This window comes from Callospermophilus lateralis, chromosome 3 (genome assembly GCF_048772815.1).
Source record: "Callospermophilus lateralis isolate mCalLat2 chromosome 3, mCalLat2.hap1, whole genome shotgun sequence".
In the NCBI taxonomy this organism is placed as follows: Eukaryota; Metazoa; Chordata; class Mammalia; order Rodentia; family Sciuridae; genus Callospermophilus; species Callospermophilus lateralis.
In genome coordinates, this window is record NC_135307.1 from 186280365 (window position 1) to 186349840 (window position 69476).

Sequence of the window (69476 nt, forward strand, 5' to 3'; positions counted from 1 at the left end):
CAGTTACAATTGAATTTCAGATAAGTAACATGTAAATTTTTAGTATAAGTATATACCAAATATTGCATGGGATATACTTATACTAAACCTTTAGGTTTATCTGAAATTCAAATCTAACGAAGTCTCCTGAGGTATACAAGACAGCCTTACGCACCTACATAACCTCCAGAGACTGCAGACAGTGTAGTCTGGGTTCCTTCCAAAGAAATTTTGTCCTTTCCTAAGACCCAACTCAGCCAGGGCCTCTGCCAGTGGGCAAATCATCAATGGCTCACCCTGCAAAATGGAAAGTGAAGGTGACAGTATGTCCCCCCCACCCTTGCTGTGAAAATTGAATTCGGCCTTCTGCCCCTCCTTCCTCACAGTCATGCCACGTGAAGGTGCTGTCAGTGGCCATGATTTGCAGAGGAAGACACTCAGCCAAGGTCACATAAGCTGTGCACCACTCATCTTTAGGGACCCAGTTCTTCCTCCCATGCTGGACACCTAGCATTAAGCCCTCCAGGTGGAATCTGTGGAACTAGGGCAGAAGACCATAAGCCACTCCCACACAACACCTGAGTCAGGAAGTGGGACTGCACTGTAGCACTCTTAAAAGTGACCACTGCTCTTGTCCCAGACAGATCGATGGAGGTCAAGTGCTGTGAGTGGGTTTGTTTTTGTCAGTTCAATGAATTAACTGGTTATTTTGCCTTTGGTGTTCTGCTCCATTGTGTAAAAGCTGCCTCATTTCCAAGACAATCAAAGTGTGATTTCTTGCAACCAGAGGAGCCAGATCACCCAGAGACTTCCTGGAGGGCAGGGGCTCCTTCTGGCATTGCTGAATTCTGTGCAGGGCTGCAGTTTGTTGATTGAATGAAGGAAAGGATGACTAGTGGGAGGTGTGCCTAGAAGATGAGTGGAACTGGGGTCATGCCAAGGCCCAACCAAGACTTTCAATGCCCTCCAAGGATGTCCGGGACTCCCCAGCCTTCCTTCAAGTTACAGGGGCCACACTGCAGCAAGACCTTCCCTAGTGAAAGTCCCTCTGGAGAAAAACCTCTTCCCCAAGGCAGAGGCACTGCCTTACTGGTGGGGGCTTGGGTCCTGTCCTAGGGCTGGGTAGTGGCTTTCTAACGGTTTCCTTCTCAAACAGATGGCCTTTGGCAACTGTGAACGTCTCTCTAGACTGGACACTTGGGGGCTTCCCCACAAAACTCTGCCCAGCCATCCACTGGTGGCTTGAATCCTTTGGGCTGGTTGCCCAGCTTTCCCAGGAGGACTGGACAGCATCAGCCTGTGCTTCCCGGCAGGAGCAGCTGAAACCCCGCTGACTTTCTCCAAGGGTTGCAGGATGAATTGTTCAGGCCCCCATCATTCTCTCTGCACCACCACCTCCCAAATCGCCCTTCTCCTTCTCTATCCAGTCTATTAAAAATAAAATGACTTGTAAAAGCTTTTTTCCCTCTGAATACAAAAGGAGCCCTTGCTCATTAATAAAACTCCAGGATTTACAGAGTACTGCACGTGGATATTTAAAGAACTAGAAATGTGTGGAGGGGCAGATACCCAGGGACCCTGGTAGGAACTCCATCTCTACCACTGTGTGACCACAGGGAACAGCTTTGCCGACCAGCTTTCTGATTCGCAAAATAGAAACAATAATATTTTGCTTCTCCTAGTTGATATGGGGTTCACTTACTATTTGGACCCCTTCTAGCACACAGTAGACGCTCCATAAGTGCTTGTTAAATAAGTGGCGATTTAGGGAAGAGTCTACCAGGCGCCACACCACATTTTTGAGAGGTTAGAGTTGTGCTAGGGAGGGGAGGCCTCTTATGTAATATTTTAATATCTCTTTAAACCAGGAGAATGTGTTCTCCTAGCACTCTTGTAATTAAAACTCAATGAAATAAAACTACACCCCCACAGACACCCCCCCTTTGAACTCCGGAGCCACGCCCCCCAGTCCGGGGGCCCCTCGGGCAGCAGACAATGGGTGTGGATTCGTCTGAGGCCCAGCCGGCTGGGGCAGCGACAATACACCAGTCCTGGACACGTATTTACATGACAAGGGCCCCCGGGCGTTTCTCAGAGCTGTCCCGGGCGTGTCTACCCGAGTTCCCGTCTTTCCAAATCGACTGCCTCGGGTCGGGTTAAAGTGCTTGGGGGCCTAGTGGGCTAGGATCCTCTAAGGGCTGCAGAACTGGAGGCGGAGTCCCCTGCGATATCCGGCAATGGGTGACTGATCTGGGGGCTCCTCCCGCTTTCTCTGACTTCTGAGCCCTAAACCCCAGGGACACATGCTCTCCAGAAACAGCCTACCCCCCAAAGCCTGGGTCAGGGACCTCAGGGGTGAGAGTGGGGGGGAGGGCGCGAGCAACTCCCGCGAGTCTCGCTCGTGGGGACGCCGCCTGTGCGGGACCGGAGATCCGAGCTGACTCCAGTTGGGTGGGCGCACAGTGCCCCTCCTTCGCCGCGCGGGTCCCGGGTCTACACCGGCCACCAAGCTCTGGCCCTTTAAGAGCCCGCCCCGTTTCCCGTCACCCCGCCCCCCGGGCCGGGGAGGGGGTGCGGGGGAACCTCGGCGGGGATTGGCGCAGCGCGCGCCCCCTCCCCGGCCCCCGCGCGGTGGGAACCGGCAGCCCCGTCTAGCGCTGACGTCAGACCGTCTGCCTGCCTCCGACCGCGGTCTCGGAGCGAAACCCGATCTCCTTGGACTTGAATGAGGAGGAGGCGGCGGCGGCGGCGGAGGCGCTCGGCTGGGGGAAGCCAGCGGCAGAGGCTCAGCCCCGGCGGCACCGCGCGCCCCGGCTGCCAACCCATTTTCCGGACGCCACCCGCGGACATTGCCGACGCCCCCGGAGCTGCCGAGCGGCGGCCGCGGGGCGCGGAGGAGCGCGGCCCGGCGCACTGAGCCCCGAGGCGCCCCGGGAACTTGGCGGAGACCCGAGCCAGGCGAGCCGGGGCGCGCCTCCCCCGCCGCGCGCCTCCTGCATGCGGGGCCCGAGCATCGGGCGCAGGCCGGAGCCCCCCCCGGCCGCCCCCGCGCCCCCCGCGCCCCGCGCCGCGCCGCCGCGCCGTCCATGCACCGCTTGATGGGGGTCAACAGCACCGCCACCGCCGCCGCCGGGCAGCCCAATGTCTCCTGCACGTGCAACTGCAAACGCTCTTTGTTCCAGAGCATGGAGATCAGTGAGTGACCCTGCGCCCCCTCCCCGGAGGCCCCGTCAGACTCGGACCCGGTGTCGGGGCGCAGCTGCGGGCTGGGGCCCGGGAGGTGCGCGCCCCCTCGGGCAGTGCGCCCGGCGCCCCGGCTGCGCCCGGCGCGTCCCGGGCGCGCCCTCCCGGCTCGCGGCAGCTGGCGTCCGGCCCGGCTTTGTCCCGCGGCGCTGCTAGCCTGGCACGGCCCCCGCTGCCCGCGCCCCGCCCGCCCGGACTCGGACCCGGGGCCCAGCGGCGGCGCGCGGCGCAGAAGGGCTGGGGCGGCCGAATCCGTGAAGTTTAAATTTTATTTCCCTCAGGGGCTGTCGCACTGGCGCAATTAGGCCGGCTCTTTATCAACTTTGGCCGGGGGGTGGGGGCGGCCGTGTGAGACACTGTCTGGTCTGTGAAGTGTCTGTGGCGCTGCGTCGCGATGTCAGAGAGTGGATTTTGGTGTGTCCGTGGGGTGTGCGCTTCGGCGTGTCTCTCTGGGGCTTTGGCGTCTCAGGAGTCTCCGTGCATCTCTGGGTTGTCCGTGGGTCTGAGGGAGTCCCAGGAGTGTGTCTCCTAGTCTCCCTGAGCACCTGAGTCTCTGTGGGGGACCTAGCCATTCTCTTGCCTGTGTGCATCTCCGGGGGTCTGAGATCTGCTGAATCTAAGGACCAATTATGTCCAGGTGTCTGTGGTTCAGGGCTTAGCCACGGTGCCTCCGGCCCAACGTGGATCCCCAGTTCGTGTCATTGTGACTGTCTGTGTCCCGACGCACCTATAAATAGCCTCTGTCTGGACAGCTTGGCTCAGTCTGGCTGGGACCGCGGTTACAAATGAGTCAAAGTTTGGGACCGTTTGTGGTTGGGACTGCCTTGCCCCAGAAGGAGGCAGTGGATTAGGAGTGGGTGGGGAGCAGGTGTTGAACCCTGGGCTAGTCGCATCCTGTACAACCGGAAGCTGAGCAAACACCCTCTGCTTCCTTCCTCAGTAGCCCACCCAGCTGGATGTTAGGTTGGGTGGGGAGTTGAACCCTTACTCCTTGGTTCTGACTTCTAATATAGATCCCCTCCCCTGGCCCACTCTTTTGGGGACTCTTTGCCTCCCTGGGCTATAGTTTCCTCCTCCTTGTCCCCTAGCTCCCTGGGTACAGGGACACAGCTCTTCCCTGCTGATGGCAGCCTTCTTCCAGTTGGGACCAGGAGCCCACGGGCAACTGTCATGGAACGAGGGCAGTCACTGGGAATGAGGGCAGTCGCTAGGTGACTCATAAGCCAGTTTCCGCAGGCGGCTGCCACAGTTTGGGGCCCCTGAACCTGTATAGTGAGGTGCAAGAAGTAAAAATAACCCATGACCAGCCTGGCAGGGGCAGAGTGGCCAGGCTTCAGTAATGGGTCCTTCTACCCCTTGACCCACTCCGGCCCATCCTGAAATAGGAAACTGGGCTCTCTACCCACCCACCCCACCCCACCCCACCTGTGCAGACCAGGAGTTCCAGGAGAAACTGCCCAGAGCCAGAGTTTGGGGAACTGGCTTGCATTAGGCTCGATTGCTTCCCAGAGGCCATTTGTGCACTGGGGGTGCGGGGTGTGTGTGGGGGGTGGTCATGAAATGCATCATGATGTTATTAAAGTATGTTGGCACCGGTCTGGGGAGAGGCTGGCCCTTGCTCCAGGCTGCTCAGTACCCTTGCTGCCTTATTTATTACTTCCCCCATTCGGTAAAGCTGCCTGGGGGAGGGAGCTGCCTGGGGGAGGGAGCTCCCCAACGGAGTTAACATCACCTGTCAGCCACCTTCCGGGATCTAGGTGTAGTTGAATGTTCTGGTTTTGCCCTCTCTTTACTTCCCGGTCATTCTTTCTGTCCCTTCTCAGGCTTCATGGGCACTGCGGTGTCATGTTGAACCCCTTGCCTGGGCTCTGGGCACTTCCCAAATACACTCTTTGAGGGGAACCCTGGGGTTTAGTGCTTGAAAGGGTGACCTATCCCTGGGTGCCCCAATTAGGTCCCCCCTGTGTTTCTGGGAAGAAGGCCTCAAGGCAGGGAGGGAACACATCTTTAATATGTGGATATAATGTAACAGTTTGTTGCAAGTGTTAATCAGATTTCCCTGAAAGGCTGGGCTGGGGAGCCTTAAGGCCTCTGGTTCCCTGGAGTTTCTTTGCAACAGAAGATAAGAAGGGAGAGAGGGAGGGAAGGATGGAAGGAAGAAAGGGGAGAAACTTATTAGGGCTGATGAGTTCCACCTCCTAAGTCTTGGGAGCTGCTTGTAGCCCTTGTAGAACTTTGAAGATAGATTTGGAGTTGGGCCTCAAGGCAGTGTCCATGGGGTTCTTTTATTAAAAAAAGAAAACAAAACAAAAAAAAAAACTTTCTGCAAAAGGAGATTGACTTCTGAGGTCCCTTAAGCCATCCTGAGCCTGTTTTCCTCACCTGAAAGGTGAGGCCAGGATGGGTGATATCTAAACTTCTATAGTCTGTCCAGGTTCAGCCTTTGTTCTCCAAGGTCTGGCTCGAGGCTCCCTCCCTACCAGTGGGTTCCCCTGTGTGGCCTTCAGCTGCCCCAGTTTCAGACCTGGGAGGATCCTTGGTGAGCTTGGGGTTTGCACCCTTGGCTTGGAGATGAGGGAAGTCAGCAGTGCAAAGCGTTGCCCAAGGCCCCCAGCCTACCCTCATCCCAAGTTTGGTCCAGTATTTATGCAGACTGCACTCTCTACCTCCTCTATTGGGGACTTGGGACCCAGAGCAGATGCACCTTGAACCTGGGAGCAGGAGAGTTTTAATTAGGTATTCCGGTGATCCCACTTTTTGGATAATTGAGAGGTGGAATTCACTGTTCCCAAAGCACACAATGAAAAAATACACAGTTCTTTTACAGAGCCAGAGGTCTGAGGATTCAAAGCCACCTGCAGGAGTGAAGTGGCCCTAGAGGATTTTCTGGGCACTTTGGAGGAAAGCTGTCCTCCTGGCTCACATTTCTCTTGGACTCTTTTCAGTTCTGCTGAAGCTCTCAGAAGTAACCTGTCTCTCTCCAGCCTGAATCTTGATGGCAGGTAGATGCCAACCACACTTTTAGACAACCCAGACTATGGGCCACACTACACTAGCCCCTGGGGAGGGTGCCCCCTGCCCTGGACCTGCCATCACCTACAGTGCCGTCACCTACAGTGGCTGTCTTGTTTGTCAGCACCGCTGTCTAGCTGGGGCCCTTGATCCTCTGATTTCTCTTCTCCAACCTGTTCCAAAAAAATGCTTCAAAACCTTAGAAACTCACGGGACACCAGTTCTCCATTGGCGGATCTGGCGTGAGCTGCCCAGGTTTTGTCGTTGCCTGAACCCAGGGTCTGTCCGCCTCTCCACTAGGACCTTCTGGGTCAGATAAGTTCTGCTGGGTGGCAGAGAAAGGCTGTTCTGCACAGTACGGTGTTAGCAGCACTCACGGCCCCTACCTGCTCAGTGCCAATGCTCTTCTCAATTGCCAGCCAAAGGTGTCTCCAGACATGGTTGGTGCCCCTGCCCAGCAACCACTGTCTACTTAGCTGTTGGTTCCCCAAGAGTCAGACTGCTGATTGCTAGAGATGGACCTTGATTCCCTTCAGAAATTAGTCCCTGTAAAGGCCTGGGGAAACTCACTCTCCAAGTTGGCACCTGCCACTTATCCACTCAGCCTTTAGGGAGCACCTGTTGTGTGCCAGGAGGGAAGGAGGGGCCCCTCTAAAGATGAAGTTCCGGCTCTCACTAGGACGAGGGGAGATGGGAAGGCATGGGTGTCAGCCAGCTGCTCTGCCCTGGGCCTCTGCGCAGGACTCTTGCCCGCCAGCTTCCTGGCTGCCTGAGTTTGAGGTCATGGTGCAACCAGGGAGTTGAGTGTTGTGGCTGTGCTCTGAGAGCAGACTCCCAGGGGACCGCACTGTTCCAGCCGTGCTGTGCAGAGGGTCAGGGGCCGGTCGGTATTTGTTAAGACGTAGAAGACTGCGTCTGCCCACACATGTATACGTGTGCTTGCACACTTACATACTCACAGCTCCCCCCACCCTTCCTGCCTTCTCTACCAGCTTCAGTTTGGGTTGGAGATGGTTAAAACATCTAGGTATGCAGGGGAGAAAGAGGAAAGAGAGGGTGCCTCCCCAGGAAGCTCTGCAGAGCCATGTGCTCCACCTTCAGAAGAGGAGGAAAGTGAGGGGGCTGTCCCCCAAAAGCCGCCGGCTCAGTTGTGCTCGGACTGCAGGACCAGAGTGTTGAGAGGTCCATGATGTGGTCAGTCATTTAAAAGTAAGGAGATGTCCAGGCACAGGGTGGGGTATAGGGCCCAAGCCAGAGGACCTGCGAGGCCTCATCTCCTCGGGAGTTGCACTCCACAGAGCTGGGCACCTGGAATCCTGCCCACAGGGAAGCAACTCCTACAGATTGAACTTTGAAGGCTGTCGTCTGGCCGGCCCCAGGCTCCTGTATGATGCACAGGCTGAGAGGGGATCAAAGCTAAGGCTCCTCTTTGCTTTTAAAAGGTGTTGTGTAACGCAGGCATGGTGGGGACACGTGTAGGACCGAGTGTCTGCGGCGCCTGCTTTCATGGAGCAATGAGGGTGGCACCGCGCTGGTCAGGGCTGCCCGAGGCTGGAGAGCAGGGTTCCGGGGAAACTCAGTTGCCTTTGAGGTGCACCTCAGGGAACTGGGGTGAGTCTTGTCTAAAGGGGTTCCTGCAGGCTGGGGAGACCAGCACTCAGTGGTACAGCACTTGCCTGGCATGGGCAAGGTCCTGGTTCCATCCCCACTATTGCAAAAATTAAATTAAATAGAATAAAATAAAATAAAGGGGCTCCTGTTTCCACTCAGCTCTTCTTTGCCTGTGGGCCCCATGTGGCCAGGTCTTTCAGCTCCAGGGACCCAGCAGGCTAGATTTTGATGTAAAGTTCCTAGAGTTATTGTGATTATTTAGTGCTTCTTTGCAGTGCTGAGTTGGGAACCCAGGGTGTTGGCACACTCTAGGCAAGTGCTCTGCCACTGAGCTGCACCCCAAGCTGCACCCCAAGCCCCCTAAACTTCTGGTGACAGTTCCTTTTTTTCCTCCTCCCTGAGAGGCCCTACGAAACCTGCCCGCAACGTGGGTATGGTGGTGCACGCCTGTCAGCCCAGCTCCTCGGGAGGCTGAGCAGGAGGATCGCAAGTTGAGGCTGGCCTGGGCAATGAGCAAGATGCATGTTGAAATAAAAAATGAAAAGGGCTGGTGCCCTGGCTCAGTGGTGGAGCAGTGCTGCGCTCAGTCCCTAGGACTGCCAAAAAAAAAAAAAAAAAAACAAAAAACTGCTCACAGACCCAGTCTGCCCTGTCTAGTAGCTTGTCCTGCAGGGTGACCAAGGGTCAGAAGGATGGAAATCCTGAACTTGCCGTCACTGGGCATGGCTGTGCGGTGTGGTCCCAGTGATGCCGCGTGCATGCTGTTTCTGGTGTTCAGAGATCATCCCCAGAGCCGTGGCCCTGCTGAGAGTTCATTGGTGAGGGATGACAGTGGATTAGACTCCACTGGCCATTTTGCCTGGTCCTTGGAGGCCACCCTCTGACACACTGCCTAATGAGACCACTCTCACCAGAAAAAGGGTTACCCACCTTGGGACCAGCTGGGAACGCCAGAACCGGCGGCCCACCTGGAGACCCCAACATTGAATGTGGAGGTCGTTGGATATTCGAGTCACAGTCCCTATCTTTCCAGGCCCACCGCAGACTGAGCTGCCAAAACCCCAGCTGCCCACCCCTGGTGCAGGAGGCCTTGGGGCTGTCCTCAGGGACCTCCATACCAGCAGCCTTGGGGCCCAGGGGCTGGAGGGGAGCAGGAAGCACAGAGCTAGGGTGGTGCCATCAGCACCACCCCACGTTCAGGTACTTCGCTGCCCCAGTCCACAAAGCAACCAGGAACAGAAAGCCCAGAAACCTGTGATGGTTTGAGATTCCCAGTTTTGCGGTCACTTTCAGGTTTTCAGAAGTGAGCGTCCATGCAGAGCAAACCGTCTCGGCCAGGACCTGGTCTCTGCAGCCACCCTCAGCTCCTCCCCAGCACTGCTGCTGCCTCCTCCCCCAGGTGGGCTGTACCCTGCGGGAAGCCATGGCAACACCCAGCCGGCAGCCAGCTTCTTTTCCCATCAGGTGACACTACAAAGCCAAACCCTGACACTTCTGGGGTCTCTTCGGGGTCTTGTCAGTCACTGGCAGAAGCGTCTGTCACCAAGCTGGGAAAAATCACAGAATGGCTGGCTGATGGGGGTAGGGGCTTCGGTGAGCCTGGGAAAGTTTGGAACATCTCTGCACTCTCTGAGAGTCAGAGTGGCTTCTCTTCTGTTCCCTAGTGGCTGGCAGACTTTTCCTTCTCCTGCTTTCCCTAGCTGGATGTGGAGACATTAGTTAGTATGTGCCAGGCACTAGTGACCAATTTTTCTCAATCTTCAAAGCAACTCTGTGAGCAAAGCCATTGCTGTCACCAACTTGCAAAAATAGGCCCAGAGAGTGTAAGACGCTTGCTCCAGGTCACAGAGCCAGGAACTGGTGAGAGGCTGAACTCACACCCAGGCTCCCTGGCCCCATAGCCTGTGAGTGTGCACTACCTCGTGCACACCGCGCCCAGCCCCTGTGCCCCGGGCTGCTTTGCGAGCCTCACCATTGCAGTGGTATTTTAGGTCTTGTCCATCTTGGCCCGTCCGTTAGGGAAGAATGCTGACAGCTCTGTCACCCCCGAGCAGGCAGCTGGGTCCACTCCAGAAGGCACTGGCTGACGTTCCTGCGTGTCAGTTTGCGTAAGGAGCCAGAGTCTGTACCTCCAGCGCCTGGGCACAATCCGGACGCTGGCAGCAACAGATGTCTCGGTGGTTGCTGGGTGCATGGCTGGTGTACACCCCACCCCTGGAGGGGCCAAATCAAGGCCTGATGGGGACATCGTGGGACGCAGAGCATCTTTAGGTGCTCGGGTGTTGGGTAGCGTTTGTCATATGCCTGCTGGTGTGGTTCAGGTGAACTTGGCCCCTCTGAGACATCAAGGACGTGCCAGTCCATTTCAGGGAGGGAGTGGAGAGGAGTGTGTGCAGGGAGGTCCCCCCACTGGTCTCCCTGTTGGTGTCCAGGAGCTCCTGGTGGCTCTCCTGGTCACACTGTCCTGGCAGTAGCTGCGAGTCCATGTAGACACTTGTGCTGCGTCTGTCTATTTCCCTCCAGTCACCAAGCCCCTGCCCCAAGCCCCTGCCTGCTGTCTGGTAGGTACCTCATGTGCATCCGGTGAGGTAAAGAAATAGGCAGGGAGGGCGGGCAGGCAGGCTGGCTCCTAGATGCTCCCAGCAGGGCAGGACATGGATGAGGTACGGACTTTGACAGCCATCAGTCCCTCTCATGCCTGCACTTGCTCTTCTGAAGTCGGGGGGAGGGGTCTGCACCCACAGTAGAGTTGTCAGGACATTCGCTGAAGCTATGACAAGCCCCCCCCCCCCCCCCCCCCCCCCCCCCGGCACCAAGTATTATTTTTAATGCGCCAAAGAAGTTTCTACCATCAGCGGCAGGAAGCTGTGCCTTCGCCTCCTACCCACCAGCTCCGAGACAGCCAAACCTAGCCCAGGGTGGGTGCAGAAGAGGATGCAGGCCTGTGCCTTCCCACTTCCGCCCCGAGGGGCGGGGGCATCAGGACCACAAAATGCATTGCCAGGGCCTGCCCCCCGCCTGCCCGGAGAGAGGGTTTCCAGGGTGACTCTTCCTCCACACATCACTGCGGACTTGAGCAGTGTTGGCTACTCTCCTTCCCCAAAGGGTTTGGCAGCCTCGAGTGGAACTTGCCTTTGCTCAGCTGTGACCTTGAGAGGCCGCACGTGACTCACGTGCCTTCGGATCCTCCTGATGTTCCTGTAATTTCTAATATGTGTTTGTTTTAGAAGACGGCAGCTCAGAGTGGCCTGCAGTGGCGTGGGAGGTGTCCAGCGCTGGGAAATGCGGCCACTGCTTTGCTTTTCCTTCTCGTGGATTTTGACTAAAACCATTTGTCACTGTACCCGTGGGCTTGGGAAGTGGCTCTGATGGTAGAAGGGAGACCTTTAGTTATTTGGTCACAAGTTCCATATCCCCCTTGGCTCTGGCATCTGGATACCTGGAGCTGGCTTGCATTTGGTCTCCTCGAGGTGACCCTTGGAGTTTCACTGTCCTCTAGAACTGACACCTCCTGCTGCTCCTTGGTGGCAGTGCTGGGCTGCCCCCAGCCCTCTGAACAGTCAAGCAGTTCACGTTTTGAGAAAGTGCCCCATGTAGCCTGCCCCTGACACGGGTGCCGGGGGTGGCAGGAGGCTGTGTGGGTCCTGGCTGGGCTGTTAGCGTGGCATTCTTGGGGCAGCGCAGAGGCGTGTGGTCCTCCTCAGCTGCTGGGGGTGTGGGTGCTGTTGGGTAAAGTGCGGTTTCTGGTGGGGTCTGTCAGGGATGGCCTCTGTTGTCACGGATAGGTTGTCATTGATTTCATTGATCAGAGATGGAAGAGTGTCTGTTGGTCCCTAAGGTCACTAGGATGTGACGTGTCCACTCTTGGCTTTGAGAGCTTGGAGTGAAAGTGAGAAATCCCACAATCATTTGTTAGGGTGTTAGTGTCTGAGAATGTAAAAACGTTCTGTGACATCTGAAATGGCATCGTCACGTGTGTACAGCGTGCCTGTGTTTTAGGACACGTGTGCACACACGTGTGCTAGCTGGGAATGTGTGACTCTGTCCACCAGGGCCGGAGGCCCCAGTGCTCCTGCCTCCTCCCAGCCTCACCCTGAGTCCTACTGGCAGGTGAGGTCAGTTTCCCAGGCTCTGTCCTTGGCAGAAGGGCAGTGGGCAGTCATTTCCCAGAAGATTTGGCAAAGTGAACCACCCTGTCCCCAGGGTTTTCCAGCCAAGTGGTCTGGGCCGCCTGATTGCCCGCTGCTCCCTGGGCTCAATGTTGAGGGAACGCCGTGCCCCCTACTTGCCTCCCCTGGCCCATGGGACGGTCCCGCGGGGCAGGAGGTGTGTTGCCAGGTCCTGGGTTGAGGCTTTAAAAGCTATGAGGTCTTCAGGAAGGGACTCCTCCCAGAACTTAGCTGCCATGCATGTTCCTGAGCGAGGGTTCAGGATTCCTGCACTGAGGTGAGGAAAGAATCATCTGTTCCGCCCCAGCTCAGGCTCCGTGCCAGTGGCGCTCAGTAAACCATGGGGGGGGGGGGCGGGTGACGGGAGCTGGCAGGCAAGTCAGGTGTCAGCTGGGTCTCATCCCCTCCTGCACCAGGCTGCCCACTAGACTGGGACACCCTGGGCCCAGGGGCAAACTTGGCGGCAGAGTTCCATGTGATTCAGGTGCTTGGGCAAGTTGGTGTGTTGAGTGCTCCAGGGTCCCAGGAGACAGGCTCTCCCTTCCATCTCGGCTGCCTCGTTTAAGGAACTCTGAGTCCCTGCAGAGAGCGGCTGAGCGCAGGCGCCCAAGTCCTGATCGCCTTTGCCCGGCTCAGGCAGCTATGCTGGGAAGGACTGATGGGGGTCTTGAGTGACCCTCCAGAAGTGGGTAGAAGTGTTTGGGACCTGCCCCACTGACCCGGGAGTCCCAGGGGCAGCACTGGCCCTGGCCGAGGCACTGGTGGCCTTCCTAACAGCAACTCGGTTGCTGATGATTCTGTAAATCTCTGAATCAACTTTGCGCAAACACCCTGAGTAATTTCTTTGTTCTTTCTCTTTCTCCTTTGTAATTGGTGTCTGTAAAAGCCAAAGGTTTGGTCTTGTGGAAGGTGTGATTCATTTATTGGTGTCTGTGCCGCCTCGCTACCCTGCAGTCAGTTTAGAATGCCGCTGCGGTGAGCCAGGGTTGATTCACTGGGGCTGAGCTGAGCAGCCTATGGGGTCATGGCCACGGGAGGAAACTGTTTTTCTAATCTGTTTATGGTGTGGGAGAAAGAGGTGGGCATATGGAGAGGGTGGAGGAGAGGGTGTTGATTACACTGTTGAAATGACTGGTTAAATGCCACCAGCCCCTTTAGATGCCACTCTTGAACACAGATCCAGCAAATGTACCTCCTGTCCAGGTGTGTGTCTCCCCAGGCTTGTGGGTGGTGGTCTCTGGGCAGGCTGGCACTAAGGGCTCTCCCTAGGACCTAGAGGGGAGTCTGAAGTGAGTCACAAGTGCAGAGACCGTTGCCTTTTTGACAATCTAGCGTTGAGTGGATCCACCATGGAATCATCTAGTCGTCTAGGCTTAAGTATACAGGGCCACCCCCACCTCCTGTCTCTCTAACAATGACAGTTGTTAGAGAGGTTAGGTCTTTGCAAAATTCTGAAGGGTGTATGAACTTACGTGCCATGCTACTGATTTTCCATAATTTTATGAGTTGCTTTGGGCCCCAAATAAAATTGTCACTGTCCTCCCATCTAGAGAGTAATTAGAGTTGCTTGCCACATGCCCAGAGGTGTGATTATAGGTCCAACTTCCACTTGCCCAAATAAACCCAGGCTCTGCCTGTTAGTACCTGGCCTCAGTTGCCTGAGTTTAGTTGAGGGTGTTTCCTTGGGATTTCTTTCCTGGAGTCCCTCCTCAGCTTGGTCCTCTGGCCTAGCTTCCCTGCATCCCCTACTTTGCACACTGAATGAAAACCTGGCTTGGGTATTTTTGTATCTACATCTCCTAGGTCAGGGCCAAGTGCAGAGCTTGGCTGTCTAGGTACTGGCTGTGAGGAGGTTCACTGGAAGAGAAATGTGCTGGTAACCCTGTAGTTAGAGGAGGATCCAATCAGGATTTATCAAGCTGCTTTGAGGCTTCCAGAGTATAGATCGGGGTGTTGAGTGCATTCGACCCGGCACTGTGATTGCTGCCCGTGGCAGACATTGCTAATCAATTGCAACATCCATCCTGGCTGGGCTCAGATCTTTACAGAGGTGGTGCTCTGGGTGTTCTGTGGGCTTGAGTGATGAAATCTATTGGCCATCCAGGATGTAGACAGGCCTCACAAGAAAACTAGTAGTTGTTTGCACAGAGAAATGGCTGAGAGAACAACAGAGGCTGAAGACACACAGGCAGGGGGAGGAATTGTCCCTGTGGGCAGAATCTAGGACCTCCTCCCTTCTGCTGCTCCTGTCCCTGTGGAGTCCCTCTGAGCTGCTTTCAAGCCAGGGCAATCCTCCCGTGATCCCGAGGCTGCTCCTCCTCCATCCCCTGCGGATGACCTAGCCCTACGGCCAGTGCTCAGGCTTGGATCCCCCTCCAGGCATGTATCAGAGACCCCGCAGCCCTCTGGTAAGGTGGCTTCCAGTGCAAAGGAGAGCAAAGATCTTGCTAGATCACAGTTAGATATGGAGTGAGATCTAACCACTCTGATTTCTCAGTCCCCTGAGCTTCACTTTAAAACCAGGGTCACAGACGCAGCTGTGCCCGTTGCCTCTGCCTCCTCACCTGCCTCTTTCTGCAGAGGTCTGGAGTCCTCCCTAAGCATGGTGCAGCAGCCCTTTCCACTCCAGTGAGAGTGAGCCCTGGGGTCTCCCCAGAATAGACTCAGGTGAGTGGGGGTGGGTTAGGAAATCTGGGAGACTGTCAGGATTTAGAGAACAAACCCCACGCCCTGCAGCTGCGTGTACTTGAAGGCTTTTCTCAGTGCTCACCACCTCCAAGGTGCTCTCTCAACCCTCGCCATTCCTGTGGAAGGTAGGGGCACTTTGCACGCCCGCCCTGATCCTCAGAGCAGCCCCTTCCACCTGAGGAGATGGAGCTAAGTCCCTTGCCAGAGCTCACTCAGCACCGAGCAGCAGAGCCTTGAAACTTGGGCTGTGGGACTCCAAAGCCTGTGCCTCGCCTGTCCATGCAGGGATGGCCCCACCTTCCTCTGGGCCTCAGAACACCTGTCACTGGGCTTAAAGGAGGCTGCACTTGGCCTCCCCACGCCTCTGCCCTCTTGGACTTTCCCAGCTGGGCCCGTGTCCTGTTCAGCTGGCTGGGCACCTGCCCCTCCTCCACACAGTCCCTTCTTGGAAGGGTCACCAGGCTGTGATCCCTGAGGCTCAGAGCAGGAGGCAGCAGGAATCCTCCAGTGTCAGGTTGCAGCTGAGGGAGAAGGGTCACCGTGACCCACAGGCACTGGACGCTAGGTGGACTGAGAATCACAGAGAAGCTGGGACAGGAGCTGGAGCCCCAGGTCCAAGGGGAACATTCTAAAACCTGAGGATTTTCTGTCCCCAGAGCCCAGAGGAGCCCTGGCTCGCCTCTATCTCCCTTCCCTCTCCCTCTCTTAATTTTCTGCTCTGTAAGAAGGGCCTCACGGACCCTCAGGGGCCTTGGGAGGTGGGGGTTCCCTCCTCCTCCCCCCAGGAGCCCTGGTGTTTGTGGAGGGGAAGTTCAGGGCCCAAGGTGCGTCCTCCTGAGCATCTGGGCAGCTGTGTGCACAGCTAGGGCCCAGATCCAGGTGTGAGGCCTCTGCCCAACTCAGCACCTGCCCCCAGAGACCCTGAGGAACCTGAGCCCCTCACTAAAGGGGATGTTTTCATTGGCAGATTCTGCACAGGGAGCTGCACTGCGTGTGCTTTGGTCTGGTCTCTCTTGGGGACTTTGATCCCCCCACCCCCGCCCAGTGGCTGCAGGTATCAGCAGGGGCTTCTGTTGGTGGAGCATTGCATTGTAACCATTTTAAACAGGGCAGAGGGCTGTGGAAAGGCAAGGCTGGGCCCCTGGTGGGATCCAGGTGCCTCTGAGGGAAAACACTTTGTAACTGAATCTGAGTCCCATGAACAGGTGCCCAGGGCTGGGCACACATCCCAGCCCCAGCTGGTTGCGGGGGCGGGGACACTCAGGGTGGTGGCACAGCCTCAAAGTCACAGCAGCTCCAGCACTTCTGGGGCTCTGCAGCCCGACAGCTGCCGGTGCCAGCCTGGAGCCACCGCCCTCCCCTCTCACCTGGCCCACATTCCTGTGCAGGGAACGAGGATGTGGGTGACCCCAGACAGGTATGAGTCATGTCTTAGGAGGTGTTACTCAGAGGTGGCGAGGGCCGAGGCTGCCTTCCTCCAGACAGTGTGGACCGCAGAACGGAGCGGCGTTCTGGGGGTTGGGGCCCGCCACTGATGTGTGCACGCACGGGGCCCAGAGTTAGGGTGCCCGTCAGAGTCGGGGCTCCAGCCCTGTGGCTCCCAGGCCCTGGTTCTTTCCTCTGTGAAACTGCCGTGCCATAGGCAGCCCTGACCTCTGGGACTTCGCCACTGTGATCCACTGAGGGCCTGCTGGGTGCACCAGTAGTGCCACGTGCCATCCGGCGGCACCCGCCAAACCCCTTGTCCAGGTGGGGAGGCTGAGGCTTCCAGAACAGAAGGCACGGGACTGTCTGGCCCACCTGCCACACACACCCTACCAGGTCCGCAAGCTCAGAGCAGACTGGTCACCCAGGAGAGGGTGTCGGTGGCAAGTGGATGGGCTTCAACCCTTGTGTGCGTGGGTCAGTGCGTGTTAACTCTGCACTAGGGAAGCAGAGCAGGCCCGGCCCGGACTTCGCGAGCGGTGTTGAGACAGGCTAAGCAGGAAAAGTGAACCAGCCGAGTGTGTGTTTCAGTTGGAAAGAAAGACATTGAGACTTTTAAATTCTTTTCATGGAGTATTTAGAGATGGCAAAGGTCAGGGAGACAGAGAGTGACGTTGGGAACCGTGTCCCGGGAACCTTCTGGGGCTTCTCTTTCAGAATGGAAGCACTTGGCCCTTTCACCTTCTGAGGTTACCCAACCATTTGGAGGTCAGGGTCAACTGGATTCTAATGAGATCAAGGTCACTGGGTCACATCCTGAGGGAATGAGGGGCCACTGTGGCCTAGGCAGGGTCCTACCATGGGGCAGGGGAGGGGAGAGGCGGATCAGGCGGGGCCTCCTGTCCTCACCTGCTGAGGGGCAGCTCAGAGATGCTTCTGGCAGGTGCTGTCTCCACCTTGACCTCAGGATCTCTCTCGGATGATGGAGAAGCCAGCCGGTCACTGGGTGCTTCCTGGGAGCTCTGCCATGCCCCGCTGGACCCTCCCAGTGCCCTCACGTTGTGCGGCTGCCCCAGGGCATAGCTGCACACATCCTCCTGTCTCTGTTTTTAGCCAACATCTCCATGTTCTGTTTTTGTTTGGAAAAAAAATCTTAACTTAATTATTGCAATGCTTGAAGTGCTGTGTGTTCCACAGAACAGGCCTGTGACCTCCCCGCCTGAGCGGCCCTCCAGCTCTGGGGAAGGTGGGCTAGAAGGCAAGGCAGGAGGACGCGAGGGCCCTGGGGTGCCGGGCGCCTGCCTGACCCCGAGGCCTCCCTCCCCCTTGCCTAGTGGGTGAGGTGCTGGCGCTGCTGCTGCAGCCTGGCTGGGTTTGGCAGACTTCCCCAGCCCCCCCAGGTCCCGGGTCCAGGTTCCTCTTGTTAGCTGAACCAGGGCAGGGAGGCAAGGACCCGGGCAAGGCACCCTCCTCCCCTGCTCATCCTGCTGCCTGCCTCTGACCTGACTACCTGTCTAGGAATTTTTATTGCAGCCCACAGGGGCATTGCAGGGGGTGGAATGCAGAAGCTCCTGGCCCTGGGAAGCACGGGGTGGGCGGGCTTCAGACAGATAGCTCCTGGCACTGGGCAGGAGCCCAGGCTGTGGCCCCCGCTGTTCGCAGGCTGGGTCTGCAGCTTCGGGCCTGCCGGGGTTCCTGACGTACGTTTGTGCTTCGTCTGCTGATTTATTCTGATTTGATTTGGCTTGACCACTTCCTGGGAGACCTTGACCGAGGGCAGGAACTGAGTTCAACAGCCATCCTGATGAGGTGTGACAGCCAGGACCCCAGTCTTGACCGTGGTTGGGCCCACGCTGCCCCCCGACGACTGTGGGAGCTGGCTGGTCTGACCCGTAGCTCAGCACCGCTGCACCGCTACAGTGGACGCTGCAGCCCGGGCAGTGCTTTCCCAGGTCTTGGGTGGGCTGGCGGCAGGCTCTGGCCCTCTGCTCCAGCTCTGATGGCTCAAGCATCGGCTGTGTGCTCAGCCAAGGGACAGTTTTGGCCCCTCCTGGATCTGGTCAGCATTGCTGGTTAGCTCCCATCTGGAGGGCAGCAACACAGGGCTTGACCACAGGCCGTCACTCTGGTCCCTGAGGGCTGACTGACCTGCCTGTTCCCCATCTGGCAGCCTTGGCCTTGGAAATTCCTCCGGGGCCCAGAGTGGCCATGCTCGTCCCCAGCTGGCCATAGGCCTGGTGCAGGTTCGTTTCTCAAGGAGCAGCAGCCTGAGCAGGGAGGGGTTTGGTGGGAAGGCCAGGTCTGGGGACCTCCACCCCTCTCTCAGTGCCCCCTGGCTTCCCACCTCCTTTGCCCACAACAGCCCTGTTGTCCAGCCCCTGCCCCACCCTCATGATTCCACCTGCTCACCAGCTCTGAGCCAGCAGGCTGCACCCTCCAGTGAGGACAGGAGTCGGGAGCCATGGTCAGTCCTGGGAAGGAGGAGGCAGTGGCTCAGGTGTCCATACTCTGTCACATAGAGGCTCTGTGGGCTGCTTCCCTTCTCTGAGCCTCTGTTTTCCCACGGGTAAAATGGGGTCTATAATCCTCACTCCATGCAATAGAGCATGAGAATCAAATGAGATAATATGGGGAGAGTGCTTAGCCCAGTGCTGGGCACGTCTGCAGCTGGAGGAATGGACCTATTCTGTTTCTGAGACATGGTGCAGACAGGAGGAGAGATGGCTACAGGAATCCCAGCACCTTCGAGTGGAAAGGGAGAGGAGAGGGCCTGGGAGCCCCTGGCTCCAGGGGAAGAGCTGGGAGTCTCCTGGGGGAGGAGGCACTGGAAAGGCGCTGAGGTGGGAGGAGGAGTCCTGCCCAGGGAGAGGTAGATGTCAGTGAGCTCCAGGATGCCTCTCCCCATCACATCCAGGGTTCTTGTCCCTCCATTCCGCAGAGAGAGGCACATTTGTCCAAGGCCACACAGTAGGGGTGGCAAGGAATGGATACTCTCTGTGTGCCATGGTGGGTCTGAGGCACAGGGCTGGACTTTTCCTTGTCATTACTCCCTACACAATGCTGGGCACCCACCATGTACACAGCGCTTACCTTGTGTTGGGTCTTAAAAGTCACCTAGAGAGGCTCAAGTGCGGCAGGCAGGTTTGTTGCGGGCAGGTGGCTGTTTTTCCAGTGGCCCCGACCCTTTGGAACCTGCAGGGGTGTTTACTCCGCCCCTTCTGATTGTAAACAGTGATGTGTGCTCCTTCTTTAACCAAAAATTCTAAGAATTTGATAAATGTTAAAGACCAAAGTCAGCATGCCTGGAGTCCAGCCCTGGGGCTTGGCTTGCTCTGCAGATGCGGTTCCAGATGCATTTGCCCTGGGGGCTGAAAATGGGCTGGCTGGGAGGTGGGAGGCTGGGAGGTGGGAGGCTGGGAGGTGGGAGGCTGGGAGTGCTGCTGGACCAGCACTGCCCCTGGGCAGATGTTGGGAGGGGCCAGGAAAGGTCCCCACTAGATTGTCTGTACCCTGTCACTGGGGCCAGCACTCTGGCAGTTGAGCCAGCTGGGCGGGGGCTCCAGGGTGAGGCCCTGGGAGGCCTGGGTTGCTGCAGGGCGATGCAGCCTCTTCCCTGGGGTCCAGGCAGTCAGACCTTGACTAAAAATCAAAGGCTTCTGTGGTTAAATAGCCAGAAAACCATAATCTGACCTGAGCCTCTGTTTACAGATAGGGGTCCCTGAGACCCCGAGAGGGGCATGCAGCTGTCAGTTCCCAAGTTCACCCACGTTTCCAGGCTTCAGCACAAACCCTCGTCCCTGAGGTGGGGTGCTGCTCCTCCTTCCCCAGGGTGCTGGTCTGAGTGGGAAACAGGCCCCAGGCCCCCAGTTCTGGGGCTTCTCCTGGACACCATGGGAGTGGGGTTCAGGAATGGCTGGGGCCTTCCCCTGCTTGGAACAAGGTGGTTTCTGAGCCAGATGCTGGAAGACGCTGTCTCCTTGCCACCCTGACCTGGGCTGCATGTGACACTTCCAGTTGATGATGATAGGCAGCTGAGGTTGTTGGGTGGCTCCGGGGTGCAGGCACATTTTGAGGACGTCCCTCAAGCTACCCTTTAGTTAGACAGGGAGGAGTCCCCGTGCTCCCTCTAGTAGTGACCCAGGGCCAATTCGCTGTGCTGGGCTCCAGCAGCGTCCCTGACCCAGAGGGGTGGTGTGTGGGGACCCAGAGGTGGTGAGCGGCTGCTGCCTCCCTGCTCCTGATCCACGCTTGTGCCTGGGAGGCCAGGCTCTGTCCCTGCCACAGGATCTCAGCTCCCATTCAGACCAGCCATCTAGACGCCCTTGCTGTCTTTTGTTCCCAAGGACCATGGGCTGGGGGAGGGCCCGGGAAGAGGGACTTGGGCCAAGATGAAGAAAGGCAGTGGCTGGTGAGCGAGGGGAAGCTGGCTTCAGAGGAGGCAGGGTGGGTGACCAACCCCACGGTCAGGAGGTGCACTGACTGACGACCATCGCAGCCGCTCCTGGGCGGAAACCCAGGCATTCAGAAGCCCAGTCCAGTGGACGCCCCCTTGGGCCTAGGCTCCCCGAGCTGCTTAGCTGACACCGTCTAAATAAAACCCCACATCCCGAGCCAGGAAGTCTGGGGCGGGCTGCCAGCAGGAACCAAGGCCCAGAGGCAGTGTTGAGCCAGGTCTGAGCCAAAGAAACCCCTGTGGGGAGTCAGGCAGCTAGCCACACAGTGCTGGCCTTCACCTGCCCAGGGGGCCGCCAGGCCTAGGTGCTTCTAGAAGGGTAGCACAAGCAGGCTGGTCCCCAAGGAGGAAGGAACCCCAAAGCCACCTTGTTGCCGTGGCAGTTGGTAACAGGAAGGTCCCCCGTGTGCTGCCCCAGAGCTGCTGCTGACCTGAGAGACAGACATCTGCAGGGTGATGCTGTAGAACCAGGTTCTAGACCTGGTCCCTAATGAGCAGGGTCTGTGCCTCCTTGATCTCTGGTCGCTTTAATCTCAGCCACGTTCCCTGCTTGGCACAGAGTGTGGCCGCTTGGTGTTGGTGACTGATGGCAGATGTTCAGCTCTTCCTGTGGTTCTCAGCCACTGCTAGTGTCTGGAGACATTTCTGGCTGTCAAAACTGGGGGTGTCAAAGAGGGTGCTGGTGGCATTCATTGTGTCCAGGCTGGGGGTGCAGTCCAACCTCCCAAAGTGCCCAGGACGGCCTTCCAAGGTGTCTACTCCCTAAGGACCATTGTGCTCAGGGGGAGGAACTTGGCTGTAACCCAGTCCACGCCCCAGAGACCTCTCCCCACCATGATCCCAGCTTAATTATTCAAACGAGGCTGACTAGAACCTTGGTGGCTCTGAGCAGGGTGGGAAGATGGAGAGCCCTTGGAATGGGGAGAATCCAGTGCCGACCTCCCCATGGATTCCAGGCCACTGAGGCAGTGCAGAGGCCACTGCAAGGTGGCCAGGCAGCTGGTTAGAAGAACAAGTGCCCAGAGTGGAGAAAGCTGCTGGGGACAGGAGCATCTGTGGACGCTGGTGGCCAGCACCGAGCACAGGAGTCAGGCCCAGTAGGACTCAGCGCTGACCCTGTCTGCTTGGCCAGTCGCTTGCCCTTTCTGAATGACCTGAGCCCACCAGAAGGCCCCGTGCTGCTCTCATGCCCAGGAGACACCCCAGAGGTTTGCACTAAGGCCAGAAAAACCACAGGGCACCTTTGCAACTCCAGAGCTGCGGTGGTAGAGCTGACAGGCCACGGCAGGAACACTTAGGGACAGGGACAGATAGGCAGACCTGATCCTGCAGGGTCTTAGAGAACCTGGGAGTAACTTGGGGTATGGGGAGCCCTGCGGAGGTTTGGAGCAGAGGAGGTTGGCAGGGTCAGTTGATGTCATCTTCAGCCATCGATGCAGAATGGACTGGAAGTGGGTGAGGGGAGGGGTGGTCCAGAGCACGGGGAGGGAGGCTGGGCTGGAGGAAGGTGATGGTGAAGGCGGAGATTGCAGCCCGGATCGCCCTCTGTGACCTCGAGGTGCTCAGAGTGTGGAAGAGGGACTCAACCTCGGAGTCCCTGGGGACTTGTGGGCTTTGACGACTAGGGGCAGCTGGCAGGATCAGGAAGGCAGGCAGAGCAGGGCCCGGCGTGGGCAGGGGTGCCAACGCTGAACTCCCCTGGGTCTTTGAGGTGGTTCCCAGTGTCGAGATGCTTTGGTTTGTCCCCAGGGACCCTGATCTTGACCTGTTGGGTTTCTCAGGCTTCCCCTGAATATTTTATTATTTCCTTTCAGGTCAAAGATCCCTGTGACTATATTTGGGGAAGAGTTGGCCAGAAAAGTTTGATTTGCCTAATGGATAGAGGCCCCCAGGGACCCAGGGGAGAGGAGGTTCCCAGGGCCAGGGCTCGGCTCTTTGAAACAGGTGCGATGTTGGATTAGCAGTGTCTGCCCTAGAACCGCACAAGGGGCGTCATTAAGTGTATGTAGGGGAGAATCACAAATACAAAGAGTCCCCAGGTTCTCTCTCTGCCTGTGGGTCACCCTGGGCAAGTCACGGCGTCTCTGTCTGTGGGGTCTGTGAAATAGCGGGGCTGGCTGCATCATCTGGCTTCTCCTGCTCTGACATGCTGTCGTTGAGCCCTGGCCCCGCTCTAGGACCAGGAGTCCATCTGGAGGACGAGGAGATTGCTCCACTGAGCCCCTTAACAAAAGAGAACGAGTCCCACGTCCTGCTCTGGCTCCTCTGGGTCAGCAGGTGTCTTCCAGAACCCACACACCTGTGTCTGGGGAGCAGAGGCGTTGCCCAGGTAGCAGAGCCCTGGGCCATTTGAGCAGCTTTGAGAAGCAGTCGTTGGAAAGGAGTGTCCCCCACCTGTAGCCCATGGCCCTGCCCGCTCCATGGCTGCTGTCTGGACCCTAGGTTGAGGTTCTCCAGGGCTCGTGTGGCCCACTGCTCTCCAATGCAGTCCACCCCTCCAGGCGGGGACCCCAGGTCTGATGACGGCAGTGTCCATGGTGTCCTCGCTGGTCCTGCTTCCTGAACACCTGCTTCTGTCCTTGTCATTGTATGAACGAGGCAGGTCCTCACAGGTGCCGCCAGCCAGGCAGAGTGTGGGCCTGCCAGGGCCTCACTGTGGAAAGAGGCCCCCAGGCTGCTGGGCAGGGGCGCTTCCTCTCTGCAGCCCTCAGGACATGCAGCTGGGCCCCAGTTTCACACTTGGGGACCCCGAGGCTCAGGGGGGTGACGGGACCTTGCTGGGCTCTGATCTCTGTCTGGCTCCATTGTCTGGACTCTAGAACATTTGAGAGAAAGGAAGGGAGTGGGGAGGAAGGGAGGGAGAGAAGGTCCAGCGGCAGCAGCTGGAGGCAGCACATTCAGGGAAGTGGCCACTGGCTGGCAGCTGGCAGAGTTGGGGCAGAGTTTGGAGAGACTGGCCCTCGCTGGGCACCTGGCAGACCCCGGGCTTTGCTTTAGAGGCTGGTGACCCCAGGGGAAAAAACCAGGGACCGCATCTGGGGTCCACCCTGGAGCCTGGTGGAGAGGTCAGCAGAGTCTGTCGAGGCCCCAGGAGTCCTGACTGTGGGTCCTTTGGAGCCCAGTCCTGCCAAGAGCATGTGCCCCAGTTCACCCCCGGAGCTGCCCACCTCCGGTTCCGTCCTTTCCTGGTAAGGAAGGATGAGTGTTTTGACAGTGTGACCGTTTGCACAACTAGGAGCAAGGACCCCCGCCTGCACAGTTAGAGGTGACAGCAGATTTGTCCTTCCTGTGTACACTTGGCAGGGTCCCCAGAGGCAGGTAGAGAGACTCTCAAACACCCCACCTTTATGTGAACGGCGCCCCAACGGGACCGCTGCTCCTAGGTGCCAGAGGCATCCTAACGGCGGCTTCTCAGGAGCAGAGCAAGAGTTATTGGCCGTCCAGCCGCGCTCAGCCCTGTGTCCAGAGCAACCCGGGGGCAGCCTGATCGGAGATAGCGTGCTGTTTCTCTCCAGCCTGCAGCCTCCTCCCCTCTCCATCCACCAGCAGACCCCAGACCAGACCAATAACTTAGCATTTTCATTTGAGTCCATCTGACAAATCGTTTTAGACGGAGAAAGCAATACTGCGTCTTTAAATGGCTACTTTGTCAGCGCGTCTCTGCGCTGTAAAAAGTCCTTTGTTATATGTGTCTAGACAGCACGCCAGCGGAATATTTGGTCTGCGTGAGGGGAGGGAGACCTGACAAGGTTGGATTCATTTACCGGCTTGTTTCAAGTGGGATTTCAAAACACTGGCTCGTGAGCTCGGCCGCCCGGTCGCCGGCCTCCTCCACACTGGCTTTTCTTGTTTTTATGATTTTTCGCCTGTTGGGGCAGTTGGTGGGAGGCGGCCGGGTCCCCTGGCGGGGAGAGTGGCTGTGGCTTGCAGCTTTTCTTCTTGTTCTAATTGTCCTCCTCACGACCGTCTAGACGTCCTGCAGATGTGTGTTCTCCGGGGAACCGGCTTTTCCCTCTGGTTACACTAAAGTGGGAGCTCGCAGGCGCCTCCCCCTCCCTCCCGGACTCTTCCTGAGCGCTCTGCCCTCCCTGAAATCAAGGCGCTTTGCCTCCTGGCAGGGTCTTTGTGTTTGTAACACATTTGCTTGACTGTGCTAATTTTACACCACCACCACCAAAAAAAAAAAAAAAAAAAGGAGAGAGAGAGAGAGACACGGTCCAGACGCCAGGTTCCTCCTCCGCCAGCGCCTTCTCCCATCTCTATCTCCTCTTTTATTTTGGGTGGGGGGGACATAGACTATACAGTAAAGCACCAGGGTTGGCATTTTAAGGGTGAACAAACCAAGGCTCCCTGGTGTGAGGTCTCAGATCTGCCGCATAGGTACACTGATCAGCCTCACTGCCACAGTGGCTAGGTAGGTCCCTGTGGCGGGAGGAAAGGGGACGACAGGTGTGGGGCAGAGCATCTCCCGGCCCCCAGCCACTCACCTCCCATCCCCCAGGACAGGCAGAGAGGTGGGCCCCCCTGGCTCCCCTAGACTCAGCAGTTGACCTTACCTTGCCCTGCCCGCTGCCAGACCCCAAGGTCCCCTCCCTTGAAAACTCTCATCATTGTTGTTGACCAGGCTGTTGACCCGGCTCCAAAGCTGTAAATTTCCACCCAGGATGGCCACCGTCATTAATCTGCCCTCTGGTTTTTACATAGTCGGGGGCACAAAAGGTGGGGGGGGAGCTAGGGTGTGCGGTCGCCAGATGTCTCCTGGGACCCCTGAATGGCATCTCGTTTCTGCCAGACGAAGCGAGTCTAGCACATTGTGGGGAGGGGTTGCACGTGTCATTGCAGGAGCCGGAATGAGGACATCCTACACCCTGAATGTCTGGCCTGGTCAGGGTGCAGAAAGCTCCTCCTCTTCCTTGCCGCTGGCCTGGGAGCCTGTGAATTCCTGGGGAGGGGAGAAGTCGGGCGACGGGGTTTGTCGTATTTTGAGTCATACAGTCACTGAGGTTTCCCTCCTTGTTCCCTGTGATTATATCTGTAAGAAGAAAAATCAAAAAATGAGATATTTCGAGGGGGAAGGAAGGGACCTTTAAAAAGAAGAACCCAAGGCCAAGTCCAGCCTCCCGCCCCAGGTCTGGACAGTGTGCCCAGGAGGCCGGCCCTGCTCCCGGCACGGCCTCCCAGTCAGGGTGCTGCTGAGGCAGGGTGGGCTGGGTCTTTGACTGGCAGATGCGTCTGCTCTGTAACTGGGTCTGTCCTGAAGTCATTAAAGGAACATGTTCACCCAGCCACCCAGCCCGCGTGGCAGGAGGAACCTGGCAGCATCAGCTCTGAGGTTCCCTTCCCGAGACATCAAAGCCACGCTCTCTGCTGGAGTTGGGGGGTCTATTTGGCATGCTCCTTAACCATCAGACGTCCCCGTTTTTGCTCTTTTAAGAAGCGGGGATCCCCATTCTCTCCAGTGCGCGCAGCTCCGGCCTTCTCGGGGAGATCTGAGCTGATGCGGGGTCAGACTCCCCGAGAGAGCCTGCCACCCAGGAGGCGAGGTGGGCAGGTCTGGGTGGCCCTGGGCACTTTGCCTTTCTCTCCTGGAGAGTGGGAGAAGCCAGAGTTCCGAGACAGTCTTGTGTACCGCCTCATTTAGGAGGCGAATTGCTGCTCATTTGTCAGGCAAAACAGATGTGGCGGGGAGACAACATCTATTTTCATAATTCGAAACAAATCTGGCGCGCCGCCTTCCTTTCAGCGGGGCCTGCTCATGCAGAAAACCCAGCTCGCAGCAGTTAGCGGAAGTATTTATAGCTCGCCCATTGAACTCTCCTTCCTCTGGGGAAAGCGGGTTTCTGCCGGCACTGGGGACACAGACTTCCTGGGTGGGGAGTGGGTGCTGCTGGACTTTCTAACATCGGAGAAAGGGGACATGTGGCCGCGGCAGCTGCGCCGTGGGACTCGCCAGCCAGCAGCGCCTCTTTCCATCTTCCAGCTTTGAGTGTTAGCCAAGTAGGGGGGCAGCTGGAGGAAGACCTTGAGGACACTCCTGGACACTCCAGGAAAAGCAGAACCTGAGTCCTCATTGTGCAGGGGCTGTGTGCTGAGGTTGGCGGGGCGCTGGGCTGTCACCCCCCCACTCTATATGCGGGAACACCCCGGCTCCGAGAGGGCGGCCTGCCTCAGTACCCTTCAGATCCACTCAGGGTGTCCTTCCCACCTGGAGCCTTTGCCGCTCTGCCCTCCAAGTGAGCATGGCTCTGTGTGTCTGAGGACCGAGGTAGGGACAGAGGGTGGGTCCCTGGGGGACCGGCCACGGCCAGCTCATTTGTCAAGTAGTTGAGCTCCTACTTTGTGCCCCCAAAGGAGCTGGAGATGGAGGTGGCCGGGAGAGAGACCTTGCACCTGCCCCACCCAGAAATCCTCTCAGAGGCTGGGAATGCCTAGGAGGACACCCAGGTCCTGGAGCTGCCCTGGCTACCTCCCTGGGGCAGGGTCTGCTGCCTCCCAGGACTGAGGCTTGAGGGATGAGGAGCCAGCAGGGGAAAGGGCCAGGAGAGAATCTCAGAGGGAAGAAGCCCAGAGGGACGGGGTCTGTTAAAGTTCTTTCAGTGACCACACCCAGTCTCAGCCCGCTGGGTCACCTTGACAGGGACTGGCCAGACTTCAGCACCCTCATCTGAGAACCCAGGAGCGGGTGCTCATTGTTCAGGACTCACTCAGATCGTACAGAAGTTTCTGATTCACCTAGGAAAGCCAGAAAGTATAGTTTTGCAAGACCCCACCATTGGGGCAGCCTGGGTGTGGGGCACCTGGGATCAATCACATGTGAGTCCACAGGAGTCCCAGGAAGCTGAGGGAGGGGCGCAGCAGGGCTCCTGTCACCTCCACGTGGGGCCTGCCCTGGGACAAGGCGACACTGCAGCCTCAGGCTGTCTTCATGGGCTGGGACTTTCTCCCACACTCACCCACTGATTGCAGCCGCCGTGAGCTTGCACACCACCCCGTGCTACCCAGGGTAGGGCTTCCTTCTGTCAGGATGAGGTCCATGCCGAGGTCAGGGTGCTCTTAGGATCTCCGTCGGGTGACTGGTTTGGGGACAGGGTGGATCCCAGTGGCAGTGATGGAGGCTGGGTTTGCTCATAACACCTGCAGCAGCACCATCAGGGGACCCAGCACCCTGGAGGAGCCGTACCTGCCTGTCGCCTGCCGGGGGCTACACTCAGGGCGGACACCACTAGTCAGTCACAGCGGGCTCTGTTGCTGGGCCCAGCAGCCCCCAGCCCCTTCCCACATGACTCCAGGCAGCACGCTGGGTGTGGGAAGCCGTCTGCCTGTTCCTGGTGGCACCCAGGGCAATGTGTGCCCCAGACCCAGGGCGTCTGGCAAGCAGGACAGCCGGCACCGCCCCACCGAGAGCCCCCCCTGACCACGCCACACGGGGCCATTTCGAGGGTAAAGACTGAGTGAAGGTACAGCTGTCCCTTGGTGTCCTCAGGACCCTCAGTCCCTTCTGTAGGACACTGTATTGGTACAGAACCCACGTGGTCCTCCTGAACCCTTGTGTCATCTCTAGGTGACTTAGAACACCTACTGCCAAGTGACGGCTGTGATAGTCGTGGTGCTGTATTGTGTAGGGGACGATGACCAGGAAAGAAGGACCGTCCGCGTGCAGCAGGGACACAGCCTATTTTTTCAGTACGTCTTACCTGTGGTTGGTGGGCCCGGAGGAGCTGGAACTCACCGCTGGGGAGGCCGGCTGTACTCGGCGTCCTAGAGGCCCCTGGACAGCCTTAGGTTTAAGGGCCCTCCCAAGGCCTTGGTGCTGCGAGTCCAGCACGGCTTCCCCCTTGAGGACCGTTGGGTCTCCCTTCCCTGTGGCCTGGGCCCCTGGGTTTCCATTCCCCGTCCTCCTAGAAGGGCCTGTGAGGGAGAGCTCACGTGCCCAAGAGACCGCTGCCCACACCTTCCCTGGCCCACCCATTCGCTTCACGAGCACTCAGGAGGCACCGACAGTGTGCCTGGCTTGGGTGCTTTCCGGGTGACCGGGTAGCTGCAGCTCCGCCCTCAGGAACGGGAATCCGGGTTTACAGTCAGCAAGCCCCTCTGCCCAGCTGCTTTGAGGTCACGCTCGTAGACCAGATGTCGGTCCCCTGCGGGCTCCCTGTGTGTGATGTGAGGCCTGCTGCCTCCTTCACGCTGGGGCCTAATGGGGGTCCACTCCCTGCCTGGCCGGCGTTTGCTGGACCGGCTGTGGGCCGGACACTGTGCTTCAGATGTGACCTGCTGTCTTATTAACCCGGAGTTTCTCAGTACTGTTGACATTCGGGGTGTGGGGGGGTCCCTGGGCATTGCAGAACGTCCCCCAGCCCACAGGTGCCCGTGGCACTCCCTCCCCAGGTTCTCCGATGTTGCCAGATGTCCCCAGGGGGCTACAGCACTCAGGAGGAACCACTGCCGTTCCTACCAGCGGCTTGAGGTGGCCACGTGGGTGCCTCGCCTCTTCATCTGTCCTGTGTGACGATGACATGGCCGGTGGGGACCTGAGTGTGGGTGATGTGTAGCTCTTTGCGGCCCGGCTGAGCTCTGTCCCCAAAGCTCTCCCCTGAAGGGTGAGTGACAGATAAAGCCACGCTTACCATTCGCTTGATCCCTGGGGCTTGTGGTGGGAGCCGGGGCCTGTGCTGAGTAGGAGTCCTGCCTCACGGTGACGGGCAGGGCCCCAGCCAGTGTGGCTCTTCCCCAGGGGTGGGTTCCAGTGCCAGTGCCCTGTACCCAGGGACTGGAGGATGCAGGCTCCGCCCTTCCCAGCTTTGCGGGGATTGCTGTGACTCTGGGAAACCCCCTGCCCCTCTCTGGTTTCTTCCTGTTCTCATCTGACCCATTTCGGGGGCTCCCATCCCTTCAGTCTCAAGAGACTCAACATCTAAGAGGCTCGGCTTTTGCAGGGTTTTCCCCTGGGTCCTTCGTAGTCACAGTCGTCCCTGGGACCCAGCGCCACTCGATGCCAGGTGACCACAGCCAGTTTGAATATCAGGCTCTGGCATCTTCATGGACAACCTGAGGTGTCAACTTAAGGTATCTGAATGGTTCCTCCAGTAAAGGAGTGACAGCCCCAGAGAGTGGCGGACCCCAGCAGGAACTGTAAACGCTGCAGCTCCTGCACCGGCCCCCCAAGAGGTGGAGAGTTACATGTGAACCATCTTCAAACTCTCAACTCTGTGCTCATGGCCACCCCCGGGGGAGTCCTCATGCAAGTTTGCCCAGCCCCGAAGCAGCCCTGCTCCAGGACCCTCTATAGATGCCTCAGAAGCATCCACTTTCTCCCTTGAATGTGATGGATGCTCTACCTCAGGGCCTTTGCACTTCAGTCCCTGTGTCTGTCTAGGAGTATTCTTCTCTAGCTCTCCTCATCTTTCAGGCTTCAGCTTAAAGGCCATCTCCTCAGAGAGGCCATCCCTGACTGCCCCATCTAAGGAAGTCCGCCCTCCCGGGCACTCCTTGTCACAGACATCTCCAGCTGGGATCAGGCCTCCTGGGACAACAGAGGACCCTTCTCTTCAAAGATACCCATGGTGCTTGGAACCCTGCAGGCCTGACTCCAGGGCTCAAGTGGCCCCTTGTGCGGAGTCTGCAGTGACCTCATCATGAGTGACGCATCCACATTTTATAGGGGTGCTCTGCCTGGAGGTGCTAGGGTGGTTGGGATGGGAATTGTTGGCGCTCTCTGGCAGGGGTCCTTTCCTGTGGCAGTGCGGTGCACTTTGATGCACCGTATGGAGCTATTTGTGCTAGGGATCATAGCCCTGCTTCCGGGGCCTGCGCTGGTGCTTTGACACAGCTGCTCTGGAGGTTTGCTGGCGTTGGGGGTGCAGGGATGGGCTGCGGGGGAAGCCTGCGGGGCCGCTCTTCCCCCTCAGGAAGGAGGCTGGGGTCTTTGCTGCTTGCTGCGGGGCAGACACCAGGAGCCATTGCTCCAGGTTACTTAAAATCTTCTTTCCTCCTTTTGAAAATTTAAATGACATGTTTAGAATTTAATCTTCAAACCTGGGAGCCAGACTCGCAAGTTGCGAGATGACAGCCGAGCTGTGGTTTCCTTTGGCTGGCAGCAGCGGCAGGTGGCGATGCTGCGGGGAGGGGAGGGGGCTGGGGCAGGGGAGGGGAAGCGCTTCCACTTGGCTCCCTCGTGCCCTTGCAGGAAGCCACGCCCCAAAGCTGGCCCCTTGATTGCTGCAGGCTGCAGTGCTGTCTTCCCCAGTGTGATCCTAGTGAGACCCAGGGCTGGGGACCTCCCAGACGTTCATTTTAAAAAAAGAAAAAAAAAAAAAAAACCAACGACCTTGCTATTTGGGGATAGTCGCTGATGGGGGCAGTTGTAGGAAGTAGACCTGGAGATGGCATGTCCCCGGGCCCAGCTTCCCAGCTGTCAAATCCCAGGTACCCAGTCCAGAGCGAGCGGCTGACGTTTGGTTTGACCTTGTGAGCTTATGTGGATTGGTGTGTGTGTGTGTGTGTGTGTGTACGTGTGTGTGTGTGTGTGTGTACGTGTGTGTACGTGTGTGTGTACGTGTGTGTGTACACGTGTGTGTGTGTGTACGTGTGTGTACGTGTGTGTGTACATGTGTGTGTGTACGTGTGTGTGTGTACGTGTGTGTGTGTGCGTGTGTGTGTGTGTGCGTGTACGTGTGTGTGGTTTGATTACACAGAGTCCCACCTGAGGACCTGAGGACTCCTCCTTCCACTGTTTATGGCCACAGTATCTCCTTCACTCCCGACTGTTCTCCGTCTCTACAGTTGTGTCATTTCAAGAGTGTCACATGAAGGGAGTCACGCGGCTGACCTTTTGAGACTGCTTTTTTCCCTCAGTGTGATTCTTTGAAGGTCTGTCCCGTTGTCGTGTGTCTCGCAGTTGTTCCTTTTCAGGGCTGAGTGGTATTCCTGTGCCTGGCTTGGCCGCCACTCCTGCAGGGCGCCGGGGCTGCCCCCATTCTGGGCTTTGACGGCACAGCTGCATGAAGACTCCTGCGTGCCTTCTCCTCCCGTGAACTTGAGCTTTGGCTCGTGGGCTTCGAGGCCCAGGAGGTAGCTGCTGGGTCCTGTGGTGGCTGCAGGTTGAGTTCTGAGAGACCCTGCGCTGGTGGTTACCCCCTGCCCTCTGGCCTCTGGGGAAAGACGTGAGTCCTGGCGAAGGATGTGGGACGCGGATTCTGTCCTCCTTCAAATATTAGTCGAGGGCAGCTGTTGGGGCGTGGCATGAGCTGCCAGGGACATGGCAGGACGAGGAGCAAGCAGCGCCCCCAGGAGTGTTCTTGCTGCTGAGGTCAAAGGAGTGATGGACAGGCCAGCCAGCACCCACACAGCACAGGTCACTTCTCATGGTGGCTGATGCAGTGCTTCCTATGAGCCAGCTGCTTTCTGGGCATTTTACAGGCATCACACAACAACCCCGGGAGGTTGGTTGTCTTTCAGACAAGAAAGCAGAAAAGCTACAGGTCAAGGGTCAAGAGCCACAGAGAATAATCCAAGCAGGCCCCTCCTGGCAGTGTCTGGTCATTAGGAAACACACAGAGCAAGAGTTGAGAGGACATTTGTGAAGAGCCACCTAAGGAGAGTACTTCTGGCAGACAAAATGCCTGTGCAAAGGCCCTGGGGTAGGGACAGGGAAAAGGCCAGTGTGTCTGGAGTGTGGTGAGCCAGGGAAGGAGATGGAAAGTGTGGCAATGAGGTGGGGGCCTCCTGGTGGTCTAAGGTGAACGTGAAGGGGCAGCTGAGACCCATGATGCTTTTGAACTTGCTGTGGCTGCTGGGTGGGGTACAACCTGGGTCAGCAGAGGAGGAGACTGGGGGACAAGGAGGACATGGAAGTGAGTCTTCTACCCTTAAGGAATGACCCTCGAGTTCCCCCAAGCCTCGGCCGGCCTGCAGGGCTCCCATGTTGGTGGCCAGAAGTACGGGCCGTCTCCCGCAGCTGGGCACACCTCTGGGCAGTTCTCATGCTGCTCTGTCCCCAAGGGCAGAGGGGTGACTGCAGCAGGTACCCTTAGGAGCTTCTGCAGCCGGAGCCTGGGCGCTGACCACCTGATCCGATGGGTTTCCTGGTTCTCAGGGTTCTTGCCCTTTCTCTCTGTCCCCCTCGTCCATGCTGATTGTTACCTGTAAACAAGTCACCTGCTCAGTGTCCGTCACTCTGGGTCACGAGATGCCCAGCTCAACACCCGGGCCACATCCGTGGTGCCTCATCCCCCTGGGCCTACACCGTAGGGCCTCCTCAGGGCCTGGCCTCCTGGGGCCCCAGCCCACGGCAGCCTCCCCTGGGCCTGGGTCTGCCTGCTTTGTCATCTAATGATGGTCTCTGTTTATTGTGCATTTCCTGGTGCCAGCTAGTGTCGGCGGCGAGCTGGTGCACAGGTGCTGGCCCAGGTGGTCCGTGGGCACCCCGAGAGGCTGACCCCTAAGGTGGAGGGCAGGGCCGCCCAAGGTCTCAGACAGCCAGGGACTGCATCTGCTCAAACCCAGACCTGGGCCACCCGCCTTTGTGGCTTTCTGTGTCGTGCCACGGAGCTCCAGGGAAAGGCCTCAGAGACGTGGCTCGGAGCCTCTGTCTTTCCCTCAGCCGGGAGTTAATGCTTCTGAGATTCACTGTTTCAACAGGAAGTGGCCCAGACAGCTGCCGGCCTCTTCCCTGTCTGAGCACCACTGTGGGCAGGTGCTAGGGAGAGACTGGCAAAGGGGACGCTCTTCCTTGTCCCTGGGAGCTCCCCATGCAGTGGCTCCTGTTGGTGCTCCTGTTGGCAGGAGGAGGAGGAGGTTGCTGTGGGGCAGCCAGCCCTGGGTTTTGAGGGCTGAAGAGGAGTCTGCCAGTTACAGACAGGACAGAAGGGCCCCTGCTTTCCCGGCTCCTGCCAGCTCAGAGGAGGCTGCAGGGGAGGCTCGCGCCTGGTGGAGCCGCTCGACGAACGGGCCACCAGACACAGACCCACCCAGCATGCTCAGTCGGTCGTGAGTTACACATTTTCTTAGAAGTCACAGCAGATGTCCCGTGTGGTATTTACAAAATTAACCGCCACATGGGAGAGTTTAGAACTGCCAGGGAAATCCAGAGAAGGACGAGGCTGCCCGGGCTGGGCAGTCGGGAACGGGGCTCGCAGCAGGAGAGCGAGCGTCCCAAGCAGATGGTCCGGCCTGTCACAGGGGCAGCGCTCGGGCAGCTGCAGCCGCTGGGAGCCAGGGTGCTGGCAGCTTCAGGCACGCAGGCAACCGGGAGGAGCTGGGGATTGGAGGAGGGACGGGCCCAGGGCAGCACTGCGGGGGCCCAGCAGGTAGCCCTCGTGGATGACAGCTGAAGTCTGCTGCCCACGTCACACACAGGCTGTGGGCATGGCCCCTGGTGTGTGCTCACCACCCGCGGCTCCTCCCCACGGCAGCAGTTGGGTGGGTGCTCGTAGGGTTCTGCTGCTCCAGATGAGGAAACTGAGGCACACAAAATAATTCCCTGGTGTCACGTTGGGCCCCTGGGAGGGCTGGGGTTCGGAGGCCAACAGACAGCTTCCAGAGAGCCCCCTGCTCCTAGCGAGCACTGGGTGAATGCAGTCCCCGCCCTGACCACTTCCTCCGCCCTCCCTGCTGTCCGACCCTGGCCATCCGTCCACCTCCCACCTCTGTCCAGGGCAAGACCAAGAATCGCTGGACCCCTCATGCTCTTGAAAGGCAGGGCCACCTCCAGGTCAGCGCCGAGAGACCCCTCCAGACGGTGCCCGTCGCAGGCTGACCCGGGGCCGCTCTCCAGCACGCGGCCGCATCAATGAGGCCCGTCGGGTTGAATGAGGCGCTATTGAGAGGCTGCTGAATGCCGCCCTTCCTGCCGCCTGTTCAGAGCGGCACTTTTTGTCCAAGAGGCTTGGAAACAGGGCCCCCGCTCACGTCCCTTCTCCCGGGTGCTGAAGTCCCGGCTCCTGTCAGGAAACACCAGGCTCTTGAAAGTCAGTGATTGAGAGAAACATCTGCTGGTTTCCAAGGAGCGCGAGGGCGGCGCTCGGAAACGCACCCGGGCGCACGTGCGGGGCTTCAGGGGCGTGTCAAGATTTTTAAAACTGAAATTACTGGTGCTCGTTGAAAAGTGCACACAGCGTAGAAATACAATAAGAGGAGAGTCTCCCCCTCCCAAACGTAGCCATCTTCATTTTGATTTTTTTCCTCTTTTTTCCTACAAAAATGGGTCCCTGTTATATTCTGTTCCAGTGTCATCGATTCTGCCCTGGGACAGTCACCAATGACCGCTCGTCGTGAGACCCGTGGACTGGTGGTCCTCAGCCAGGAGTGACTTGCCCCCAAGGACCTTTGTAGTGGCTGGTAACACTTCTGGCTGAAATGGGGAGGTGACTGTGTTTCTGGCGTCTCGTGGGTAGAAGTTAGGACCCTGCTGTGTCTGCTTCCTGGTCCCACTGTGTCCCATGAGGTGACCCCTCAGGGCTGGTCGGTGGCACTTAGGTGGTCTCTGGCTTTGGAAGCACCCCTCGCCCTCAGGAGGTCCTTGAGCGCCTGTCCTGGAGGTTTGGGGACCTCCTGTGCATTTTTCTGGTAAAATGATCTGAAGTTCAGGTTGCTGAGTTGAAAGGTGATGTGGCCCCCCCACGTGCAGCCGACAACCCCTGGCGACAGACCTGCTGGCCCACCCACTCCCCATCTGTTCTCTGCTTGCCTCGATTAACAAAGCACATCTGGCCCATTTTAAGTAACTTTCTGTCACACGGCACCGTGTCCATCGACAGAAGCCACTCCCGCCGTGAATTCACTCCATCCTGCCAATAACTCTCCAGAGGCGATTGATATTTTGCTGACAGTGGGTGTTTAAAGATGTTCGATGTCGGTGACAATAGAAAAAAAATCCCATTAGTTCTTTCCATTTGGATAATAGCAAGAAAGATAAAAGGCGCGGCTTCGTCTTTCCTATTGAAGGAGCGTTTAATCAGGAGGGTCCGTGATGGCCCCTGTGCTTTCCCAGGGTCCTGACTTCCCCACCCTGGTCCCCATGCCCGCTCAGACTCAGCATTCACTGTGGCCATGGCCACAGCCTCCTGCATGGCCACTTCCTGTGAGATGACCTTGGGATGCAGGGGCAAGGCCCGTCGGTCACTCAGGGGAGAGGGGCTCTGTGAGCTTCTGCCCCCGGGGTGAAGCGGGCAGCCTGCCCGCCCCTGGACCCACTAGCACAGGGTACCCTCAGGGGCGAACACTCAGCAGGCCGTGTGGTCAGTTTGCTTTGGTTTCTTTTACACCCAGCTCTATGCACCTTGGCTGCGGCTTCTCCAGGGCCCCTGGGCTCCTGCCTCCTGGGAAGACCAGCAGGTTAAGGAGGGGTCCCAGCAGAGGGTGGGGGTTGACTTACCTGTCAGAGGCTCACACTTGAAGGTGTAGGGGTTGCTGTCTTCACCCCACAGAGGTGCTCTAGGTGACAGTGCCTGAACTACGGTGCCAGCAGAGGGGACACACCTTGGTGAGCCTCTCCTGCTGCTGCCCCGGTGTGTGTGAGGAGGGGGGACGAGCACAGGAACCACTCCCAGAATCTCTCAGAAGTGGACAAGGCACTCTTGCCACGACCACAGGATGTGGGGACTGGGTCCCCTCTGTTTCTCCCCAGGTAAGGACACTGAGTGCTTCGCCAGAGGCCACAGTGAGTGGCAGGGCTGGAGCCGGAGCCCAGGCTCCAACCAGAACCTCAGGTTCTACCCACAACAGCAGAGCCAGGAGCCACAGCCCATGACCAACAGGGGACTTGTCCCCGCAGCTTCTGCTTCCTCCCAGCACTGGGCAGGATCTTGGGGTTACCTGTCCAGAGGCCAGCCGCCCCGCTGCTGCACCTGGGAGTCCTTCAAAAGCAGGGCAGCCCATTTCTAAATCGGAGAAAAGGGGCTGGGCTCTACCGCCTGCCTCCAAGCCTTCAGAGGAAAAGCAGGGTTAACTCACAGAAGTTCCAACCCCAAGAAATAAATGTGCCGTTGGGGGGTATTTGAACCGGCACCAAGAGCGATCAGAAAGTTATTCCTTTGACATCTGGTTCAATTTTACTTGAAATGCAAGGCGGGGAGCTGGCTTCTTATTCAAATGCCATGCGGCTGGGTGGGGAGGAGGGGCGTTAAATGAAGTGGCTGGAACCCCATCAGGCCCGGCTCTGCGGAATGACAATGAGGCCCGCCCCGCGGGTCTCATCCAGGCAGGCCTAACAAGATGAGATTTTCATAAATTTCAGACAGCGCCAATTCCTAATTCCTGGGTGTGTGGCCAGGAGGCCAGACAGGGCCGCGCGCAGGGCCAGGAAGGGCGCCGCTGCCCTCCGCGGGGACAGATAAGGGGATAGGCGTGGGCGGTCTGGGGGGGTCCGTCTGGTCTGGAAACCCCCAGGGTTGGACTGGCAGGAGGGTGGACTCTGCCCAGCCCTCCAGCCCAGGAAGGACTGAGCTCCAGCTCATTGTCCCGAGAATTAGGAAAAGCCACACCCACGTGGGGGGCCCCAGGCCAGCCAAGTTCCTCACACACTTTAACAGGGTCTCTGCAGCCCCCCTCATCTGCACCTGGGAAGTCCCCAGCAGGGACAGGGATGAGCTGAGGCTGCTTCTCAGAGAGCTCCAGTGTGCCACCCAGGTGGAAGCCAAAACCTCCCAGGGAAAAGAATGGCCTCAGCCTGGAGCTGAAATGTAAGGCCTCTGGGTCGCAGACTCAGGCACCAGCCAGGGCCGCAGGGGCAGCCCCTGTGTGGGCCTCCAGGGGAAACCACGGGCCGCCCTCCCCCACGCTGGTGGCTCTCACAGGCCCCACCACTTCGAACCGGGTGGCACTGGACCTGTGCAAAGTCTGATCTAAAGCAACTATATGCCGTGTTACACGGACGTGTCGCCGTGGATCCTTCCTTTATCAAAACTGAGGCTCGGAGCTTGACAGCTGTATTGCAATTGGCTTTTTTAACCCAGTAACGCCCCCAGCTGCGGCCACAGTGCAGGCGGAGCAAGGCGCAGCCGGCGGGGTGGACGCTGGCCCTGTCTGGCCTCCGAGCCGCACATCCAGGAATTAGGAGCTGGCGCTGTCTGAAATTTATGAAAATCTGATCCTGCCTGGCTCAGCCCCCACCAGCCACGGGGCTGTGGCCACACTGCAGGTTGGAGAAGCCAGAGGGGACGCGGTCGTACAGGAAGTGAGAGGAACATCTGTTGGTACTTTCTCTCGTCCCTGGCAAGTGCCCCGAACTCCTGGTGCATGGTTCCGTCCTGACCCCCAGGATTTTGCTCTGCATCTGTGGGGCAATGGGTGCCCCTGTGGGCCCCTTGGCAATGCTCCTGGCAATCAACTCCACCTGGCCCCCAGGCACCTTCATTACAAGCCCTTGGCTGGTGCCACCATCCTGCCCAGGATGCTGGCCCCGGGGCAGTGGGTCTAGCCACGAAAGCTCGGGCCTTGGGTGGGAGCTCAGCTGTGTGGGCTCTGACCAGCCGCCCACCCCTCAGAGTCTGTCTGGCCCCTCTGTGGAGCAGGGCCGGACACCAGGCCTGCCCTTGGCCAGTCTTGGCACTTGGTGCGTCCTCTCGCATGCCAGCCCAGCCGGGAAGGAGCCAGAGGGGGCACCCACCCCGCGGCCTCTGCAGGGGAGCACTGAAGGGAGGGCAGGCCGCACCAGCGAGGCCTGTGAACTTGGAGCCACTCACGAGGGAAGAGGGTGCCAGGTGAGAGGGACCTCACTGTGCCGCGGGAGACGGGCTCGGTCACTCCTGAGGGACGGCCGCCGGCACCACCACCCCCAGGGGAGACTTACGGAGGGGAGTAGCAGGAGCCGCTCCATGCCCCCATGATGAGGACAGGTGTGACACTGGACTCTGAAGGAAATGCTGGTTCTCTCCCAGGGCCCTGTCCCTTGGCGCCTCTGAGACCCTGAGCTCAAACTCTCGGCCCTGGGGACAGAGGCTAGGCAGAGGCTTTGGCCCTGCAGCTCAGCACGCTTGATTTCCAGGGGGTGTCAGCAGGGACAATGGATGCTTTTGTCCCTAAAAGGGTGTTTGTGACAACGGTGACGTGGGACTCTCTTTCTGCCCTGTTCTGAGCTCTTGCTTCCGTTGTCTCGTCCCTGCACTTTGCAGACGGGGGGCTTGGCTCACAGGGGTAGATGTGCCCTGGGTCACAGGGCTCAGCAGGCACATGTAAGGGGGCAGGGCGGGCACTGGTCAGACTGCACCTCGAAGTGTCATTAGGACCAGGGGATGGCAAATGCGTTGGGAGAATAAGACCCCAGCCCTGTTGTTCCCAGCTCTGTGACCTAGGGCACCTTGTCCCCAAGCGTCCTGTGTTCACCTGAGAATGCTCACGGTGAGTGGTGACAGTGAATTTGGACTGTGGATAGCACCGCCTACCGTCCTGCCTCCTCCCTCTTATCTGTGACCAATGGCCATGAGTCCTGTGGTCACAGCTCAGTGACAGCCTTGGTCAGAAGGGAGTGGTAGGACCCACCCATGGTTGTCACAAACTGGGCGTTGACTTAGGACGTCTGTGCTTCACGTCCAGGTGAAGGGGTGCAGGCCGTCATGTTAGGGAAACTGGGGCAGGATCAAGTGGTTCCATATGTGACGTTAGTAGCTGAGTGACATGCAGCCTAGGTATCTGGTTTTGGCTTGAAACTCTTAAATGACTGCCGGGTCTCAAGGGCGAGCGTGACACGGGTGGCCTTTAGGTTCTCTGGAGAGTTCAGGGATGTGGCCACACCTGGACCTGCCCCCACGTGGTTCCCACTCCTTTGCCGGGGCCACGAGGCAGCTGCCCAGCTCTCCAGCCTCCCAGCCCCGTCCTCCCAGTCTGGCCTCCCTGTGTCTTGTGAAACAGAGGATTTCTGGGCGTGGAGAGATGTGTGCCTCCTCGTGCTGTTTCGCGTCCACTCCAATGCTTCTCTTCCCCCGTGGACCTCTGCTGAGCAATTAGCGAGCGGTTCAGAGGAGCCCAGGGACTGGCGGAGAAAGGGGCTCCTTCTGCACTCTGTGGCCTGCCGTGGGCACAGACACGAGCCCTGGAGGCAGCGAGGTCCAACTCAGGGTGTTGGCAGGGAGCAGGCAGATTAAGACAGGGTGTGGTCCGGGCCGGGCCGTGTGGGGCCAGGGCCAGGGGCCAGCACCAGACAGTGTGGGTGGACACCCACAGCTCCTTTTGTTTGATGCCAAGCAGGAACATAATTGAGGCCAGGGACTGTGGAAACGGAGGGCAGCCAGCCTCCAGTTGGTGGCCTCGACCAGCGGGTGCTTGCCACATGGTGCACTTCCTGAGGTGGAGGCTCCTGTGCCTGAAGGCGAGGCAGGTGTCTCCCAGGTGTGCAAGTGCAGCAGAGGGGTGGGGGCCGCAGCCCCTCAGCCCACAGCCAAGGGTTGTCCTCAGTGAACCCAGCCGAGGGCCCTACGCTGCTGGAGGGGGATCTGGGTCTGAGGCTGACCCGTCCTCCATGCTCACCGTGTGGGAGAGTGGGATCAGACAGACCTGGAGGAGAGTTGGGGCCCCGTCCTGTACCCATGACACCTCCACGTCAGTGTCTGCCCAGGGGTCCAGCCTCCAGCCTCTGCCAGGAGCCCTCCTCTTATCCTCTGGTCCTCTCCCTGTGACTTCCACACCAGGGGGCTGCTTGCTTGGGCCCGCGGGCCCACCTTCCAGGAAGTCTCCCTCCACCTTCCTGGGATGCTCCTTTCTGTTTCCAGAGCATCTCCGCGGGCTGCTGGGGGGCGCTGTACTTGCCCAGCCGCAGCGGGTGCTGGGGGGACCCCTGCCAGCCGAGCGTGTCCTGCACACAGCTCTGCCTCACCTGCGGCTCCCCAAACATCACAGGGAAACTGCAGCAGAGAGGGATCCCGCACCCTCTGCCTCAGCTGCCACGCTGACCCTGGCCCCTGCGCCAGCCTCGGGAATTCCCGTGACTCTCTCTACCCTCTGGGCCTGGATCCGGGCTGTCAGCTTGTAGGTGTAGCCCGGTGGCTGGTCAGTTTCTCTTTTTGGATAACTGTCCCCTCTGTCTCCCTTATGTGAGTTTTCTGGGTCTGTCCCTAATGGGGTCGGTGGCCCAGGGACCCAGTAGCCGCATTGTGCTTGTTTCTGGGAGTGATCCGCCAATCTGGACAGGTGCCCATTTTGTCCACCCCACCAGGCCTGCATGGGTTTGGTTCATGTGCTGCCGCCCACTGCCACCTGGGCCCCAGACCACCCCAGGAGAGGGCAGCAGCCCAACCTGGGTCCCACAGCTTCCAGGGCCTGGGACAGGAACAAAGCAGGCCACACCAGCCTCCCTCCAGGCCCAACGTGGGCAGAGGCCTGGAGACAACGGAGGGGGTGTCCCTGGCCGGGGTGAAGAATGCATGGGCTTCGGGGGCACTGCGGGTCCTTCTGGGGTGTGGGTGTTGCACAGAGCAGACCCTGTGTGTCCCTGAATGCGCGGCTTTGTCCTGGACCTAGCAGACAAGCCCGCGCTCTGCAGAATCAGGTCAGGATGCCCAGGCTCTGGACACGCCTTTCCTAGGGAGATGGGCGGGGTGACCACAGTGACCAGCCCAGCCCAGCCTCTGCCCTCCCTGTGGAACCCAGGCAGCCCGGGAGCTTTCCGCCAGGAGGAGCCCCGCCTCCTCAGGGGTCTGCTCTGCTCACCTAAGCCCTTGGTACTGCGTTCCCTCACCTGGCTCCTCCAGGGTCAGATGGGGCAGTATCCAGCCAGGAGCCGGGGCCAAGCTCTGCGGGGAGGGCCCGCCAGCTCTGGGTTCTTGGACTTGGAGATCCCACCCCGCACCTCTGTGTCTGCAGGGGCATTGCCCTCTGGGCCTGACCAGCCCTCAGTCCTCACCGTGCAGGTCTGGCGGGGCCAGCTGAACCTGGATGGAGAGCTGGGGTGTCCCCCGACCAGGGGGGTGACAGAAGCACTGGTGTGTAGGATGATGTGCCCTGCACGGGGCTCGCGGGGCTATTCTTTCGCTGGGGTAGTGTGGCTGGCTGTCCGGTGGGATCCTTGGCCCACTCCAGACACCATCTGACTCCCAGCTGTGATATCAAAAGTGTCTCCAGACACTGCTCTGTGTCCCTTGGCATGGTGTCCCATGGAACCAGGGAGTGGTCGTGCACGTGTGTGACGTGGCAAGAGAAAGCAGTGTTCTGATGACCTTGAGGGACACAGTGGCGGGAGGTCAGGGCTCAGGAAGTGGTTTGGGGAGAAGCTTCTTTTGACATGTCCCCTAGAAGGGGTTGCTCTTGCCTGAAGCTCTAGGGAAGCCGGGGCTGGTGGCAGGAGAGTCCCCGCGGGGTCTGGAGCCTGGACCCAGTGGTGACATTCGGTCCCCTGCGTCCCACTTCCCAGAGCAGAGCTGAGGCAGTGGCCTTGTGTTGCGCATGTGGCCCGGAGCCGGGCTAACTGCTGCGAGTGCCGGGCAGCACCGGAACCTTCTCCCGCCAGGTCTGGGGGAGGCACATTCCTGCGCCGCGGGCCTCCTGGGCCAGCTGCTGCCCCTCTGCCAGTGTCACTTCCCAGGCACCCGGCATTCTGCCCGTTGCTGGGGGCTCTGCTGGCACCAACTGCGGCCAGCTGCCGAGGCCCAGACCCGCCTGAGTCAGCAGAAGCTGCCCGGCTTGGGCAGGATCAAAATAACCTCCTTCCTTTTCCAGCGCTTGAGGGTTCTTCCGCCCTCCAGGGGAAAACACGCCCCCTGCAAAAAAAAAAAAAAAAAAAAATCTAAAAAATGAGAATTGTAACATCTGAGCCATCTGGAAGGTGTTTTCTGAGGCCTCTGTTCATCTGTGTGTGTCGGGGCGTGTATAGGGGTGTGAGGACGTGGGGTGAGCTCTGGTGTGAGCACGCCCGTCTCTCTGTTCCGCCTGTTCCTCCCACACCCAGTCCCAGGTTCCCTGTAGAGGTGAAGGGGCCCCACCTTTTGCTACAGGTGGCTGAGAACCCAGGGCAGTGAGTCCTTCCCCAACCGCGCCCCCCCCCCATTGCCGCTTGGGGTCAGGTACTGCACACAGGTCTCACCACGGCCCTGGGCACAGGCTTTGAGCTGCGTCCCCTGCACACAGGACAGGGTGTCTCGAGATCCCACCGTCCTGAGTCTTCTGGCCTTCCTGCGCCGGCAGCCTGGGTGGCCTGGTCTCACGTGTCCCTTGTCCCCACAGCGGAGCTGGAGTTCGTCCAGATCCTCATCATCGTGGTGGTGATGATGGTGATGGTGGTGGTGATCACCTGTCTGCTGAGCCACTACAGATTGTCCGCACGCTCTTTCATCAGCCGGCACAGCCAGGGCAGGCGGAGAGAGGACGGGCTCTCGGTAAGTGTGGCTTCGTCGGCATCCTGGGCCCCCTTGGCAGGGGAGGCCCTGGTGAAATGCCCTCTGTGACCCCACCATGGTGCTGGAAGGAACCAAACTTCAGGGACAGAGGACAGGGCTTGGTCCCCTCCTGGCCTCCGCTCCCTCCTGTTCACAGGAGTGAAGACACCTGCCTGGGCACAGCCCTGAGTGCCGAGGGCCTGGGAGAGATGGGGAGCAGGTGGAGGCAGGGCTGGGAGCCCCCCCTTGCTTCCTGAGCCTCTGCTGTGTGCCCCAGGTAGGACGTTGCAAGGGCCAGGGTCGGAGCAGTGCCATGAGGTCCATCTTCCCGTCTGTTCCCACTGTGGTCCAGGATGCTGCGTAGGGACAGGCCTGCAGGGGGAGCCAAGAGCAGGAGGCCACTGGGGCAGGTGATGGCAAGACAGGTGTTCTAGGGACATTCAGGGACCAGAAGGGACAAGCAGCTGGCATTTGACTCTGTCCAACAGGGTGGGATGGTAGGAAAGGTGGCTGCAGTTCTACAGCCATGATCCAGGCTGAAGGGGTGGGTCACATGCCAGTTCCTGCCAGCGTGTGGTCACAGTGCCCTGGGGAGGCAAAAGGACCCTGGGATAGACCCTTCTGGAGCCTGAGTCTCAGCCCAGCTTCACCAGTCCCAGCTGGGCACTTTGGCCAGATCCTGATGCAGAAAACGGGGCCCTGGCTCCCTTGGTGTGAAAAGGGTCATGACGCCCACCCCCAGAACGCAGGTCTTCCCCACCCCCACCCCCAGAACTCAGGTCTTGGCACCAAGTGAGGTCTCCGTCCTTAGTGGCTGGAAAGCACTTTACCCATTCAGTCCCTCAGCTGACGACCTGTACCCAGTGTGCACTGTGCACCTGGAGTCCCCCTGGCCTGGAGGAGAGCACAGGAGCCAGTGTCCCGCAGCTGCTGCTGGTGGCCACGCACCAAGACAGGGAACTCTCACGCTGTGCGGAACCAAGGTGGCCATACTAGGAATTCCAGGGCAAGCCAGTCTACGGCCAGGTTGCTGGGGACAAAGGGGGATTGTGGGGGTGGGAGAAAGACAGCACGGCCCCTCCGCACCCTCAGACTGAACCAGCCTCAGATCAGAGATACCAGGGGAAGAGTGTCCGGTGGCTTCCCCTCTGACATCCCCTACAACTGAGCAACCACCTGGAGGTGACTTAAAGCATGGGGAAGGGGTGGGGGGTCCATGCCACACCATCCTCGGTGCCCAGGGGTACTCGGGGCCAACTGCACTGCGCAGGAGAGCGCTTGCTCTTCGTCATCATCCTCTCTCTGACGCTGGAGCTGTGAGCACCACTTGGCCTTCTGAAAACCCCGGCAGTGTCCCCTCCAGACTCCACAAAGCCTCGCCTGAGGGGGGAGCCCCCAGAGTAGGAGCACCCAGCTCCCTGGGGTCTGTCCTGCTGTGGGGGTGCTTTAGCAGGGGCAGGCTTGTGCGGCGTGTGCCTGGGACGCAGAACTGAACACCGTGGGTGGGAAGCAGCTGTCTGAAAGGGAGGCTGGAAGTGACAGGGAGGAGGCAGCATGTGACAGTTCCAGGGCCGTGCGTGGCCTGTCCCCAAGCTGGTGCTCGCAGGTGCCTGAAGGGTGGTGACAGTCTAGGCAGTGGTGGGCAGGGCTCCCCAGTTCCCAGGGACTCCTGGGGCTGGCAGTGGCACCCAGAGTCTGGGCTGAGCCAAGTGGGTGTTGGCTGAGGCCCAAGCCAGCAGGTGTGGACATCTCTGCTCACGTCAGGCCCAGCCTCAGTGCGTCACCGGGTTGTCAGGGCAAGAGCAGTGGCTCTGGCACTTCTGACGGGGACACTGGGCACCCCGGGGCCCAGCGTAAGTCAGGAGGCCTACCACGTCTTCTCTGAACCTGCCGCCTCCGCCGCCCGGGGTTCCTGGTGTTTATTTGCTGTTGTCACCCCAGCAACAGCAGCTGCTATCTGTGGAGCCGTGGAGACCCGGAGCTCACCCTGCTCTGCAGAGGAGAAACGGAGGCTCAGAGAGGTGGAACACTTGCCCCGGGCCACACAGCCTGTCCGTGGCTGTGTGAAGAGCCCTGGCCAATTGGAGAGGATGGAGTTAGCTGAGCTGTAGGAGGAGCAGCACCGAGGCTCTGAGTGTGGGGCCATCAGTGCCATCCTCAGGACCCAGCCCTGCAGCGGCACCTGGGGCTTGCTGGAGGGACAGCAGGATTCTGGCAATTGCTTCCCAGACACCTGGGCTAGGAGTCTCCCCAGGGAAGCCTCCCGGGGTAAACAGGAGCCTGTTCAGCCTGAAGCAGGAGGCGGCACCTCCCCTGGGGACCCCCTGCCAGACAGGGCACATCTGAGGAGTCTCTGGGCCCTTGACCTTCAGGGAGACCTGAACCTGCCTGGGGCTGGGCCTGCCTCTCCCCTGCCCACCCTGACCTCGTCCCTGGCATAGCTTCTGGCCATGGTCCCTTTTCAGGTGACCCGGGAGTCCCCTCCTACCAGCAGCTCTCCTCGCCTTACTGCCTTATGGACAGGTCATCTCTCCTGTCCCAGGATTTGAGGGCCACCCCCTCTTGCTGGTCCGGCAGCTGTCCTGTGATGGCTGTTTCCTCACGTGTCGCACAGGGCAAGACAAGTGGTCAGGGTGAGGCTGGAGTGCAGGCCGCACCTTGCCGGGGAAGCCAGGACGGACTCATTGCTGGATACAGTGACATCCAGCCACAGTGACATAGGCCTGGGTCAGAAGGGCTTGTCCCAGCTGGACAAGAAAGTTCTTAGGAAGCTTTTTCACCTCCTGACGAGAACGACATTAGAGGAGGAAAACCTTATTGGGGGCCCACGGCTTCACACGCCTCTGTCCATAGACAGCCAACGCCATTCCCTGGGGGGAACCCAGTCACCCCACCTCCAGACTTTCTTGCCTTGACTCTGGTGAACTCTGGGGGGACTCCTCCCACCTGCACCATAACAGGAGGGGATTTACCCATAAAGGCAGTCAAGGTCTCACCTGGGAACAGGTGTCACCGGGTGGAGGCCTATTGGGGAGGAGGCACCTTCCTGCCTGTTTCTGAGCATCCCCGAGCCTTGCCCACGGGTGCCAGTTGGGCAGGTGGGCCCTGCTCTGGGTCTCCTCTCCTGCTCTTGTTCAGTCTTCATCCCCTCTGCGAGCAGCCATGCCCGCCCAGCCGAGGTCCCCCTGGAGACCCAGGGCTCACCCAAGGCCTGGGATGGAGCCACCCTTTATCCTCTTTGTCCCCAAATCAAGCCACAGCCTGATCTGCTCTCTATGGGGGCCTGCCTGCCAAGGGCCAGTTTCCCAGGGGCAGGGGCAGGGTGCAGCCAGGCGGGGTGGCAAGCAGCCAGCCAGGAGAGGGAGCCAGGCCTGGGGAGGCCGCCGTCCCAGAGCCAGGCCCTGTGCTAGCCAGAGGCATCTTCTTTCACTCTGTGACAGCCCCCGCTGTGCGCCTGCCAGATGTTTGGCCTGCAGAGTTTCAAGGGTGGCCATCTCACCCGCGCGAGGGAGAGACTGTTACTGGAGAGGTGTCAGAAGCGCTCCCCCTGACCTTGTGGCACTGGGGCCTCCTGGGAGTCTGCCCAGCAGCCTGTGGCTCTCAGTGTGGAACTGAAGGCAGGTGGGGGTCGTCAGGATCCTAACCTGGCCCTGAGGGCCCACCGCCTGCTTGGTTTTTTGGATTTTTCATGGTGATGGTTTTGTTTTGGGGGCTTCTTGTGGGGTTTTTTGGTAGTGGGGATGGAACCCCGAGGTGCTTACGACTGAACCACATCCCCAGCCATTTTTATTTCTTATTTTGAGACAGGGTCTTGCTAAGTGGTTTAGGGTCCTGCTGGGTTGCGGAGGCTGGCCTCGAACTTGCCACCCCCCATGTTTGGCACGTGTTTGGCACCAGCAGAAGAGCTAAGTGGTGACAGACCAGCAGGCCCATAAAGCGGAAATCCTCTTCCTCTAGCTCTTTGCAGAAGTGGCTGGTGGGTCCCCTGTCTGATGGGGTCTAGATGGGGCAGCTGTGAACAGTCTGGATGTGTCCACTTACAGAGAGTGGGGAGCAGAGCACACAGGAGCCACAGGTGTTCGGGAAGAGGGGCACGAGGAGCAGGCTGGAGGGGAAAGCAATTCTGTAGGGCAGCCTCTGGGGCCTGTCAGCGGCTGGGTTTGGGGTGGTCAGCGGGAGCTGCAAGAGTAGCTCCCCCCTCCTGCTTCCCACCCCTGACTGCCAGAAACCATCAGGGATGAGGTTCCAGAGAATTCTGAAACTTGTGCCTGTTCTGTACCCCAGGTCACACACTTGGACCTGGTTCTATCCAGCAGCTTATGTACTCAGATGGTAACCTGAGTACCTGCTGTATACCATCTGGATGCTGGGCACTGGGGACAGACAGTTATGGGCAGAGACATGGCCTGGTGGTGCTAAAGGGGCCTGGGGAGCCAGGAGGGGGCTTGCGTGGCAAGTGCTGACACCAGCCTACTATAGTGACAGGAAGACCTGCTGGGGAACCACTTAGGGTACAGCAGGGCTATAGGGGTATGAGGTGTGGGGTGTGGGTCCCAGGATTGAGGTGGAAATTTGGAGGCAGCAAGAAGCCCAAGGTTTTCAGCAGAGAGGTGGTGGGTAGAGGTGGGTTGAAGGAGGTGACCCCAGCTTCTGTGGATAGGAAGGGCCCTGGGAGTAGGAAGGGCCCTGGGGGTGGGGGAGTAGGAAGGGGGCAGAGCAGAAGCAGCAGCCCTTCTGCAGATCTTCAAGGACCTCACAGACCAGAGCATGTACAGCCTCTGGGAGCCTGTTAGACAGGCGTTAGCCCACCCGGCCCCCGGGGTGGAATCTGCATTGTACTAGGTCTCAGTTGGCTTGTCTTTGGGGTCCAGTCTGGAGGTTCTGGTTTAGGTCTTCCCTGTCTCCCAGATGCCAGGGACGGGGCTGGGGGGACACACCACACTCTCTGTGTATTGGAGGAGGAATCGGGAAGTGGGTGAGATGAGGATGGCCAAGGAGGAGGGTCAGGCATGGCCTGCAGGGTCTGCCTTGTGCAGCCTGCAGGTGCCGTCCATGTGCTAGAACACGGGCCAGGATGAAACCTGACCTCTGGCTAAGTGCATTCCTGCAGGGACAGTTGTGACAGCCAGCGCCCCCAGTGGCCTACAGGAGATGTGGCCTTCTGTTCCCACCCAGGCTGCCCGGGAGGCAGGTGAGGAACCTGCAGGAATCGTGGCTCCCAGCAAACCTGAGGCCATACAGGAGCTCACGACCTTGGTGGTGACGTCGGTTCTTGGTGTAGATGTTTGCCCAAACTTAGCTCATTGTGTGCTTTGACTGTACAAGTTGACTGCACATCAGTCACATCTCCATGAAGCCCCTCAGTGCCATCTGGGCAACTTACACAAACTGCTCGTGGCAGTTCCCCTTTCCTGAGAGGACCTGCTGCTGGCCCAGAATCCCAAAGCAGGGGACGGAAGCTTCTGAGCCCCCAGTTGTGTCCCTGGCCAGTGGGCCCAGCACTTGGTATCATGTCTACATGGTGGATGATGATGTTGAAACCTGTGGGGACACTGGAACTGGTAGTCAAAGGAGTTGGGCACTCAGTGGGCAACCAGTACAAAGGCCCTGTGGTGTGTCCAGTGTGCTATGGCATGGCAGACCTGTCTGTGTGTCTCCAGGGAGTGTGGTGGTGGCACCCAGCACTTCTGCACACTCCTGGAGAGCACACAGGCTCCAGTGGCTTTTATGTGCAACTTGTTAAATTCTTTAGCAACTCCACACGGCAAGGATTATAATTATCCTCATTTCCAGACACACAAAGTGTGGCCTGGAAGTTAAGTACTTTTCTAAGGCCCCACAGTGAGCGAGTGGGCCGGAGGGGAGGAGGCAGGAAGGCATAGCACCCTGGGCTTCTTTCTGAGCCATTAAGGATTTATTTTAAGGTCTGCAGAGCTGCAGGGGAAAGGGACCAGTCAGATGTATATTCTGGAATTTTGAAAAGCAGGAGATTGACAGGGACAGCAGTGGGAGCTGAGAGGGGTGGGTGAGGAGTCCACTGTGGCTGTGTCCTCCAGAAATCTCCAGGGTGGAGGCTGTCGGACCCACCCTCTCCTTCCAGAGCCCAGCCGGTGGGCCCTCCAGCCTCTGACTCTGCCTGCCCATCTCTGCCCCTGCAGGAAGGATGCCTCTGGCCCTCGGAGAGCACGGTGTCCAGCGGCGGAATCCCAGAGGTGAGTCCTAGCCTGCCTGCCCTCCGGCACCCCTAGCACTCCAGCCTCCCCCACTGCCACAGAAAGGGTGTCACTGCATAAGGCCCATCCCTGGGCCCTGCTCTATAGACCGCCCCTGGGTGGCCGGGACCCCTGCCTCAGGGAGAGCCTTTTCCCGCGTCAGGTGGCGCAGCCCTGGTGCTGCCCACAGGCCAGGCCGGTGGACCCCAGCGGAGACCCCACCCGGCCCTGCTCCCCCGCCCCTGACCCGTCGCCCGCCCCCCAGCCGCAGGTCTATGCACCTCCTCGGCCCTCGGACCGCCTGGCCGTGCCGCCCTTCGCCCAGCGGGACCGCTTCCACCGCTTCCAGCCCACCTACCCCTACCTGCAGCACGAGATCGACCTGCCCCCCACCATCTCGCTGTCTGACGGGGAGGAGCCCCCGCCCTACCAGGGCCCTTGCACCCTCCAGTTGCGGGACCCCGAGCAGCAACTGGAGCTCAACCGAGAGTCAGTGCGCGCGCCCCCCAACAGAACCATCTTCGACAGTGACCTGATGGACAGCGCCATGCTGGGCGGCCCCTGTCCCCCCAGCAGTAACTCGGGCATCAGCGCCACGTGCTACGGCAGCGGCGGGCGCATGGAGGGGCCGCCCCCGACCTACAGCGAGGTCATCGGTCACTACCCGGGGTCCTCCTACCAGCACCAGCAGAGCACCGGGCCGACCTCCCTGCTGGAGGGGACCCGGCTCCAGCACCCGCACCTCGCCCCGCTGGAGAGCAAAGAGGATAAACAGAAAGGACACCCCCTCTAGGAGCCGGGGGCCAGGCCGGGGCAGCGTGGCTTAAGGCAAAACACTCGGCACTTCCTAAAGGAGAAGAGAGGAGGGCAGGGTGACACACCCCTCCGTGTATAAATATTTACATGTTATGTCTGGTCTGAATGCACAAGCTCAGAAAGCTTGCAAAAACAAAACAAAACAAAACAAAAAAAAAACACGTTTCTTTGTTGAGCTGTCTTGAAGGCAAAAGAGAAAAAAAAAAAAATTCTGCAGTAGTCTTTTGTTCCCAGTTGAGCTGCGTCGTGAATGCTTAATTTTCTTTTGTTTATGATGATTTCACTTAACTTTAAAGACATATTTGCACAAAACCTTTGTTTAAAGATCTGCAATATTATATATATAAATATATATAAAATAAGAGAAACTGTATGTGCGAGGGCAGGAGTATTTTTGTATTAGAAGAGGCCTATTGAAAAAGTTGTTTTCTGAACTAGAAGAGGAAAAAAATGGCAATTTTTGATGCCAACTCAGAAAGTGTGTATTACCTTGTAAAGAAAAAAAAAACTACAAAGCAGAGGCTTAGAGTTATTTATATAAATGTTGAGATTTTGCACTATTTTTTAATATAAATATGTCAGTGCTTGTTTGATGGAAACTTCTATCATGTTTGTTGAGACTTGGAGGAAGACAGGTCAGAGCTTCAGAGTGGACCTCAGGCAGAGGGGTGCCCTGGGGTCTGGGGAGGCCCACCGGGGCTTCTGCAGTGCACATGCTTCTGTCTCGATAGGTTGTTGCCACATTATACATTCCCTACCGAAGGGGACACATTTCTTCCTTCTGGGCCAGAATAGCCTTTGGATGGCAGGTGAATCAGGAAAGTTCCCCTGGAGGCGCCAGTTCCAGCTGGTGGATTTTGCCTTTCCCCAAATGAAAATAAACTGCTAACGAAGGAATTTTAGTTTTTCTTCCTCTTTTTTAAACTGCAAAGGTCCCATGGGAAGGGCAGGGTGCTGCTGGCAATGTGCGTGCTGCTAGGGATGCTCTCGAGGGGCCCTACCCAGCTTGCTCCTGCAGAGTGCTTTGGTGATTCAGCTGGCCCCAGCGTTTGCAGGCCAAGGTCAGTGCCAAGGTCAGTGCAGCGCACTGACTCCTAGGAAAGGCCTCAAGCGTGGCATTTGGCGTCCTCCCCATGGGCTTTGATTCTCGTATCAATTTTGACCTAAGGGGCCAATAAACGGACCACCTGAGGTGACAGGTGACAGCCAGGTGTCTCCCTGGCATATAAAAGGGTTAAATTGGGATGATGGTCAGACCAACACAAAGCCTGCTCCAGGCTTTAGAATTCCTTCCCTCCCTCCCCACGTTTGCATTCCCTTCCCCATGGAAACAGCCACTGCTGACGGCTATCTGTGTCCTCACCTGCATCTTTCTCTGGTCAGCTTTGTCCAGCAGGTCCTTACTGAGCAGACTGGGACTGGCCGGACCCTTGATGAGGAGTAGGATTGGGCACAGGTGAATAGAGGTGACAGGAGACCAGAGGGGCCCTCGGGGTCCAGCAGGGGCTGTGGCTGGAGCTCGGGGTCTTCTCACAATGGACTGCTACATAGGAGGGACCCCTACCCCTGCAGATAGGGCAGGCTCCCACACTGCTGTCTCCTCTGGGCCTGGGAGATGTCCACGTGTTTGGGGCAGAATGCTACCCAGTCAACTGACCTAAGAGAAGGATCTAGGAGGCGTGGGACAGAAGCCCCTTCGTATCTGAAAACGGCTCAGAAGTTCTGACTGCTGGGCCTCTGTTTCGAGGTGTATTTTAAGAATGTGATGACCCCAGAACCCGGGGCCCGAGCTTTCTGCAGAAAGTGCCCATACCTCAGTAGCAGAACCTGCCTCAGTGTGGGGCCTTGAAGAGGATTCTTCTCAAGGTCGTGCGGAGAAGTCAGTATAGCTTGCCCTGATAGGTCCAGGGACACACAGATATTCCAGCGTAACCTTCCTTGTTGGGAAGCGTCTCTGGTGCCTTAGTAAGGAAGCAATCACCCTCTCGTCCCCTGGCGGGACGTTCCTGGACAGTGCCTCACTCCCCGGGACTGGCATCCTCTCCCTTGGTTCACAAAGGGCTCCTGTCACCCTCTGGCGTCTTCACCCCTCTGTCCTGGACGGGCCCACTCAGCGAGGCACCGGCCTCCTATCCTTGTGGTCTTCTTGGTCCAGGACTGTGCGTAACTCCCATCTGGGTCAAAAACCTAGAAATGTGGGCTTCATTTGTACATGTGGCCTCAGCCACAGCCAGGGGAACCGTCCTGCTGTCCCTCTTGGGACAGGCTGTCTGAATCTTGTTGCTTCGTGGGGTGGCCTGTGCTGTAGTGAAGAGGGAGGGGGAGAGCGTGGCTTTAACCTCAGCTGGCCTGAGGACAGGGCCCACCCCACCCCTCTGGTTCCAACCAGTGTTGAAGTCCAGGGTCCCTGGCCTTCATGCCCATGGATGACCATTGCTGAACTCCAAGGAGAAGGGGGTTGGCAGGGCAGTGAACACCCCAGAAACCCCATGCGGGGTTCATCTGGAAACCAGGGCTGGAGAAGTTCCCTGCTTCCCCGCGGGCCCCCACAGCTCTGGGCACGCTCTGCTCGCGGTGTTGGTGGTCACCTCAGTATCTTTGAAGCACCCCTAGGAGACCACCCTTTTCCAGTGGGAGGTCAGGTGGGGTCCTGGGAATGGCTGGTTGGAGGGGGACCAGTTGGTTTTGGGGTGCTGCTTCCTTCACCCCCCAGTGCCCATGGGCAATCCCGATGTTTCCTCCAGAGAAACACTTTCTTCTCTGCAGAGCCGGGGTCTGTGCATGGACCTCCAGAGTGCACCAGGAGCCCCCATCTTTTCAAGAGCCCAATGTTTTTTGCAAAGAATAAGCGACCCCTTTCCCCTCATGTAGCAAAAACCAGGGCAGGCCAGAACCGGGTCCGTCCCCTGTCCTATCCGCTGTCCCCGTGAATTGTTCGTTCCAGATAATTTTTTTCCCGTGTGCCACACAGCTTCCAGAACCTCAAAACGTCCGATGATATGGAAGGAAATGTGTCTGCTTTGTTTTGTTGCTTTGTTTTCCGGAAGCTGTGCTGGGAACCTCGCCGGGCCCTGGCGCTCAGAGGCCTCGCGACTTCCCACCGCCTGCCCGTCGCCCACCACGCTTGCACGTTGCCTTCTGCCGTTGACCGCTTCCTTTGCAGCCGTTTCCCGCGTTCTGTTAAGTGAAACTCCTGTAAGCTCTCCTTGCACGCCGGGTGCAGCCCAAGTGGCTGCTGCCTAAGACTCTGTATCTGGACGCCCATCTGCAGGCCTGGAGAAGCTGCTTGTTGTGTATCAGTGATCACTAGTGGCAATGATGACACTCTGAAAGCTGCAATACTTATACAATAAATTTTACAATTCTTTGGAACAAGGCTTCTCAACTTCTTTGGCTGAATTGCTCTTCTCCCTTCCAAACTCCCACCCCCTGCCACCTTTCTAGAACAACCCCAGGGTGCATTTAGTGGAGAGAGAGAGAGAGAGAGAGAGAGATCTCAGCGCTGCTTTGCAATTTTAAGTTGAGTGGCTCAACCTTTCTCTTTTAGCTCAGGAAGCCCAGTGAAAACACCTATTCCAACATTGTTCCAATAAAAAAAGGGGGTGGCTACTGGGGTTAATAGTTTCCATAACATTGTATGCTTTTCCTCCCTCTAGGGAGATCATTATTTACCAATGCATGATGAAAATTCAGATAAGGTCTGAGAGCAAGGAAGTATCTTAAGTGGGTTTCTTCCAGAAGAACTGTGAGACATGGCCTCGTGAGCAAGGGATGGATGGATCTAGGATGTGTCCTTCTGGGTTTAGGGGGTTGACTAAGGGAGGTCAGAGGGGGAAGAAAAGTGAGGGAAGGAGGTGGTTTTAGGTCAAGTCCTAACTCAGCCTGTCCCTCCAGGACCTGTGGGTCTCTGGGGTAGCTGCACCAGGAGAGATGGACACCCAGGCCCTATGATCTCAGTGCATAAGACTGGAGCAAAGAGGTCCCAGAGTGGTCCACCAACTTGCCAGCCCTCAGCAATGCATGCGGAGTCTGGAGGAGAGGTGTGCAGACCCCTATAAAGGTTTCCAGGGATCCTGAGTGGGACCCCACAGTAGGACCCCACAGTATCCACTATAGAAACTGCACTACAGAAACTGTCTTAAATAGAGTCATCTTCAAAGTCCCATCAAGCCAATTCAAAGGTGGGGGCCAGGATGACTGCTATCTGGCCTCAGCCAGGTTGGAGCTTCTGGACCTCGCGCCGTGGGAGAACACCGGCCCAAGGCCGCAGCCCACTGGACCAGGGCAGCACTCAGCACCAATCTGCCTTGGCTTTCCTGTTCCCTCTTCCTGGTGGGAGAGGAGCTCAGAGATGAGGATCTGGGGAGAAGCCAAAGACCTCCCGTCTCTAAGCACTGAGAGCCAGGGCCATGGGCGGTCCCCTCTAGCTTTGGAGTCTGAGTCACTCTGAGCTGCGAAGGTCACCCCCTACAGATCTTTGTCACCTGGTCTGTGGACTCGGGTTGATGGTGTACCATGAGGTGCTTGCCCTTGTGTCCACAGGTAAGGCCTGCAAGTGCCCAGCGGGGGAGGCACCGGCACATTGGCGTCAGCTGCTCTTTCCAGGAACTCGGGCTCCTCGTGGGGTTCCTGTGCTATGAGCAAAGGCTCCCTGAGCCTCCCGGACCAGTTTGCAGGCCCTTCTCCCAGGAGTCAGGACGGAGCAGGGAGCCTTTTCCAGCCATGGAGGAGAGTCTCGGGCTCCAGCCCGGTGGGACCCCTCCCAGAAGTCCAGCTGGAGCAGTCAGCCGCTCAGCTCCAAACTGGCAGTGAGGGCAGCCGAGACAGCACGGGCAGGGAGCACGGGCAGGGAGCACGGGCACGGCCACCCTTCCCAAAGCTGGCGGCTCCACATTCCCAACAGCTCGCCTTTCACTTCCCTGGATTTTTTGTTTGTTTCTATTTTTTTTTTAAACACTCTGGATGCCAGGCTGGCTGCAGGGAGGGCCCGTGCCACAGAGCCCCAGGCTTTGTGCTGGTGTTAGAGACGCACGTGCTCACCGGCACCTCTGTCAGCAGGAGAGCGGCCACAGGAGCCAGTGGGTGGCCCAGGGAGGCTGCGTTTCAAGCTCGGAGATGGTGCTCCCCCACCCAGGGTGGGGTTACCTCCAGATAAACCCAGGTAAGCTGAAAATACTGTAAGCATCTGGTGCCTTCTGAGAAACTTCTGAGGTCTGGTCGGAGCAATGGGGGATCTCCTGAGCTTGTCCATCCGGCCAGAGCCCTGTCCCCCATCACTGCCTCTGATGTGCCTCTCCCTCTCCTGGATGTGGGTGGGGAGCACCTCCTAATCAGCAGGGGCCCCTCCTCCCCTCCACCATCCAGCCTGGGGCCAGGCTGACATCCCCCCAGGGGTACCCCAATCTGGTGGGGGTTGGGAACACCCACGGTTCCTTGGAGGAAGCCTCAGGAGGACGCTGACACTCGGGAGCCCACAGATGCCCCAGGAGAAAGCAAATGGGGTGCACCTCTGGGCTTTCTCACCATGTGCCTGTGTCACCACTGCCTCTCCTGCCCAGAGGCCCCTTCACTCAGCCCCTTGTCTGTCCTGACCTCCTCCAGCCAGCACCTCCTCCAGGAAGCCTCCGGGATGCCCAGGCTTCTCCACGCCATCGCCACTGGCACTCGCTGCATGTGGCATCCATGGCCCCCAGGATGCTGAGCTGCCTGAGGCCAGCCCCAGACTCCTAGCCATCATCCAGAGGGGACACACCCCCGGGCAAGCAGGCCTGCACTCCCCAGCTGCCTCCATCCCCCCACCGCCCCATCTCCACCCAGGAAACCCAGGAAACGGAGGGCAGAGCACTCAGCCGCCTGCAGCATCAGCTTCCAAGAGTCGGGTGCGCTATCCCAGCGTCCCGTGCTGCCCCCCCCCCACTTCCTCAAAGTCTCCACTTCCTCAAAGTCTCCACGTGACAGTCAGGCCAGCAGGCGTGCACTGCACAGCTTCCCCACCCGGGTCAGAATGAGCCCTCTCACACTCACCCTGGGGGCCAGGAACAGCTCCCTTAAGCTTTGTCCAGGGCTGGGGGCTTCTGGCTGCAAATGACGGAAAATAAGCGTCCAGTGGTGTGAACCCCAAGGAAATGCGCTAGTTTCAAAGGGGGTGCACGGCCTGCTGGACCTTGCTGTGTGCATCTGCCCTCTAGAGCAGGGGCCAGCACGCTGCAGCCCAGACACCAACCCTCCAGCTGCCCACTGCCAGCCTTTGTAAATAAAGTTTTATTGGACACTAGCCACAACAGTTTAATGATTCAATGTTTACGGCTGCCTTTGTGTTTCAAGGACGGAGTTAAGTAGTTAACTACAGATACCACGTGGCCCAGAGAGAAGGAAGTATTTGCTAAGTGGTCCTTTGCTTTAGACTCCCATGTGGCTGCAAGCTGGCTGCTACTGCCCCAGACATCACGCTCAGACACACAACAGGGGGATTCTTTCTTCTCAGCAACATTTTAAAGAAAGTTTTAAAGATATATTTTATTTTCATAACAGGGTTCATATTTAACAGAAAAATTGAGATGATAAGGTGTCCCTATATCCAGTTTTACATATGATCAACATCTGGAACCAGCGTACTATATTTGCCACAATTAACAAATCAACATCAAAATGACCTTTAACTAAAGCCCCGACTTTTTGCAGAGTTCCTTAGTTCTTCCCCCTCTGTGTTCGAGGGTTCCATCTAGAAGTTTCCACCAAGGTTAGTTCTGTGTCAACCTCCAACCTCCTCCCATTCCTCTGGGCTGTGACAGTCTCCCAGCTGTCCCCTGTGTTTGAGGACCTAAGTCCCTCTTGGCACTGCGTGGCACCCCATGGAAGCCCCTTACTGTCTCCTGACCTTGGGGTCATGGTCTGGAGCGGAGCCAGAGAGGGGGACACCGTATCACTGCGCCCAGGACACACCGTCCATGTGGCCTGTCACTGCGGAGGTTGGCCCGATTCCCCTGAAGGAAGCGTCACCTGCCAAGGTCCTCACCTTCCCACTGCACTCTTCGGAAGGGAGCCACTGAGCCCCTCTCACTGGGAAGGAGCGGAGGGCTGATCCCCACCTCCTGGGACAAGGAATCTGCACAAATCGTTGGAAATTTTTCTTCATAAGCGACTCTTCAGTCCTCTATCCTCGAGTGGGAGCCCAGATCACTCCAGCGTTGGCCAGTCGGCCCCTCTGTCCCCGTGACCCCAGTCCACCTCATGAGCTGAGTCGTCAAGGCCAGGTGCTGGGCTTAGTGGGCACCCTTACTGTGGGGCATCCTCCTGTGCCCCAGCCTCGCCTTAACCACCATTTCCCCAAGGGCCCCTTTGACAGGGAAATCGTGCTGGGAACCAAGGTCCAGGTCCTGGGTGTGCTGTGGCAACCGAGGCGCCCCGACTTCCAGGCCCCCTCAGGTGCCGGGGCCAGGAGACACGGGTGCGTCTGCTGACCTGGGTTGGCCCCTCCGTTGGCTTGTCTGCACCCTCCCCGCCACAGTGGAAGGCCATTCTCGGCTGAGGGACTGCTCAAGACCAGCAGGACTCACCGGTAGTAGCATCCTTGACCCCCAGGGAAAGCACGTGGACCCCCAGGGCCAGAGCTGTCCGGCAGGCAGGGCCCTTGCCTTCGCCCTAGCAGACTTCACTCATGTCTGAAGTCACTTAGGTTGGTAGCTGTCCCCTTTCCGTGAGGCTGTTTTGTACGCTTGGCAAATTCTGCATTCATCATGGGATCCCCCAACATCCTGGTTAAAAAAAAAAAAATTAAATACATTCAATTTCATTTTTAAATTTTTTTTCTTTTAGCTGTAGATGGACACAACATATTTATTTTGTTTATTTATTTTTGTGTGGTGCTGAGGATGGAACCCAGTGCCTCACACATGCGAGATGGGCGCTCTGCCACTGAGCCACAGCCCAGCCCTCAATTTCCTTCTCTGTGTTGTAAAGACCTACAGGTTTTGGTAAACACGTAGGTCATTTATCTACCACTACAGGGTCATTACGGAATAGTGAACTGCCCTTTAAAAGATCCCTTTCACGTCACCTACTTAACCCTCTCCCCACCAGGACCCTGTTCTCAATGTCATTGTAGTTCCACGTTTCAGAGAATGCCACGTCCCTAGAGTTATATGGTACGTGACCTGTTCCCACTGGCTTCTTTCATTTAACAATATGCATTTTAGATCCATCCGTCTCCTTGCCATGGCTTAACAGTTTGTTTCCTTTCATGGCCAACAGCATGCCATATGTGCCCTATTTGATTTATCCCTTCACTTACCAAAGGACATTTTTTGTTGCCACTTTCTAACGAGGACCAGAGCTGCTAGGACACTCCCATGCAGAATTCTGTGGGCACAGGTGTCAAGCCAGCTAGGTCGGTACCAGCTACATGACCTCCGGATCATACGATGTGTTGTGAGCGGGTCTTGCGAAGGGCTAGCTTTGTCTAGGTGGACGCCACCATGTCTGGTTGTTCCAGCACTCTCTCTCCTACATCGAGCCACCCTGCTCTCCTTTGTCCAAAATCAGTTGCTGGTGTGAGTCTTTCTCTAAGCCTTTATTCTGTTCCACTGATCAATTTGTCAATTCTTTCAATTCCTATCGCTTCCTCGTAAGTCTTCAGCTCAGATGCCCCTGACTGTTCTTGTTCTCTTCGGTGCTGCGGGTCTATTGCTTTCAATATCTGTTAAATAGTTCTCTGCGATGGAGATTGCACTGAGTCGATGGGTCGAGCTGGGAAGCCCTGTCTTCTTCAGGACCTGGGATTCTGGAATCTCCTGATCCATGAACACAGGCTGCCCATTTACTTAGATCTTCTCGGATCTTCCATCAGAGTTCCTTGGTGCTGGGCACAGCCACCTCACACACACTTCATGCCCATTTCTCTTACAGATGGGGCTACTGTGCGTCTATTGTTTCTTCATTTCCCACCTCAGCTGGTCACGGTAGGTGTGTGGGAAAGCCGCTGCCTTTTGTACGTTTTGCTTGAGTTCTGAAACGTGCTTACCGTCACCTCTGGGTTCTGCGAGGTTTTATTTTTGCCATTGTCATTTCTTTGGGATTTTCTACACAGATCCTCCCGTCAGCTATGAGCAGAAGCAGTTTTATTTTTTTCCTTTGTTATCTGTTTCTTTTCTTTTTTTCTTTTCTTTTTTTTTTTTTTTTTTGTTCGATTTGGGTCTGATCTTGCTGCTTGAGGCTTCCAGTGCAGCATGGAGCAGGGTGGAGTCGGGGGAGGGGCGGACAGCCTTGCCTTGATCCTGATCTGGGGAGCAGTTTTTCACCACTTAGCATCATGTGAGCTTACGGTTTTTGTGTGAATGTTGTATGTCAGCTGGAAGCGAGTGTTTTCTCGTCACTGGGATGCTTTTGCAAAATCATAGGCTGAGGGCTTATAATCAATGCATTTATTTCTCATAGTTCTGGAGGCTGGAAGTCCAAGGCCAAGGTGCCAGCAGATTCTGTGCCTGGGGAGAGCCCTTCTTGGTTTACAGACAGCTCTCATTTTCCATGTCCTCCCGAGAGGGAAGGGTGAGGGAATCACCTTTCCAGGACCCTCAGATTTCTTATAAGGGCACTGATACCAATCACGGGAGCTTGGCCCTCAGGAGCCAGTCACCTTCCATGGACTCCACCTCCTAAAACCACCCCCTTGGGGATGAGAAGGTCAACATATTAATTCAAGGGCCACAAGCATTGGGTCCATCAGACCTTCAATCCTACCTTTTACCAAAGATGAGTGATGGGTGTTGCCAGATGCCTTTCCTGTGTCCCTGGTGTCATCCTGTGGTCCTTATCTTTAGCCTGTTGATGTGGATGATGTGGTCAGAACCGACCTTGTATACCTGCAATACATCTCTCTGGGTTGTGGTGAATACTATTTTTATACGTTGTTGAATTTGATTTATTTTTGTTTGGCTGAAAAGCTCTGCTTCTACCTTCATTAAAGATACAGGTCTGTACTCTTTGTTTATAGTAATCATTTCCTATTTCTGTATATGATATTGGCAATAGGGGAATGGTAGCCTCATAGAAGGAGCTAACTAACTACTTTCTGGAAGAGATTGTGGGAAATTGGTGATTCTTCCTTAAATGTTTAGCAGAATTCACCAAATAACCCACTGGGGCCGAGGTAATTGGTTATAAATTAATTAGGTTATTAATTATAAATTAATTAGTTTATTTATCAATATAGGCACTCAGGTTAGAGAGGTAATATATAGCTATTCCATCCAAATTACCAAGCATGTAGGGATAAGGACTTTATTTGGTATTCCACTGTCATCCTTCTAATATCCAGGAGATGATGGATGACCCTTCTGTTTTCTCTGACATTGGTAGTCCATGACTCCTCTCTTTTCCTTGGTGAGCTTAGCTAAATGTTTGTCAGTTTTGTTGATATTTTTAATGAACCACTTTTTGGTTTTGCTGATTTTCTTTCTCTCTCTCCTGTTTTTATTTCCCATGGTCTCTGCTCTCATTTTTCTTATTTCTCTCCTCTCTGTGCCTTAGGCTGACCCTGATCTCCTTTGCATAGTTTCCTGAGGTGTTAGCCTAGACTATGAATTTGAGACCTTCCTTCTGTTCTGATCTATATGTGTGAGTGCTATGAATTTCCCTGAAGGAACTGCTTTAGCTGTATCCCATACATTTTAGCATATATTTATTTTTATTCATCTCAAATTATTTTCTAACTTTCCTTACCATTTTTTTTCCTTTATGCATTTATTATTTAGGAGTTGTATAGTATCTAATTATGTGGGGATTTTCCAACAATCTTCTGTTACTGGTTTCTAGACTAATTCCATTGTCATCTAAGAACTCACCTTGCATGATTTCTATTTTTTTCAATGTGCTTAGATGCATTGCATGGCCCAGACATGGTCCAGCCTGGTGAATGTTCCAGGAAAGCCTGAGAAGAATTCATTATTGGTTGTTGGATGGAGAATCCTACAAAATGCCAATTATATCAAGGTGATTGGTAGTTGTACCTATCAACTGAATAATTGTTGGTTTTCTGCTTTCTTGATTAATCAGTTATTAAAGAGAGGTACTAAGAGTCCTACTATAATAGTTTATTTCTAGTTCTTATTTCATTTATCTCAGTTTTTGACCTACATATTTTGATATCCTATGTTAGGTGCATGCATCTTGGGAAATTATCCCTTTAACTGCTATGTAATGACCTTGAAAACCTACCCTGTTCTGAAGTCTATGTTTTTGAAATTAATATGCCTATTCCAGCTTTCTTTCAACCAGTGTTCATGTAATATATATTTGTCTATTCATTTACTCTTAGACTGAGGTTTATGCTTCAAGTGAGTTTCTATGGACAACATATAATATTTTTTTAAGTTTATCCTGGCATTGTTTGTTTTTTAATTGATTTATTTAAACCATTCATATTTAAAGTGATTATTTATATATTTGAACTACTGTCTACCATGGTGTAATTATTTTCTCATTGTTGTACTTATTCCTTATGTCTTTTTTAGTCTTTCCCTTTTTTGACTTCTCTGATTATAATTGATAATTGCAAAAGATTTCATTTCCCTTAATATATTAACAACACTTTATTTAAGAAAAAATAGTGATTGTCCTAGAGTTCATGATATACAACTATCCTCAGTCCAATTTCTGAAAATGCTATACCACATTTTTAGAAAATGTGGTTCTTCATCTGCCTGGGCTGTCATAATAAAAAGTCAGAGATGGGAATAAACAGTAGAAATTTATTTTCTTGGATTTCAGAAGCTAGGAAGCCCACGACCAAGATGCTGACTGGCAGGGCTCCTGGCCAGGGCTCTCTTTTTGAGTTGCAGATGGTTGACCCCTTGCTATGTCCTTACATCGGCCTCGCTCATCTCACAGGTCAAAGAAAAGTTGCTGATGACCAGTTTGCTCTACTTTCTCTTATTGGAAGGACAACAGGGATCGCATCCAAGTTGTTCACACGTCAGAGCTGAAAACAGAAGCTCCCCTGCATCTCTCTCTCTCAATTTTTCATTTAAACCATTAAGATATAAGTCACATACCATAAAAATCACATTTCATAAACATGCAATTCAACAGTTTTTAGTCTATTTACAAAGCTGTGCAGTCATACCCACTAGTTCCAGAACTTTCTCAACATGAACTCCCCTCCCATGGCAGTGCCCCCTCTCTTCCCTCTCCCGGCCCCTGGCAGCCATGAGTCTACTTTCCATCTCCCCGTATTTACTTATTCTGGATATTTATAAAAGTGGAGACATGCACTTTATGGTGCCTTGTGTCTGGTTTCTTTCACTTAGGGAAACATTTTCAAGCTTTGTTCATGTGGTCCAGTGAAACAGCTCTTTATTTTTTGTTGTTGTTGAATAGTCTTCTGTTTACCATATTCTGTCTGTCTGTCCATTCATCAGTTGGTGGGCAAGTGGGCAGTTTCCACTTTGGGGCTGTCTTATAAATAATGCTGCTATGAACATTTATGGAAAGTGTGCCCGTGACAGATGCTGCCTTGCTCTTGGATGCAGACCCATGAGCAGACTCCGTGGATCACACGTTGATGTTGCGTGCAGTGTCCAGCAGCCCCGTTCACCGTCCACCAGTAGGGAGTGAGGAGTCCAGCTTCTCTACCTCCTGGCCAGCATTTGCTCTCTCCCCTTTCTTCTTAGACGGCCATCCAAGAGGCTGCGGCATTTCAGTGAAGTTTGGGTCTGCGTTTCCCTAATGACCAATGGTGCTCTGAATCTTCTCACATGCCCCTTGATCTTTTATACATTTTTGTAGAAAAGCCTCTTCAATGCTTTGCCCACTTGGACAGTTTGTCTTTATTAAGTTATTTGCATATTCTGCATGGAGCTCCCTGGTGCAGGGGACAGGGGCACAATCAGCACAACCCAGGCTTTGATGGGCCTTGGCTCTGGAGAAAGGGTCTCAAAGTCCACCCACACAGGACATGAAAAACATCAACCTGAAGTGACCAAGATAGCCGTGCCAGCAAGCTACTGCTACCTAAGAAGCCACCTCAGGACTCGGTGGCTTCAGGAGCCCTCACACACTGCAGAGGCAGTTCTGCTGACCAGAGCCAGTGCGCCCTCTCCTCCAGGCTCCGTTGACCTCCTGGTCAGCTCTGGGATGGTGGGTGCTGCTGTTCCAAGCAGGCCTCAGCACTCCTCTGCTCCCGTGGTCCCTGGCCCTCCAGCGGGCCTTTCACATTGCAGCTGGGCAAGGGTCCCACAGGCAACAGAAGCTCACAAGTCCCCTTGGTGTCTAGCTGAGACCCAGGACATTCTGTTTGCCAAGGAAGCCTCAGGCTGGCCCAGGTCCAAGGGAAGGGAACACAAGCCACCTGATGATGGAGGCTCCTCTTGCTGAGGGCACAGGGTGGGGGTGGTGCTGCCCTCTCCCCTGGGGAACCAGCACTTTCCATGTCAGTGCCGCCCTGTACCAGACCCAGGGTTCACTGACCCCTCCTGGTAACTGGCAGGCAGTACTGGCGTCACCCACAGTGTCCAGGTCAGGAATCCTTGGCCCAAAGAGCTGCTCAGTCTGTGCAGGTAGGTCTGTGCTCTGAAGCCCAGGGGGAGGCGCTACCGTTCTGATCTTGACCGTCCCCAAATGCCCACGTGTTAAATGCCTGGTCCCCAGAGTGGTGCCGCTGGGAGGCACCAGGGAACTTGGGAGGCGGTCCTTTAGGAACTTGATGCAAGGTCCTTTAGTCCTTGGGGTGTACCCTCCAAGGGAGCTGCGGGACCCCATCCCTTCCTGTTCTCTTTGTCCTCTGCCTTGTGACAGACAGAAGTTTTGCTTTGTCAGTCCCGCCCCCACACTGCCACCCAGTTCAAGGGCAAAGCAATTGCCCTGCTGATCTTAGACGGAACCTTTAGAACCGCCATCTGGATAAACAGTTAGTCTTTCTAAACTAGTTGTCTCAGGGGTTTTGTCACAGTGTCAAGAAGCCAGCACAGGAGGCTTCTGAGTCCGGGCCCATAATGGTGGCATAGCTCACTTCCTCTGCCAGTTCCTCTGAATTGGTGTCACACTGAGCACTTTCCTGGAGTAGCACGTAGCCCTCACCCCCTTGGAGGCAGAGATGGCCATGCCTTCAATTTTTAGATGAGGAAACTGAGGTTCAGTGTTGAGAGCCACAGCCGAGTTGGGATGGCGCCTAGCATTTTGCCAGTACTTTTGAGTTCTCGCGGAGTTCCTGCTTGAGTGGCTGGTGATTTGTGCCCAGCCAGACTGCGGCAGTTCAGGGGGCGACTCCCCTGGAGCATGATCAGGTGAGACAGAAGACAGGATGGGACCCAAGACAGCCTGACCCTGGCACTCTCCCCCCCACCAGGTCCCGGGGCCCACCCATGTGGCAGACAGAGCTCTGGTCACTTGCCTGTGGTGAGCTGGGTGTCCTCCGCAGTCTGAGTCCCGGCTTCCATGGGCCTGGCAGGCACAGCTGTCCAATTGTTCCCCCAGGGAGTGCCACACAAGGACGCTCGTCCCTTCCACATGCTGGGGCCATGCGGAATTCTGCTTTGCAATTAGTTCTATGAAGGTAGAGCAGCAGGTGCCCAGCTGTCCCCCAGGCTTGCGCTTCATTCTCAAGGAGCCACCGAGGTCCTGCTCCCCCCTCTGAGGGCTGCCACATCCTCTTCAAATAACAGAGTCCCTCCCGCTGTGGTTCATCAGCCTGCAGGCTGAGCTGGTGCCTTCCTGCTTAAACAGAGGAGGGTGGGCAGCCCTGCCCCTGCCCAGCACAGACCCACCCTCCCTTGGGACTCCTTTAGTGATTACCTTTGGGACTCCATCTGCATCTCTATTTCTGACTCCACACGTGGTGGGAAGGTGTCTGGACTCCCTACAGTGACCTGGCCTGGCCTTGGCTCACCTGGGCCACCACCGGCCTCACTTCCTGTCCACCTCAGTCCAGCTCCTGGGAACCAGTGGCGCTCACATTCAACCCTGCAGCGTGGTTGAGTCACCTGTGGCTCTCCGGGGCTTGTCCCAGCAGTGTAAACGACTGAGTTCAGGCATTATCGTGATCACACAGGGCTGTGGACTGGATCGCATCCCCCAGATAAGTTCAGATGTCAAAGCCCAACCCCACGGTGATGGCATCTGGTGATGGGGTCTTCGGGCGGTGACTAGGTGAGGATGGGAGATAGGCCCTCCTGACCAGGTCAGCACCCTAATAAACACAGACACCAGACTCCTCCCCATCACTTGAGCACCCACTGAGAAGGTGGCCATCTGCAGGTCAGGAAGAGCACCCATGCAAGCACCCTGATTCCAGACTTCCATTCTCTAACACAGTGAGAAAATAAATTTCTATTGTCTAAGCTACCCAGTCTACAGCACCTTGTTATAGCTGCCTGAGCTTTACTATGCACACAGGTAATCCATGTTTATTATAGAAAGAAATTAGGAAGTACAGAATACAAATCACTGATGAATCATTGAAAGGTGATTCACACTCTTCTGTGATACATAATCACAAATATCTTAAAATGGAATTATATTTTCCCCTAATGCACTGTGAATACCTCTCCACACCAATAAACACAGTTCTACATTCGGTTTTTTCATAGCTCAGAGCATTTCAATGAATAGATTTCCTAATTTGGTACCTTGTCCCCCTTGGTTGGGTGTCTAGGTTGTTTGTATTTCCTCCTTCATCTTTATAAACAAACCCGTGATGGAGAGCTGGTGTACACCTCTCAGGATGCACACAGTATTGTCTCCTTAAGAAACTCCCGGTATTAATGCTGCCAGGTAACTCCTAGTGAGCACCCCATGCCTAAGGGTGAACAAGTAGAAGCTACAATGAAGCATGTGACAGAAGGATTCTGGAATGACTATATTCTCTCAAAACTGCTTCCGGCCCTAGATGTTCCCCAGTGATCCTGAACCAGCTAAGGCAGCCTTTTGGTTTCTTGTCTGATAAAATAAAAGTTTTGATACCATTTTGAATTAATTGTAACTTATTAATCAATTCTTTCTGAAATTGATGACCAAACTCAATTATCCTTGGCTTTAGCAGAAAAGGGAACTAAAAGCAGCATGCCAAAGCTGGGCTAGATCATACGCTGCCAGGCCCATAAGTGCACAGGGCTACGACATGTGACTGTGTCCACCACCCAAGTCCCGCCCTCTGCTGATTTTCGGTTCACATCCTTACTCTGAACTCCAGGGGAAGGAATTGGTCAATCCCCCCCGAGCAACAGTCCCAGAATCCAATCTCATTGGCCCGGCTTGGGGCGTGTGCCCATCCCTGAGCCAATCACCGCAGAGGAGAGAATGGAGTGCTTTGATTGGCCAGGCCCTGATCGCGGCTGGAGGAGTGCGCTGAGAAGGCAGAGCCGGCTCCTGCTCCGCGAGGACCGCACCAGGCAGCTCGCCCGGCAGACCGCACCACCCTGGGCGCGATGCATCCCGTGGGAGCGAAGCGCTTGTCCTTGTCCCGCCGCCACGCCGCTCTCGCCCGCGCAGACCCGTCCCCAGGGTCTGCTGCTCTTCCGCGGAGCTCGCGAGGATCGCGCGCCGGCTTCCCCGCGCAGTAGCGGCCCGGGCAGAACGTCCCGTGGGAGAAGAACGTGCCAGCCAACGAGCGAGACGGAACACGCGGGCGCCCGTGCCAGATCCCGCGGTGTTTGTTCGAGCGCTTTGTACAGTTGCTTGGAACAAGAGAACTTCTAAAAATAAAACCTCCCGAAAGCTTCGCGATCGGTTTGGAGCAAGTGATGGGTTTCAGTGTGCAAATAAATTCAAATAAACACATCTATGCGTGCACACACATGAGCCACCGCGTGTGTGCATGTCTGTGTGTGCACATCTCTGGGTGTGTGTGTGCATCAGCGAATGTGTGCATGAGTTTGTGTAGCCGTGGAGTGCAGCACGTGTGTCTGTGTGTGTGCATGCCTGTGCACACACAGTTTGCACCTTCCCCTCTGGTTCTTCTTCCCCCTCTTGCCCTCCCTGGTGGCCCCTCCTTGCCATGCCTGACAACTCTGAGAGCAGAGGCTGGAATCATCATGTTTAACTTATTAAAAGGCTTTTATTGAGCTCAAAATAGTTGTTTATCTTTAAAAGCATCTAACCTGGTTGAGTTTTAAATGAATTTTTTTTTTTTTTTTAAACTTCGGGAGTAAGATTCCTTTCTGCCTGTCCTTTACAGGAGTCATCAAAGCATGGGGTTGGGGACTGTGGCTCTGTGGTCATTTGGTCTGGATTCAAATCCTCCCCACTGCTGCACCCAGCTTTCACCCCAGGGCATGCTAGTTAACCACTCAAGGCCTAAGTTCCAACAGGAGTAATTGTTCCTGATAAGAACTGTGACAAATGCCATCCGTGCCCATCCTTTCCCCTTGACCTTTTCAGTTTCTGTCCTTGTGGGACAACTTCCCACTGAGATCATCTGTGTCTTGCTGCCTGGGGTCTCCTGTGGCCTCAGGATCTTCCTCGGCCTATCACACACCAGACCAGAAGGGCCTCACTTGCCCAGTCTCTTTGCTCTTGTGGGTCATCCAGGCATATTCTCTGAACCCTCTGGCAGTCTTGAGTAGGACTGAGCTCTGGCTGCCCACAAGGTGGCCAGCTGACCACACCCAGTACTGGTCTGGCCCTGCCCTCTCCCTCACCTCCCTCTGACCTCTCAGCCTCGTTTGGGGCCGCCTCCCAAACAACCCAGATGGGTGCCCAGCCCCTTCAATGAACAGGAAAGAGAGGGAGAAAACCTGGCTGAGAAAGGGCTCCCAGAGAGGCGCCAAGAGGGTCGTGCAGACGTGCAGGCTCCATGTTCCCATTTTTTTTTTTTTAAAACATGAATGATGTTTTAATGTGACCCAATATATCCCAAATACCATTCCAACATGAAACCACTATAAAAACTTATTAGGAGAAAATTCTTAAATACCCCCTCTCTTCTAACTGGTCAGTTGTCTACACTTCCCAGTGCCTCCTGGGGCTGTGCTCCTGGGTAGGCTTGGCCCGAGCATCCTCCGACAGTGAGGACCACAGCAGCCTCCTGATGGGCCTCAGGTCCTGCCAGGGAGCAGGGTAGTCCAGCCCAGGAAGCCCGCTCTGCATCTGTGCAGAACTGTAGCCACACCCACATTCCATGCTGGACCCTGCCCAGCGGCCTAGCCTTGGACTTCATCTTTGTCACCCACCAACTCTGTCATCTCAACCAGTTCCCTTGGCAAACTCTCCCGGCTCCTGTTTTCTCATCTATAAAATGCAGACTTGGTACTCATTACCCGCTGGTCAGGGTCACTCTGAGACTTTGGTAAAATCAGGAGAGGCCAGGGGAGCAGGCATGGTCAAGCTCCAGGTGGAGACACGTTCTGTCCTTTACCAAGTCTCTCAGGGAACACCTTGTGTCAGATTTCTGAGCAGGAGACCCACTTTACACAGAAAGCCACCCGTGAACACGCAGAAGTGCTCACAACGGCAGCACCTCCCCGGCCCTCAGTCTGGTGAAACCAGGGCCCTGGCTCTGGAGGACAGGTCTCCATTTCTCCATCTTACCTCCAGGCATGGAATCAGAACACCAGGCCCACATGAGGGTCCCCCAAAAGCTCGTGTGTGGGACTATGAAGAAGGCTTGGAGGTGGCGCGATTGGATTATGAGAGCCTTAGCCTGGTCGGTGAACTGGGTGGTAACCGCAGGCAGGCAGGTGGGCTGTGGCGGGAGGAGGTGGGCCACTGGGGGTGTGCCTTTGGGTTTACACCTGTCCCTGGTGAGCAGAGCCAGTTCTCTCTTCTTGGTGGCCGTGCGTTCTCTGCCCTGCACTTCGGCATCTCCTCAGGCACAGAGCAAGGCAGTCGGCCATCGATGCTCTGAACCTCTGAACGCTGAGCAGGGGCTTCTCCTCCTCTAAGTGTTCTTGCCAGGTCTTTAGGTCACAGTGATGAAACAGGCTGCTGAAACAGAGTGACAGTCGGAACCTCAGGCCCACTGATGCTTCACAAGCCCTGGAAAATGTCTGAGCTCCGAAATATAAAGAGAAAAGGAAAACCATCACAGAATCAGAATCGGTCGATGTTTGATTAAACATGTAGAAAACCTAACAATGAGTCAAGTCCGTTAATTGTTCCATTTAGTCATGGAAAAAATCTCACAGCACTCCATTGTACTTGAAGAGAATTTACAGGAGAGATTTTATCCTTTGCTAAGAATTTCCAAGAAGAATGCTCAGTGGAGCGATTGTGCCAGTGGAATTAAATTAATTTATTTAGACAAATAATTTGGAAAGCAAAATTATTTTTTTTTTAAAAATTCAATTTTAAAATAAAGGTTTTCAAATAAAATTTAAATTTTAAAATAAAAGCTTAGAGTTTATTTCCTCACAGTCATTGTTAAAAGAGTAGGGGAGAAGGAGGTGGCTGTGAAGACTGTCCCTCCATGGGACACCACAGCCACGGTGGCCTCTCCTCACCCCACCCACCTCCTGCCACCTGCTCCCCCAGCATCCAGGGCCACCTCCCTGACCCCCAGCTTGCCCTTTCTTTGCTCCAGGTGATCTCCAGCTCCTCCCAGGCCTTCAGGGCCCTGGCCTGTCCACCCCCAACCTCACACTCA

The 69476-nt window shown here is 56.6% G+C and overlaps 1 protein-coding gene across 1 annotated transcript; it reads left to right on the forward strand.

Annotated features, from left to right (window-relative positions):
* Positions 1–3000: 3000 nt before the first annotated feature.
* Positions 3001–53238, forward strand: Pmepa1 (prostate transmembrane protein, androgen induced 1). Its single transcript, XM_076851914.1, has 4 exons — positions 3001–3174; positions 42727–42878; positions 49037–49090; positions 49356–53238. Exons 1-4 carry the CDS (start codon positions 3066–3068, stop codon positions 49881–49883), a joined length of 843 nt encoding a protein of 280 aa, XP_076708029.1. The 5' UTR covers positions 3001–3065; the 3' UTR covers positions 49884–53238.
* The last annotated feature ends 16238 nt before the right edge of the window (positions 53239–69476 follow it).

Bases quoted from the DNA above. Each gene is read 5' to 3' on its own strand.
- Pmepa1 (XM_076851914.1), top strand. From the start codon at position 3,066: ATGCACCGCTTGATGGGGGTCAACAGCACCGCCACCGCCGCCGCCGGG. The intron at 3,175-42,726 runs GTGAGTGACCCT...TTGTCCCCACAG, and splicing joins GTTCCAGAGCATGGAGATCA to CGGAGCTGGAGTTCGTCCAG. The intron at 42,879-49,036 runs GTAAGTGTGGCT...CTGCCCCTGCAG, and splicing joins GGAGAGAGGACGGGCTCTCG to GAAGGATGCCTCTGGCCCTC.